The 72089-nt window shown below is 38.2% G+C and overlaps 2 protein-coding genes, 1 long non-coding RNA gene and 1 pseudogene across 3 annotated transcripts; 1 reads left to right on the plus strand and 3 right to left on the minus strand.

Moving 5' to 3' along the window:
• Positions 1-30474: 30474 nt before the first annotated feature.
• LOC140929471 (uncharacterized) lies at positions 30475-31685 on the plus strand. Its single transcript, XM_073379259.1, has one exon. The coding sequence runs from the start codon at positions 30475-30477 to the stop codon at positions 31660-31662; it is 1188 nt and encodes a 395-aa protein (XP_073235360.1). The 3' UTR covers positions 31663-31685.
• An 11740-nt stretch (positions 31686-43425) lies between these two features.
• Positions 43426-54896, minus strand: LOC140930933 (uncharacterized). The gene is made up of 3 exons (XR_012164908.1): positions 54650-54896; positions 43628-43660; positions 43426-43470 (listed from the first exon to the last, which is right to left on the minus strand). It is a non-coding gene; the product is annotated as an uncharacterized lncRNA (long non-coding RNA).
• On the minus strand, positions 46184-46953 carry LOC140929472 (uncharacterized). Its single transcript, XM_073379260.1, has 2 exons — positions 46858-46953; positions 46184-46764 (listed from the first exon to the last, which is right to left on the minus strand). The coding sequence occupies exons 1-2, from the start codon at positions 46936-46938 to the stop codon at positions 46381-46383; spliced, it is 465 nt and encodes a 154-aa protein (XP_073235361.1). The 5' UTR covers positions 46939-46953; the 3' UTR covers positions 46184-46380.
• A 4878-nt stretch (positions 54897-59774) lies between the features above and the next one.
• LOC140931822 (uncharacterized) lies at positions 59775-65248 on the minus strand (annotated as a pseudogene).
• Positions 65249-72089: the final 6841 nt, after the last annotated feature.

The following is a 72089-nucleotide window of genomic DNA, read 5'->3' on the forward strand; positions in this document are numbered from 1 at the left end:
GATGTGCAATCAGCTTTCTCCTGGGCTCCCAAGGTAGCTGGAAAGTGTGAGAGTAAACATTGGTATGCCTGTGGTGCGGACGGACGGTCGGTCGCTCGGTCGCTCGGTCACGTGATTACCAAATTTTCTGGGGTGGGTAGATTTATTTACCCATGGTGCTCCGCAGGCGCGCTTCGTGCGCGGAGCTCTGCTATGATAGAGAAAGAGAGGTATTAGCAGTTGAGACCTATAGAGTCTGGAGGTGGACCATATGCAATCAGTCATTGTGGTAAATGACCCTTTGCTTATATTAAGTTCACTATTTTCTTGTGTTAGAAGGTATCAATAACTTTAGTTTGCTCACATTGTGGGGAAACAAGGAAGCCTCGTCCTGGAAGACTTATCATCACCCAATAAAAACCATGACTAACATAGTAAAATACTATTGTGGTCTATCTGTTACTAAGTGCCAAGGAAGACAAATATAAAACAAGGGCATTACAAAATTAGCAATTATGGTAAGCCCCCTAAAGGAGCCAAGCCACCTTCATGTACTAATTTGAGTTATTTAGGGGATCGGAAAGGGGGTTTGGAAGCACCACCTGCCCCAAACACACTAAATGATACTACAATCCTCAATGTAAAGCATTGAATGAGGTAACTATTATAATAGCATTCCGATTCTTTTTACAGTAGAACCTCCACTATGTGCATTTCTTGACTGTCAGAAAGTTTCTCACCTCTTTACTCGCATTTCCACTGTAGAGCAACACTGTGGGAAGTCTCTGTACACGGCTTAACTCATGGAATCGTTTGAACATTATAACTGCATAGATAAGGGCCAGTGGTACAGTATTCCTATCTTGGTTGAGATCAAACTGAATCATTGTTGACAGAATCGTAAACACTGTAGGGCACAGGCTTCCCATTTCTGCCAGTATCTCTTCAAAAGTAAAACTGGACAAACCAGGATATCCCCTTTCTATTAGCACTGATTTGGTCTCCCTTCTTGCCACCTGAACAAGTTCTCTGTCAATCTTGGAGAGGAACATGCTCATCATTCCATCCTCTGTAATACAGCTGCCTTCAAGCTAAAAATAGCAGTTTGGAAATATTATTTTACAACTTTAAAAAAAAAAAAATTTTACATGACTTCTCAGCACACATGATTTAAAAGCTTTATGATTAAGTTATTTAAATGATCAAATAATATTTACGTATCAAAATATTGCAGATGTTCCCTGTCAGGCAATGAATGAGATTCATGGTTCATAATAAAAAAAAATGCCTACATGTAAATTTATTCGTCAGTCAACTAGAGTAATTATTTCAACAAGGTTTCATAAAGGTTTTCTAACAAATTGCAAAAAGATCTCGCACTAGGGCTGACTAAGTAGCTGCAGATGTAAACAACTGACGTGTTTTCTTGAAGCCTCAAGAGGCGGGCAAAACAGAAGTATGATCATACCTGACTTTCAGATGTGCTTTCTTGTCGATCTGAGGTTGCTAATGAATTACATCGGTCATTCTGTGAAGAACAAAAAAAAATAAACAAATGGGGATATGAATTCTCCACCAAAATGAAAAAAGAATCATGCAGTGTGATAATCAAATCTCCGCTTTTTATTACACAATCGCAAAAGGGACTCCGCATGAGAAATGTACGTGAAAAAGTTCAGATGCAATGGACAGAAGAATTGCCTGTTAAAAAAGAAATATTAAAGAAATAAAATTAAAGAAATAGCTCCACTCACCTTATCACCTTGCGGCCCGACGTTAAGTCCACGGCGACTGCTTCAGACAGGCTCATTTACTTTTGAGCTTTTCAGTGTTCGCGGTACAGATGGAGAGACTTTGATGCATCTCTTGACTCTTTCAAACGACTGTTGAGTCTCCGTTATGATATTCTTGAAAGCTTTAAAATTGTTAACTCGTCTTTCACACGGTCTATATACTAAATGTGGCAACAGTTCGTTTTGTGACAAAGAACTGCCATAAAGTTCTTCCACAGATGCGAGCAGCGCTCGATTATTCTTCGCAAACAAATTCTTTGAGTGTGAGACATCACCTACAGATTTACAAAGCCTACAGCAACTCAAATTTACGTGACTAGAAGGTGCATAAACCTTTTTAGGTGTTTGAGTACTCAACATTTTGACCTCGTGCGGCCAAATTCAGTCGAATGAGTTTTGTTACTGTGACACAAACCAGATATGTTTTTTTAATTATGTAGTCTTCGTTGCGGGATAGGCTAAGTATCGACAAACTTCTGACTTTATGGCCCCTCCCTCCATGTCGTCTTTTGTAATCTCCCAGATTCTGGGAGAAACGTGACTAGCGTTTTCCAGGGTCTCTCTCTCTCTCGCTCCAGGGGGCGGGTAGGAGAGAACCCTGGGAACGAGGTTGTTCTTGAAGTAATGTTTAATCAACAGACTTTGTCCTGTCAAATTATTTCCACCCCCTAGAATTACAGTTATAGTAAGTTGTTTTTGTTTTTATTTAGTTCCTGTCAATACGTGTTCTTTTTGTAAGGTAAGAAAAGGGTGAAATAATACCGATGTGGTGGGATCTTCAAAGAGGCGTAAATAAAGGGAGCCTTGTTAAGCAACTTTGTGGAGTTCCCTTGCTGTAAACCCATGTGCCGGGGGATTAGCAGGCACCAGATTATTTCGAGCAGATTTGTCAGTGACCAAAACTTGAAATGGTGGATTGCTATGACCATGAGATTGTCTAGGTAATATTATAAAGAAAATCTGATGAATACAGGTAATGACTGCAAAGTTTCCATGTATATTACTATATACACATTGTAGTTCTTAACTATCCAAAGAAATTGACCTTTTATCTACAACAGCATTAGCATTAGCATAAACTACTTGATGTAATTAAGTGCTTTGAATAGGAGACTATTATTTCAAAGGAAAATAAAAACTTTGAAAGTAGACATGTATTGCATTTTCCCAACAGGTTTTGAATATTCAGCGATTGTCTTAATAAAATGTCTTTGACATAATGTTATTAAAAGGTGTAGAAGAAGCTAAAAGTTAACTGCGGAAAATTTAGTTGGATAAAGACAGCTTACTACAAAACTTAAAAGTACACTGGAAACAATATGACATATTTTAACAAGTGATTTTTATACTCAGATTTTGTTCAGTAACAACCTGGCCTGGCTGCAAAATAGCCATTTCACATTTTAACCCCAAAATACCCCACTGCGACAAACATTAAAATAGTGGAGGTGTAAGAATTTGGAAACAAACAAGCAAGAAGGCAGAAATATTATACCATTATATTATTACCCCATACATATATATAAATATACCACCAACCTGGCTTTGGCTCTGAAGTGGGGAAAGGCACTGGTCAGTTTTTTCTGTGCTTCTGGTCCCTGTGCTTCACGTGGTAATGAAATCTCAACAATACGACCATCCTGTGGAAGTGCATCTCAGAATTTCCGCCGAGGAATGATGTCAACAGCAGGGTCCAGCAGGACAACATTGAAGCTGTACATGTTTTGAGGTTGGGTTGACCTGCTATGGCCAGGGCTGCTTTCATCTTCCGACAGAACTGAGTGGACATCACCTGCCCTTTGCAACCCTGAAGAAATACCTGAAAAACTTTTCCTAACCCGATGTGCTAAGTTTCTTGTGAAAGACCGGACCTTTTTGAATAAATGACAAGACATTTAATTTCAAACTATTATATATGTGGTGGTATACTTTTGTCCTTGGTTTAAGTTTTATTATCTTTTGTTTTTGGGTATGGTAATGTACGATAATGATTTTGAAACAAAAGAAAAGAAATTTAAACCACAAGATATATACGCGTTTTTAGGCCATTCACCCTAAAGAAGGCAAGTATATGTGGTCTGAATATAGGTGAAAAAAAATCACTCTCCTCAATTGTGTTGAATATGTCTTTACCACAGTATGTTCTCAATTTATGCCTGCAATACGTTACACACATGTTATGAAGGAGGATATATTCTCCCGGTTACGAAGCTGATCGAATTCTCCTGCTAACTTTCAGTAGTCTATGACTGTTGTTTATTCATCATGATCAGACTTTCTTTCAAAACATTCTCCTATGTTCTTCATACATGTATAATATTACTAATATTGTTTCTAGAATTCATTAAAATTATGAGAACCCTGCTAAGCTTTACTGAACCTGTGAAAGAAAATTATGCATGATTGCACTGGTGGACATTGGTCTAATTACTTAATTAGAATTGTGGCTGAAGCTGAAAAGGGGCGATTATATTGGAAGGGGAGACTGATGAAAATCAACATGAAAACTAGAAAAGGCCTCATAAAGCCAGTGAAACCACATGTCACCCAAAGATTAGTGTGTTAGAAGGCCTGAGGGCTTGAACAGTAGACACTTCTTTAGAATTACGACAACTTTAACTTCTTCTGATTAAATTTATTACCACAAAAAGGTAAGACGTGAACCTCACTGCACTTACCTCACTGGTAGATGTTTCCTCCACAGGCTGCTCCAACCTGACATCATATTCTGACTGCAAAGGATAAATTTTACAGCTCAAAATTAAACTTTGGTTAATGTATTCAGCCTTGGTTGATTTTTAATTTCCTGTCTCCTCATCTTGATTATTCATGAATTAGGGCTGGGAGACAAAGGAAATTGACGATCGGCAACCACTCTTCTGCATACACAAATCATACACAATAGAGTTTCCACTTACAGTTTCATCGGGGCTAGTTGGTCCATGGAGGTAACTCCTCAGATTATCCAGTAAGTCGAAATCAGGAGAAACCTATGCAACAATATATTTATGGTTAAGAATCTTAATGCGTAGTTCCAGAAATTATCCATGTGAGATAATTTGTGAGATAGCCAGGGAGTCATGATTTCCGAAATGCGCCGTGAAACTTGCATTATAAGACGTCTTTATGAATGTTCAAGCAACGCTTACTAACTAAATTTTTACAAGTGAAGAAAAAATTCTAAACAAGTCAAGGTCGTGGTCCATTTCAACTTCTCCCTCTTCTCACTCTGATGGTGATCGTTCCCAGCTATTCAGAGAGATATCATCATCTGCCCTCTGTCAAGAAAAAAATGAGTTGTAAGCGCCTGATTTATTAATTTCTGTGGTTAGAATATTGGATGATAAAAAAGAACGATTGATTCAAACTAGACCTAAAGCCAATACTAACTATTTAACATAAAGGGTCCCGTAGACATATATGCTACAGTCTCAGTCAATTTTGTGTCTCCTTGTCCCCTCAATGTTGGTGGACAAAGTTTGGTGACTGAACCGCGATAAACAACTTTGAGAGGGACAAGGGGAGCACGAGAAGAAAAAACAGCGTTTGGTCTAAGTGTCCAAACTATTTTCGTCTGAGACTTAAGCTATCTACAGAGGAAAAACTCGCAGGAAATTCGAAGCCTGCGAGCAAGCTGACTGTTCACACTGTTTACTGAAGACTTACGCTTCGTTCGCTTTCGATGATATATTCAGTAGCACCAACAGAAGGGATTGGAGGAGAACTCATCTTCGTTGAATTAATCAGGACTTCCAACCAGAAAGAAAAAAAGAAAACTTCGAAAGTTTTACAGTGTAAACTTGTAGACCTTGCAATGAGAAGGAATAGTTAACCGCCGAGTCAGCGGTACTCAGTACATCACAGGGCGTATATATACGCCATGTTCATGTGAAACCGTGCTCAACTTGTCAATCAAAAGTAACACAAAACTCCCCCCGGCCCCCTGCCCCGCCAAAAAAGTAATAATAATACAGTGAATGAAACTGTTTTTACACTTTTTGATACAGTCAAAAGTGCTTTGAGAGATTGTTATTGTGTAATTAGCTGTTTCATCAACACAATTTGAGTAGGATTGCCCGTGTGATGTTCGCCTGTTTCGTTTCCCATCTGGGAAAAATTCAATTGTATGAAATGTGGAATTCTAAAGCTTGACACTGCTACTGCGTACTGCCACGAATGAATAGTGCACAATAGTGTATGCAACAACGCAATAATTCGCCCATACTTTTCCAAGGTATTTTTCATAAACAAAGTATCCTTGTATGTAGATAGAGGCGGGGAAACAAGAAACCATTGTACCCGACTGATACACCTTTGTCAAAGCTAAAAAAGTTATGGCCTAATTGCAGTACTTTTAAAACCCACTTAAAAAGAACAGATTATAATAAAAAAAAGCCGCAATTAACAATCACGAAAATTTAGGGCCAAATGTTTGTCACTGGCACTACTGACATTAGGCAAGCAAATAAGTTACAAACCTAAGCAAATAAATAAATAAAAGTTTTCAGAGTCCGTCGACCTCGGTCGACGTATGCCTTGGGTACACATGATCCTTTATTAAAAAATATGCCTTCTAGCATTACTCCGCTAAACACACTTAAAAGGAACAGATTGGTATTGTTAAAAATTATCTTATCAAAGTGTTCACCTCCTCTGGTGGTGTTTGCTTGTTTCTTCTTACACTAAGGAAAAATTTGTACTCGAACAACTCCCTTTTATAGCTATGTTTTTTCAATACTTTTGGTAATTCGTTAAAATATAAACTCTTCACATAAAGTGATTATACTTGACCCATAAAATAGGTAGTAGAATACTACCTATTCAGGGTATGAAATTTTAAATTCCAAGTGCAACTGTACGCGAACATGATCGAGAGATAATGAAACATTTTCGATGAACCTACAATAGATTGGAGTTAAGATTGGAAATGTGACCTTTAAGCCAGGCATGGTAAAGTTTAAAGATTTGACATTGTATGTCAATCCTTTGTAGTTTGAACCAGTCATGTTTTTAACATTCCCCTTCTTTTAAATGTGGTTTTAAAAAACCCGAGAAGTTACTCTTGTCAATTCTTTGACTCCCCAGCAGTCGTTTTCGCGGAAAAAATGCAATATTATTCAAAGAAAAAGCATACATAAAAAAATAGCTGAAAGGAAGACCAAGATCACACAACTATCCAAGTAATCTACAGTCGAAATTCCAATGTGGGTCACTCGATCTTAACCTCTTCATGTACTTGATTAGGTTCGGTACACGAATTGAAGGGCAGCTGGTGTAGTTGGTCAAAGGAGGGGTTTGAAGTACACTGACAGCCTCAAATAGAATTGACATAGAACTGACTCATTTTTATTCATGTTTAATATTAAAACCAAAAACTGAAACGAGAATTGAAACAAATTTGTAATTTGGTAATAATACATGAAAAAATTTAGAAAACATTAAAAATTTCAATGGAATGAGACGTTTGCTACCTTTTGGTGGAAATGATATTCGTTCCTAACCATCTGTGTATCGTCCACACTTGGCCTGTTGTTGGCCTTTCGTCGGCCCCTCTAACGAATTCTTGCAGAGGGCAGTGTCGGGCTTTGTGCCCATGGCCTCTGCAGTTAAAGCAGCGCACTATAGTAAACAGATAAACAGAAAAAAGAAATAAATAAACGTACATGCCAACATGAAGATATAAATCACAGGAGTAGTGGTTAAAACAAGTTTTTTCTTTGTGTACAGATATTTACGATGTAAACATCATACGTATACTGGGTAAGAGTTTGAGATCTAAATCCTAACATTGGTGCGATTTCTATTAATTTTATTCCAATTTTTAGACCTTTAGTTCATTCTACTGAGGCAGGTCTGGAACACTGAGTGTCGTGCTGTGAAGCTTGCAAAACGCTAATTTCATTTAGAAAACAAAAAATATCATTTTTCAAACAAAATAGTCGAGCTTATTCAAAGGAAAACTATAGGTTAGGATTGGAGTTGTTCCACACTTACGATGTTTAGCGTTGAGGCGATCTCTTAGATCGCCGCCCCTCCCAGGCACTTCTCCACCTCGAGGCTCTTGTCCCATCTCGTCGTCTCTGATTCCATCTGGACAGAAAGGAAAAAAAAAAAAAAACCTGCCAAATGCTCTCTTCACAAAAGTTGTGTGACAATGTGGAGTGCTTTCTTTACCAAATAATTCAAAATCAAGTTTACCATCGATTAGAATAGCGATTAGAATCAACGTGATTATGGTAAAACGCTGAATACCTCTGTCATCTTCCAATCTTCTTTCCACGTGTACCCTTTTGGGCACACTTTCGCTCCTCTGCCTCGATCCTGTGGATTACAAGCATACAAAAATGTCATCATTATTTAGGCAAGTGAGGCACGCGGAGATTGGATGTGGAGTGTTTTTTTCACCACATACCTTAAAAACAAGTTTACAATCTGCAATCAAAATAGAAGTGATTATGGCAAAACGCACCATACCTCTATCATCTCCCCCTCTCCTTGCCCTTTCTCGCCACCCAGGACTGGCACATTCACTCCTCCACGTTCTCCTTGCTGTGGATTACGAGCATTCGAATTAATATACCATTAGTCATGTAAACCGCGTGGAGATTGGATTGCCCAGTTTCGAGCTGATTTGTTGTTGCAGGTAACACAAAAAGTAATAGTCTGTCATTCATTTCTCGTCAATTTATATATATATATATATTTATATATATTATAAATCTATATATATTTATTTATATTACCTTGATCCTGCTCGCCACTATCGCGTAAAATATAATACCTTAGTTAAAAACTTAACCGATTTTGGATGATACTCGCTACAGTGCCAATCCCAATATGCAGGAATCGAACCTCAATCTGCCACTTTTAGTCAGTGTATAATCAGCCCCCATTGGTCAGAATTTTGACCACGTCTGTCAGGCCAGCGTTCCCTTGTCACTAGATGGTCACATAAGAGCTCACTATTTCCTAACACAATCAGGTCATTTAGTTCAACTCAAAAATTAGATCGATCTTATCGTAGATATCTTATCTACACGTTGTTTCCGTGGTCAAGACTTATGAATTGTCTTTGTTGGGAGAGACTGTCTAAAAGCTCTACAGAGCTTGCTTGATCTCCTGCGTTGTAGCAATGTAATATGTTATGTGTACAAATGAAAGTATGGTAAAGAGAGGCACTTATTCTTCACAGTGTATACCAAAATATCAAATAGTATAGTTGACTGTAGCGGGAAAATAGATAATGATCCCGCAGAACAATTGCAGAAAAATATATTAAAATGACTACTGGGTATAAATGAATACTGCAATAACAATGTGTGCAGGGCAGCGACGGGAAGGTTACCCATGAAAATTGAGGCCCAGTGAAGGAATTTTAAGTTCTGGCTATCTGTGCGCAAAAAAAGAAAACAAATTATCGCAAATAACATACGATGATGTCAAATAGGTGGAAATAAAGCTTTCTGGAGCAAAAATACTCAAAAGGACATTAGAGTGAGATTGGAAGGAGACCTGTGGATAAAAGCGCATTATATGGAGGCACAACAAGACAAAGATTTAAGGATATAGAAGTTCAACAATAGTCTTGGACAAGTGAATTGAATAACGACATTATAGAAGAGATGCTTACCAGAATAACAAAATGAGAACATACCGAAATTTTAAAACAATAGAAAATCACTATTACCTGCCTATCTACATCTGCCTATCACCAATACCTGCCACAGAATAACTTTAACAATTTTTGAAATAGAGATTATACTAAGCAACCATACACTTGCCATAGAAGCGGGCCTGTAAAAACTTGAAAATGAACATCTTGACAATGAACATGTTATAAGAGTGAACAAAATGCCAACAAATGAAGAATTAATGTTAATAAAGCCCCCTAACGAGAAGCCTGAAACCAAAAAAATGGGAAGTATGCATTTGAATGGCTTTAAACTAACAAACGAGTATCAGGAAATTTGAAGGAATCCGAAGAGAAAAAGTAGTCGTAAGATCAAAATATGTGTCCGTGTGTATGTAATGAGTGCTATTTTGCAATGCCCTCTAATGTATAGTGTAATAAAGAGCTTCCTGAGACAAAGTGGTTGGTACACTAGGTGCGTTAAGCAAACCATTGGATTACATGGCTTGACATGCTGGGGATTACCATCAATACGGGTTCGCTACAGAAAACATAAACAGCTTTGTTATTAACAGCAAGTACCTTAAGGGAGGTATTGGAAAGTTGAGGGAGGAGAATTAATACTACTAACTACTACTACTACTACCACCACCACCACCACCACCACCACTACTACTACTACTACTACTACTACTACTACTACTACTACTACTACTACTACCACAACAACAACAACTACTACTGTTATTACTGCTACTACTACTACTACTGTCAGAAAATTATGAAATATTTTGTTTACCTCAACAACAAAGATAATGACTCTAGTCAAACAGTCTTGTTATGTCAAATAATCTACATTATTTCTATGAATAATTCCCGATATTTTTCCAATTTCATAAAAATGTTTAAACAATATAATCTAACCAGTTTAGATGCTGAATCTCTAGGTAATGATAAAATTCGACGATATGCTACAGAAATGAGAGAGATATATCTATTTTTTTGGGCGGCACAGCCTTGAAATTAAAAAAAAACTAGAATTTATAAAACTTTAAAGATGAATACTATACATCTGATTATCTGATTATGACAAACGACAGAATTTTGTTAAATTTAACATAAGTAATCACAAACTTATGATTAAACATGGTCGATGCCAAATAGATCATTTGCCAAGACAAAATAGCGGATTATTAGGACCAATACACCCAGGGAAATGATATACAGCCCATAGGCCCTCTACAACTCTATTATGGAGGAATAAGCACTTTGAAAAATAATCAGTTGTCTCGTGCTGGTACATCCAAATGCCTTTGGACATTATCAGTAAAAAATTAATTGCATGTCATGATTTTTATATACATGTATGGTTTGTATCCTCATAAATATTAAAGCATCCCTTTACAATGATAGTGGCTTAGTGGCTTACCTATTAACTTTTACTTTAATACAGCGAATGTTATTCCATCAAAACCAGAATTTTCTTTACTTCAGCAGGTCAATCACTTTTGGGGGTGGGCCCTACCAAAGAAATTAAAAAAGTAATAAAAATTAATAAATTCACATAAACACAGCCACAAGTACAATTTAGAAGTGTATAGTTTTTCACCTGGGTTGTCAGAAGGTTTTTTACCTCGCTACGGACTTTGTCGACATTCTCTTTCGCGTCCCTCAATTTTACCTTTTTGGGCAGATGTAATGGCTTTTTCGGGTAATTCGAAAGAGTCTCAAGATATCCAAGGGTTTAAACACGAGCTTAATAGTTTCAATAGTTAGAACATTACAATAATGATTTATCGTAAGTACAAATTCAACTCCATTTACTTGAAAGAAAGATTCTGATTTATCTCGGTAGTAATGTTTAACTAGACGATTGTTTAATTCAGTGAAAACAGAATTTTCTTTTTCCAAACACTAAAAATCTTGTTAAGAAGACTAATTATTCCTTTTGCTTTGGGCTGTCTACAAACAGCTCTACGCCACTGACGGTTAATTTCTGCGCCTGGTTCTTTCCTGGAGTCTTTTCCACTTAGTAATACCAGTCCGTGTTCCACTAATCGTATTCAGTGCCATTAACAGTTAACTTTTTATGTATCATTTAACTACACGTACTAATTGTTTGTCCAAATATCAGTTATGGGGGTACCCACTTCTAAGTCACTTTCCAACGGCGAATTTTACCATAACTTAACAGCTTCAGCTCACGGATATACCCTGATTATTATGCTTTTGCACCATTTGCCCCCCTCTTGCAGCAGCGCTTCACTTTTCCCTCTTTTATTTTCTTTCAATCAGAGTAATAAGAGAGAGAGACTTTTTTGGCAATAATTCAACAGGAAAGAATAACCCTTTTCACGGATACTCCACCGTCAATATGCCTAAACGCCATTATTTCCCTGCCTGAAGCCGGTACCTGCTATATTAGCGCTATTGAGAACAACCACAATATGTTAAGTAAACTCAAATGGAACAACCAAACAAAAACAAATAAATAAAGTACCCGCCTAAGAGCAAGAGCTATTTTGGCTCTTGCTAAAAGTTAACCTGAATTCACCTTGTAATGAAAGATTCTATTAAGGCCGATCCTTGACTGCTAACCCACAACTGTGATCACCTTTTAATTTTGGGTCTACTTTCCAGAATTAAATTTCAGATAGGCAACTATGAGAGTTAAGGAGCTGAAGTTTCTATATGGGCATAAATTTTTGCGAGATTTCCCATTTGTTGCTTTTTTTTTCATGTCCTGAAATTAAACTGAAATCTGCGCAAATAACTATAAATAAGGTATGAAAAGAATTACAAATCTTTTGCATGGATGTGCACCTTGCATATGAAAGAAGACACAGCAAGTCAACATTAGAAGTTTGTTTCCACTGAATGGTTGCTTTTAGCTTTTTAAAATATTGTACGACAGTAGTGTATCCATCTACAACACTGGGTCGAAGTTGAGAAAAAATGAAAAAAAAAATTAAGAGAGAACGATTTAGAAAGATTTTGCGCGATGGAAATTGTACTAAACACCTTAATTTCCAAAATTTTTCCTGTTTGCTTATCTGATATCATTTAACTTTTAATGACATCATAGATGTCCCTGAGCTTGCCACTCAATTAAAGAAAAGTATTCAGTGCTGTTTCCAAAAATATTTCTGCCAGCCAGTGAAGAAGGGAGAATTAGCCAGACTGATTTTATATACAGAAACGCGACATCTTGCAAAGAACAATTCAAATGATCATATGGAATTGAGATTAAGTTGGAGGATACGCGCAAGCTGTTTAGAGTTCCGGATAGAGGATAACTAGCTTCTGTTCATAAGTAATGAAACATTGGGGTAATTTGTTTACCTGGGCAACTCGGGTTAAGATGGTGGAAAACGACCAGACTTTTACTCCAGGTTCTGAAAGCCGTAAAAATTAAGAAATTTTAACCGTTAGCACTGTAACTGTCGGTGTGGAAAGAGTTAACCGTTGTTGTTATCATTCCTTTCATTCCTCAAAATTGGAAAAAAACTGTCAGTTGACTGGCAAACAGCCTCATTTTAAAAGATGGCCGGGACTAACTCTTGTATTAAACGATCTTCAAAGTCGAACTTATAACCTTGGCTCCAACACTTGTAAATGTGAGACTCACTATCTATTGAAGCTCTTTCCTTTTTCAGGTCATGCTGTACAGTCTGTTCTCCAGTGGGGTAAAACACTATCATGGTACTATAAAGAGAAGGGTGCGGTGTGCAAGGCAGAAAAGTAACACAAACAATCGTTGAATCAGTGCTAACAAAGAAAAGGAAAATCGCATCAAGATGCAAAAGGGTACATACAGCCAGTTCTTCCTTTTTGTAGATGACATTTCTATGCCTTAAATAATATTAAACAAGACGCTGTGGGAGCGTATATTTGGGCGTGGTTGTACTACTGGTATGATACGTTGAATTTTGGTTATTCCAGCTAAAGAACTGTAATATGTTATCAGAGAGGATAAATCTGTTAGTCTACTTCTTTGCTCATCCATAGAGCTGATACAGTATGTCCCAATCCAAAACAAAAATCAAGTAATTTCGTTATAATGTTTGAAAATATGCACATGTTCAATGGAGAGATGCTTGGACCAAAATTGCAACATAGGACATCAGTGGTTATAGCCTGGAGAGTAAGGTTTATCACAGCTCCACTGATGCTAACACTTTGAGGAAGATCGATTGACATATGTGTTTTCACACTAATCACACTGTACAATTTATTCTGGTTACTAAAGTCGAGTATGCACAAGGATTAATAAGAGAGTAATACATTGTATAAGCTGCTATAGGGGAGCACTGGTTACAGGAAGATTTGTAACTTTTGACATTTGGTATATTACAATATTCAACACTGCTTGAGAAAAGATTAACTTTAAAGATGGCAAGATATACACCTTCAACTAGATCTATATCCTTATTGCTATATGGAGTGTGAAAATATTGTACTAATTTATCCATAGACAGTGTTTTTGACAATAGATATGTCCAATCACTATGACTGGTACCATACATATCTCTAGTATGGGAATCAAAATAGTTTATGTCCGCCACTGTCAATGGTGTAGATAGCAACACCAATAATTTCCACAGTTAAAATGAGTGAGTTGTAGGTGAGTGCCAAGAGCATTTTAAATGCTGTACCAAGAGGCATATACAGTAGTAATACCGCTCATTTCTGGTATCACCATGCATTTTACAAGTACCGTTATAACTGTCACTGTGGATTATCCACGCGACCTAACAAAGTAGACGAATTAGAAAATAAGGACAAGAAATGGCAAACTTGGGGGATTATGCAGGAGATTTCAGTTTCTAATCTGGAGACCGGGAGATATGGTTGAAGATCTGGAGTCTGGAGTGTCCTCAGTGGCCTGGATTATCCTGGAGAGTTGACAGGATTGCGATTATAAAGATTAAATTGAAGATCTTTCCTTAGATTAAGGGCCGATAATCAGTTCTCTTGGTTGTTAAGCGGTACAGGTGAACCCAAAGTTGGTATATTTGTACGTAGAAGCACGTTGTTGGCGGGTATTTTCAACGAAAGATTAGATATTGGAAATGGGAAGTAAAGCAGTTGATATTTTGACATGTAGTGTCCGAAGGACCGAAGTGTCTCAAAGCAAGGTATTTTATAGAATGTGTGTTTTGTATTTGTTTTTCAATTTTTCTAGAGGCCGTGATGGGAGGAGTGGGTGAAGAAATTTTCAGAAAAGTTTTGGGAAAGACGTGAACATTCGTGAAGAGGCATGTTTATTGTTCGAGGTCAGTTCCAGTTCTCTTTGGCCGTTTCTTTGTTTTGTTTTAGGTATGCGTCATATAGTGAACTCACGGTAAAAAATGGCAACCAGTGGTATGGCAGTGGATTTGAAAATTGAGTTGGACGTGACGGTTGGTAAAATTTGTTAGCGGTCCGAAATGTAACGTCAAATTTGTAATTTGCCACAGGTTAGTTTTAATTTAGAGATTGAGTATTCCGTGGATAATAGAAAGAGTTTGTATTATCCATGAGTATTCAGACTTGATGTGTTAGAAATCAGCTGAAAATGGAAATAGTTTGTAGAGTTTCAGGAGTTTCCTCTTTGGGTTGTGTTCGTGTTTTATTTATGTTCTTTGTCAATGCATTATAGACGCCTTTGGAGGTTTTGTAAGTGGTAAGATGGAGGAATTTGTACTACTATGTTAGTGGCTTAAATTTCATGGAATTTTGTAAGTGAAAGTCGAGTTCTGGCCTGAAATTCGAGAAAAAAAGGAAAGATAGCGAAGCACAAAAATTGTACTTGGTGGCCGTATGATAGGTTCTGTAACTCTGAAAGCTGTATTACTGCAGTGAAATTGGATGCTTATAATGTACTTATAGTACTGCAGGAAATGGAAGACGATGCGATCTGGAGTGGCAGAATTCATCCTTATTTTATCCTGGTAACTACCCTGCGAACAGTGGTTTCTCCAGGCCGGACGCTACGGAAGAGAAACTGTCTCCCGTAGCGTCCGGCGTGGAGAAACCACTGGTAGCCCAAGCTCGAAATATGAGCATTGGTGAGCATCGGCATTGTTGCATAACATTCAAAATATAAGGATTCTTATGGAAGAGAAAAGCGTTTACATAAAACCCCATGAAACGGCCATAAATCGGCCTGTGGACCACACAGGAGAGACGTAACACACATTTTAAGTAAAGTAAGCTGTTTTCTATTAAAATCCTTTCATTTTTGTAGGTTACAGAAACGATAGGTTTTTTTCCCATACGAATCCTTGTGTTTTGAATGTTATGCAACAGTGCCGATGCTTGCCGATGCCCATAGTTCGAGCTTGGGCTACCTGTGGAGAAACCACTGTTCACAGGGTACCCGGGATGGAGTGCCATATTGCAAAATGTCCATGTTACGGAGGTCTAGGGAACTGAGCCTGCCCACTTGCTAATTTGAAGACATCGAAAATATTACAAAGAATTTAGAGCTAAGGTGAGATCTCTTAAGCTGAGAACTTGGACCTTCCTGGTTTTGGAGACGCTGTTTTGGAGTGTATTTCTATGAATCGTGTGTAAAGTGTTCGATGTGTCAGTCATATGTGAGGGCAGGCTGACTCTTTTCCTGAAATGTTGGTTTTTGCAAATGAGCTCTTAATAAGCAGGTTGAAGATTTTGCCATGAACTCTTTATACTGCTTTCTGAGATCAAGGGGAGATTAATTTTGGCAGTCTCGATCAAATTGTGTTGTATTAGGTTGCATTACCTGCTGTGTTTTTCACATCACAAATATCCAATTGAAGTGCAGTGATACAGGTTCAAGAGTGACTGAAAGTTAATTTTGTTATGTTTTGCCATGTTTGCTTTGTTTTGTGTGCATGGTCTTTTACTTTTTCTTATCTTGGAAACAGAGCTGAAATTTCTGATGTCAACCACAGGGTTGCCAAGGTCACTACAGGAATGTAGAGGTGACTCTTGCTTGCAAGCAGTGTTGTGTTACAAACGGTTATTTACAAAGGGTTGTATGGGATGTAAACGGTTTTTTAAAAGAGAGAAAAAATGTTATGTTTTTAAATAAAATCAGTGTACCTTATTGCATTGTTGTATTTTTTGTTGTTTAATTGCTCATGTCTCAGGGAGTTTTGAGGCATTTTCAGCGAGCTAGTGATATTTTGGTGTTCTACTGCTAAGAGAAAGTCTGTCTTGGCAGTGGAACACCAAAATGGTGGTAACCTGGTGAAAATGGTTAAAAAAGGCCTGAGATGCGGGCAAAGAACAAAGAATACAGCAAGGGAATAAGATAAGTCGATTTTATTTAAAAACAAGATTTTTTCTCTCTTTTTAGAAAAACCGTTTACATCTCATACAAGTATTTGTAAATAACTGTTTGTAACACAACAGCGCTCATGAGCAAGAGTCACGTCAGCGTTTGTGTAGTGAGGTTGGGCCTTCTGTGTATCAAGACAAAGCAAAATTGATTTCTGGTAAGTGGGCTGATGTGAAGGGGGCTAAGTTTCGTAATTTTGAGTTGCTGTGGTACCAATGTTGAGAAAGGGTCCTTTGTTCAGTTTCAGCGCAACTTGATTAGAGTATTTCATTTGTTCAAAGAATAATTTCACTCCTTAAAGGAAACTGAATAACTTTTATTCAATTTGAGAAGTTGAAAGTAACAAACAAATCAGTAATGGTAAAAATTAGTTTCTTGGTTTGTTGTTGTTGACAGATTGTAACAAAGTTGATGAGAAGTGAACTCAAAAGTGTCTCTCAGGAATCAAAATAAAGTTGAACTATACTAAAGAGATGTTCCAAAAACGAGGTATTTTCAGTTAGTTTTACTGAATAATGATTTAGTTATTGTATAACAGATGATAAACAAGTATGATTAGAAAGCACAATGACTAAGATTCTAGAAGAAAATTTAATTACAGCCAGAAAATAAAAATGACTAAGAAAAGAAGGGTTTGTTTAAAGTTAAGTGGAAATTGAAATTGGACATTTGCCAAGTTATATTTTCCAGAAATGTAGAAGGGTTTTTACATCTTTCATTGATGTCTAATCAGCATTGGTTTCCTTAGTCATTTTTTATTGTCACAACAATAATATAGCGGAGCTCTCGCGCGCGAAGCGCGCAGCGGAGCACCATGGGTAACAAAATGTGGTAAACTACCCATCCGAGAAAATTTGGTAATCACGTGACCGTACACCGACCGCCCGCCCGACCGTCCGTCCGCACCACAGGCATACCAATGTTTACTCTCACACTTTCTAGCTACTTTGGGAGCCCAGGAGAAAGCTGATTGCACATCAATGGGCATCAACGTCGTCATCAATTGACAGCTGTCAAAACAGGGTATCCGCTGACCAGTATCACCTGACCGTATCGCGGGCTCAGGTGTCGACCCATCAAGGTCGAGTATTTTTTTGAAGTTATCCGCTGAAAATTTACTCGTTTTGAAATGATCGCAGGCTCACGCTTACTTTTTTTAATTTTTAATTCACATCAAATATGTTGTGTTTATGTCAGTATCGCCCAGCACTATAACGATTTTGATTTCAAACTGACCGCAGACGCAAAAATTCAGCCAGTTTTTTTAAAATACAGGCGGGGAAGACCTTTTCTAACCATGGTCATGTGTTGGTCACGCTCCACGTCCAATTTTTATGCTCTGATTGGTTAAAATTTGACAGGTTAGTTCATGCGTAAAATTTATGCAGCATCTTGAAAGTTGTTTACTTTGACAGCTGAAGCTGACAGAGTTTTGAGTCAACTTGTGATGTTTTTAACTGTCTTTTTCCACTGGATGTAAAAAATGAAATACAGCTGCTATCAAGAGTGTTCTCTTATTCATGGCTGGTTTGCTTATTGGGTTTTTGGTTGAGAATGCGTCGCTTGTCAAAGCCGATAATCCGATTTCGGTTGGCATCGTTTTTGTTTTTCACCTTGCTGGATGCGTACGAGAATTATAAAGGCTCAAGCGATCCTTGCCTTTCTTGCTAGCTTTCAGGAGCTGCATCTCAAAATATGGTAAGCCTGAGTAATTATTGTATTTATATCTAATTTCATGAAGTCCAGTGGCACAGTTTATGAAGCTAGTTTATGCACGTTTGTATTAAGATTTGACTGAGACACTGATCTGACCTAGTATGAGGTTTGATATAAGCTTAAGCTTACAGAACTTTAAAAAGCCTTTAGTCGATATTAATTCACCGTAAATAGAACGAAAAAATTTCCGAAGAATATTTAGTTATAATTTTGGCTGTACTTGGCTGTAGAAAGAAAGCTTTGAGCGATTTTCTTGTCGTGAGTTCATCTTTGAAAAAAGGAAACACCGGGAAACCGGCGGCTTAAAACATAACCTTAATCTTTAAGCTTACTAGTGAAGACTTGAGGATTCTTAGAGACACCTAAATACTCATTTGTTTTCGTGAATGAAAATTATTGTCTCTGTAAATGTTCTACCGAATTATATTTCTTTATTGATTGTCGGTAGTCTCAAAAGTGTAATTTTCATCGCTTTGCCGTTTGTTTTCAGGTGTTCATAAACATCGCTTGTAGGATTACTCAAAATGCCAAGCGTATCAAACGCTTTTTAAGATTACACATGGTTATAAAACCGTTAATAAAAAATAGACTCAATAAATTCTTTATCACGTTGAAGCGTGACTCTTTTAAAATTTCTTGGCAAATTTGGCGCTTGTCAAAAGTTAGAACCGGCTGGCCGTATAGGTGATTTTGGACATTTTTTGAACGTTTTCGCTAATTAAAAGTCCACGCGTGCTTCGATGGTCCTGAGCATTGAATGAATGCAATTTTTCTTGAAAAATTGTGAAATACTGCATTTTGTACGAGGTCTGCATGATAAAAACAGCGCCTCATAGTACTCTTTCTCCTCAGATGTGGTGTTTAAAAAAAAATAAAAGAATGGTTTGCACGCACCCAGATTTATTGGCAAGAATTTGTACGCTTGTCGAACGCAAACAATTCGGCCTGATTTGTTTTCCAAGAATTTGTTTTCCACGCCTTATCTACTGTGATCAAGAGCCATTATTGCTCTTAAATGTGACCGAAGACTATTTTTTTGGTGTACAAATAAGGCTATATTAACTCGATACAAGATTTTTTTCACTCCAAAATAACTTGGCTTTTCCCTCAAAGGTCACATGTATGTCTTTCAAACGTTTGAGGCTAGAACGCGAGCAAATCAGGCAGATATTACTGGACTTGGAGCGATTGACCTCTGACACGAGTTTCAAATTAGAAAATATGTTTTTAAAGCGAGCGGAACGAGATTTTCGGGTCGCGAGGCGGCCCAGCTAGCGATAAAATCGCGATAAGTCTTCGAACCGCGAGCCAAATTTTTATATAAGACGAAAGACTTCTTCGAAAGTGTAAAATATTACTTGAGAATATAAACAACAAATCTCTGTCGGCGGTGCGGTCCGGTAGGAAATCTTGTCGAGTCAATTTGACAGTTCTATTGTACTTTGAAGAAAAAACAGATGACGCTCGCGCGTGCGCATAATCGGGACACTGTCCCTTTAAGTTAACTGATTTGAGGAATACAAAATTATTGTTTGATTTAAGTTATAAATTTATTAATGGGAGCTTCGCTTTTAGCTGTGGCTAAATCTATATATTAATATTGTAAACAGGTTGTTGATTATGAAATGTAACATGAGGAGTAATGAGTATTGATAGGAAACGCAACTCCTTTTGTTTACAGCAGAATCTTGTCAATTACTTAATTATTTAGTAGGGGTGTGTTGATCTTGAGTGCGATGTAGTGTTCCATCTGTTTATTCCCCGATAAAAATAAACAACAACAAGAACTAAAAACAACTAAAAGCCACAATTGGGGCTTAAATAGGAGTTGTGGATGCCATTGGTGAAGAATGCAAAATTGTTCACTCATCCGCCTTCTGATGGTATTTCCTCCATCAAGGGGTTCCACTACCCTCCCCAGAGTGCTCGTCTGCCTGAAGCCGTTGGCACAAATGGGTTAGCTAGGTTAATTAACAGCCGCCTGGCACTTGGCTTATGACCATTACAGGTTGTCTAGCTTATGATCATAGCTGTAGCAGGGCAAATGTACTAATTGACCTGACCTGACTAGAGAAAAAGAGAATCAAAGGATCTAGGAAATAAAAATGACTCAGTTTGGTAACTTGGAGTAGATTGTAGATTTTGAAAGCCACATGGTTTGAAGTATGGAAGTTATTTATGTTGTGAATTTCTTGTTGTTTAAGGAACTTTGTTGTCCTGAGTCATTTTTTTTTTGGATAAAGAGAACAACTATGATAATTGTAAAGGGCTTGTCTATTACTCTGTGAAGTACTCTAGATTTTAATGTCTGTCGGTTTGAAGAAATATGCTTAAAAGGTAGTGACATTTTTGACCAGACAGGTTTATTTATGCAAACGATGAAGCAATTCTCATAAAAAAAAGAAGAGAAAAAAGGTATTATCGAAAAAAGGAAGCAAACTAAAAGTTCTTCAAAGTAATTTAAGACAAGTGCCCCGGTTCAAGCTGAATACGTAGTCGTAATAGTATTGTAAAACGAAGTTAAGCTAAGTTCTCCAAGGAAATAGTTGTAAGAGAGAATAGCTTGAAAAGTTTGACAAGTACTTACATTTATTTGAAACGAACGTCATCCACAATTAATGATTGTTCTTTGAAATCAACAAAAACGTTTTACGCGAGAAAAGTTGAGCGAAGACTTGTTCTTCCGGTGATTGCAATGTCACATCAGAAGAAACGTGTTCCAGCATTGTCTGAAGAGTTGGTGTGAACACTTTTAGTCAGATAGGTTCAGCATTGTCGTCCGGTTGGACTTGTATGCGAACGGATCCTTTCAGGTGACATGAGGAGAGAGGTTGCACAGTGCTGCAAATGGCACATTTGATATGACTCGCAGTGTTTGTTGTAACTTCAGTGATTTGTTTTCCACATTTCATGCACGCCAGCCAAGTCTTGTAACTATCAGCCAGTAGGATTTTTGGAACGTAATTTGATACGGCATCGAAAAGTGTGGAGAAATCTTCTTCAGTTGGGGGTTCATAGGATTCTTCAGCAATGGTAAAGGTTGTTGCAGGAGTAGATGTGAGATACTTGATGGAGTTGAAGATCTTTACACACACATCTGTAATGGAATAAGAGTTGTGATTTGCGACTTCTTGGATGACTGTTCCCCACAAGGTCAGGCGACAGGTGACGGTATCGTCAGAAACAGTGCAACATTCTAACGTAGAGACTAAATAACCATCCTTCATAAGGATCTGTTAGACACTGTCTAGGTGTAGAGTCAAAATTCCTTTGACACATGTGAGTTGGTTTTCCTCTAGGCGGATGATATCTTGTACAGTCATAAACTGGTGGGAGCGATCTGCTTTAGGTTCAGCATATTTGAATTAAATATTGTTGTTGTTTGCTGGGTTGACGCAGGATCTTGTGGTGAGCGTGTGATAATCAAGTGATATTTGTTCATATAAATGTTGTTTATTTAGAGGAGGATATGGGGTGGATATTTTTTTATTTGAAAGAGGATGAGTCTAGAACTGCTCTTTTGATGTAAAGAGAGATGTTCGTGTACAAAAGTGAGTGACAAGATGTTATGAGAATCTGGTTAGAAAGTTGATCTGGTAAACTAGTTATGAAAAGTAGTTTATTAAGTTGAACTGGTAAGAATGTCCAGAAAAGCTTGTTATCAAGTTGTACTTGTACAAACTTGTGATGGGAACGTGATTATCAAGTGATATTTGTTAATCTAAGCCGCCGACACAAAAGTAGCAAATTGTAAAGGTTTCACATGCAAACTGCGTGACAATAGAAGTGACCTAGTGAGGGTCTCATCACTTGAGCCAGGAAAGCAGTGCACATGAAGAGCGTGTTACCCGCAATGGTGTTTCTCGCTTTGCTGAAGATTCGCCTGGCAGCCCTGTAAGCATGATTAAGTGGAAAATTTCCAGCCAAGATCCCGGGCATAACAGTAGTCGGATCAGAGCTAACGGGGTTGACTGGGTGGTTGTATAATGACAAAGTTGATTTGTGTTTTTTTTTAACTAGGGTGCGTGGATGTGTGCAAAGCTAGTCAGCCCGGCTCAGGAAATCAGGCCGTTGGTTTTATAGCGAAATTTTACACTCTAGTTTTGACCTCACAGAGTTTTCAAAGCCCCCGATCAGACACACAAAATTTCAGACCCCTCCTCCGTTAACAATTTTATACCCCTTTTTCTATATTAGATAAAATTGTGGCTTTATTGATGTGCTCTGTGTACAAATATTATCAAAAATAAGCGAAAAGGAATCCTAAACGGATAGACTAACGACGTTAAATTAAGTGTTAAGATGTTTCCGGGTACTGATAACACTTTTGACAACAATGAGTTCATTTCAAAAGATTGTAACCATGCTATTCCTTCATAACCAAATTAGGACTTCCACAACAACGTCACTGGAAGACCTAAAATCACTTTTACCTTTCAAAATTATTGTCGTTTGTTACCTCATATTAAATTCTAGGAGAAACAAGTTTCAATAATTAACAAAGTACAGCCATTATGTTACAAATTAACGTCTAATATAACTGCAAGTATTCCACTTGATGGATCTCAACGAACCCCTAAAATATACAACGCTGCTGCACTTCTGGCAGATCCCTAATACAAGTGTAGGACATCAACGGCCAAATTTAGGGTTATACAACGTCTTGTTTAGAGGAGGTGATCGGGTGGATAATTTTGTACCCCAAAGAGGATGAGTGTATAAATCGTCTTTTAGGAAATTAAATTGAAGTGAAAAGGAAATTTTCACGTAATCTGTAGTTAGCTTAACGTAATCGAGGCGGGAGGTGTTGAGGAGAATGAAGAAAATAGAAGAAAGCCTAGCTGTAATAACAATTTTACAAAGAGGTCTAAAATAATATACTGCAGAATGTGTTGTGATTTGCTAAAAATGATTCAGTCTATTTTCTAAAAATATGTTACATCTATTTTAGAGCTTGGCTGCTGGATGTGAACTAAAGTATCGACTTCAACGTAGTTGTCCGTATGGAAAAGAGTATCGAGGACATGTGAGGAACATAGTAAAGAGAACAAGTGAGGAACATATATGGGTACAATGAGTTCTTGGAGAAGAAATGAGGAAATTGAAAGCATTGGCACTGGAAAAATGTGGAGAGGCACAATCTTATCGAAAAGAAAGTATTAAAGAAAGGTGACGTAAAATGGAGTGTTGTTCTTAAACAGGATTGTTGAGCAAGGGAGCGAAACAATGTCTATTATTGCACAGTGAAGAACAAAGTGAATGTATTAATAAATCAGAGAAGGAGGATGATGACGGTGGCGAATTGAAGTCTGATTATAAGAAGAGTTGATCTTCACTGATGTGGATTAATTTGCGGGATCTGGAGACAATAAAGAAGTGAATAAAGAGCAATAAGAAGTATTTGATCAAGTTATTGATAAATGTGGAGGACTACTGCACTTAAGAATGGAGTATAAAGCCGATTTTTAGTGCGAAGTCATATTCCTTGGATTGAATAAAGCGTTCGTTGATTTGTAGCAAGAGGTACATTTTTCCATGAGAAAATTGTATAAGGGCTGCTCGAAGACCTCCCAAAAAACCTTAATTCGTCTCTATTATTATCCACCCCCTTTCATGGTATATTGTAAGGAATAACCTCTGGCTAAAGTGCTTAAATTCGAGATCCTTACCAGGTGAGTTGTAAAGAAAAGTGTTTTAGATTAGCGATAGTAAGCTCATTGTACTATTTCAATCACATGAAGAACTAAGTAAAAAAGTAGAGAGGAATTTAGAGTTTCTTGTGCGTTTTTGGTTTTGTTAGTACAAAGTTGCATAAATAGCGATTTACGAAGTGCATTACTTTACGCGATATGTATATTCCAGTTGTTTATCAATGAGAAAAAGCTGAACAGCAGGGTAAGTGCGATGTAAGGTGTATTTGTGATTACGGCCATTAACTCATGAAAATTGAACCTGGCCCGTTAATAAGGGGTCGGGGGGATAGGTGAGCAGTTTCCCAGAAATCTGAATTGATCGTGTTTGTTCATTAAAATAAATAAAATAAATAAATAACTTTAATAGTAACATCCTCGTGAGGTTTTTCAGGAACTATTTACAAACTATTTCCAATTTATAAAAGCAAAAATGACAATAAAAACTCGAAATCACAATTTATGATGGTATTCTACTAAAATCTAAAGCTTACGAAGGAAATGTCTGCCTCAATAGTGTGTCTTTCAGGATGCGCTTGAAAGATGCCAATGAGGCACTTTGCCTAAGTTCATTATGCAAGTTATTCCATATGTAGGCCCCTCTGTAGGAAAATGTGCGCTGGCCTATAGCCGTTCTGTATGGCGGAATCTGCAAAGAGTTCCGTGTACGAGTGTTACGAGTATGTATATTTGAGCGCTTGGTAAACTTGCTCGTTAAGTATTGAGGGGCAAGATTGTTCTGACATTTAAAGGTCAAATCGGGGTCTCTGTAGAATAATTGTTCTTTAACAGGAAGCCAGATTAGCTCTCGAAGCAAAGGTGTTACGTGGTCAAACTTCCTAGAGTTTGTTACGATCTTGCTGGCAAAATTCTGAATAGATTGTAATCTGTTTATATTCTGGAGTGTAGTATTAGACCATACAGATGAGCAGTAAAGCATCTTGCTAAAGACTAATGATGTTATTAACAACTCTAGTGTTTCCTTGTCGAAGCTCCTTTTGACTCTATTTATTTGGCAAAGCTTTGCGAAACAAGATGACACTACACATGAAATATGGTGATCGTAGGTCAGATGGGGGTCAAGAAAGACTCCCAAGTCCTTGGCAGAGTCTGTTGGCTTCAGTGTTTTACCTAAGAATACCACTCTAGGGTCTTCTGGTAACCTGCTTAACATCTGTCTGGTACCGAGGAAAAGGAGTTTAGTTTTATCGGGATTGATAAGTAGATGGTTCTCACAGCACCATTGCTTGTCAACACTGGAGAAGTTACACTGGGAAATCCGGAGCTATAGATGTACTGCAGGAGTATAGACGTTAAAAAAAACAGTAGGGGGGAGGGGTGGGCGCAGTTGGATTTCGGTAATCAGCACTCGTTTAGTTTAAACTAATATGAAGCTTAAAGATTGGTTTCCGTATGATTACTACTTTTGCTGCAATGGTTATGATTGTTGTGGTAAGTGGAAAAAAATGTTAGTGATTGATGGCTTTTATAGTATGTCTGCCATATGTAAGATCTCTGTCTGAGTGAATGAATATGGTGGGGTTTGGGTCTGATAAGGAATTGCAGGTTTTCTTTGGGTTATGATAAGAATGAGAAGTTTACCAACGACGTTGTTGATTCACAAACGGAATGGCTGGCCCAGCTTAACTTGATCGGGGACTCGGTTTACCCACCAAATGGAAATGATTAAGCAAAGCAACGTGAAACCATCACAAGCACGTAGAGAATAATTGAGTTGAAAATGTTTTGGAAAGATTTACAGGCAGTTTTGTTGCTTTCTTACCAAGAAAGCATGATTTTAGAGGAAGAATTTGTAGTTTTGTATGACGAATACTCTTCGAAGAACCCACCATTCTGTGAAGTCTGTGCTCGCAGCTCAAGAACGTCTCGACATACGGTGTCAGTGTCATTCTGCAAAAATAGTTCGGGTTGAATTAAGTCCAGGGTACCAAGAAAGTTTTGTGCGTAAAATGAGTGTCCGCACGCAGTGTACCCTAGTCGCACCTAGTATTTTTGCTATTGCTACAATCGATTGAAAATATTGAATTGCATATAATTGCTGTGATTACAACGATTTATACTAGAAAGGAACCCTATTTTAATGTTTGTTGTATACAGACGCTATGGAGCCCACAAACCCGGAGCCCTCACCGCTACCCCCTTGTGCTGCCAGTCGATAAATGTCCCGCGGTTGATATTTTATCACCAGCGGTCGACGGATTTAGAAGAGGAAACAGAGTATCTGAACAGACTAGGGCGATTTAATGGAGCATTTTTTGCTTTACGAGTTTGGGGCTTATATTTGGAAGGGCTTATACATGGAGGGGCTTGTTTTCGAAATTTTCAGTAGATGTTGGTTATAAACGGGGAACCCTGTTGCAATAGGCAGCTTTACTGTGTTTTTATGTGAAGCTTTTTGGAAAGAAAAGGCAGTTGAGTTCCTTGAATGGATGAAGTTTGCGAGAAGCCAGTAATTAGGCGATGGAGCCCATGCACTTGTTTGACGCGAATCGTTTTACACTGACCTCTCACAGTTTATTGGTCCTTGATCTGCGCTTGAGTGTGCTAATTGCCCTCTCTGTTTACTTTTTCCTTATTATCCCCACATCGAAGGTAAATAAAACAGGAAATCCCTTTCAAGGTGGTTATCTCAATTTCTGCTTTTCCCCTTGTTTATTTAGGTTGCATCAGGAGTATTAGCACCCAAAATAGCCAAATCCCATATCGCAAAATAGTTGTTATGGGCAGACGAAGTTGAGTTCTGAAGAATTTAGTTTGATGAATAGAAATGAGTATATTTGATGGAAGACGTTGTTGTGAATATTCAATTCGTCGATGAAAGTGCGACTATTGAAATTTGCAACATTAGTGTAATAAGTTTTAAGAAAAGAGAAATTTAAGTCAAGAGGACTTGATAGTTGCAACATTAGTGTTTATTTATTTCTTTTTAATTTAATTGATCTCATTTATTAATTTCTATGTTATGATTAATTAATTAATCTAAATAATATGAGATATTGTGAGTGTCAATAAAGTGTTTTGTGTCCATGGTTTTGGCTACTTGAAGGCTGTTATTTCCTTAATTGTCAGGAAAGTGGTTTGCTTCGTTTATGTCAGCAAAATTTTATTATTTTAGACAATTGGATGCCTGTTTTTCTTTTTGAAGAAAGGGTGCATTGAAGAATGAGAAACAAAAGACTTTATTGACGAGGAAAAGGAGACAATTTAGTTACTGACTGGGTTTTTGTAAAAACATTGTAGGTAAATAAATTGTCTCGTCTATTTTAACGTATATTTTTCTAGATATAATAATCTGTTTATAAACACAACGATGTATTCCCTTTTCCTTTCGAAGAGTTAGGTGTGGAACTGAATCAGGGCTAAGGAGAAAAATGGATGGTGAGTTTATGTTAGTACAGCTGGGTAGTACCTTACAAATGCAGAAATTAACACATATCAGAAACTCATGAGGGGTTGAAGCGTGTAACTCGCGTTCAATGCTCATGAATATTGACTTTTACAATATTTGGAAACCTTAGTGACAGATATCCATTTTCAACACAATGGCTGCCGCGCGATCACCATGCAGATGTTTTAAGACAAGAGTTCTGCATTTCAGGCTTAAAAATACACCGTTAAAAGACAAAAAAATGGGAAAGAGAAAGTTCAAAAGAATGCTAAGCTTTCTTTTTGTGGAGGAAGGGAAGCTTTTCATCAAGAAATCGTCCTTCGAGGAATTCAACCTTGTTTTTTCCGCGACGTATCTCTGGTCTGTTTTGAAATGCAACTAAGGCAGTGAAGTTTTTGCTGAATTTTCAGGTACATTCTGTACCCTATGGCCAAGACAATGACGTTTTTGAAACGGAATTTATGTATTTTTAAATGTTCCATAGTCGTTTTATAAATTTTTCTCTTCGCCGCTAGAGAAAAATTACAAAATGCGCGCGTGAACATGACCCCACGCGAGAAAGGTGAGATGTGGTGGGCAGAGAGGAAAATGAGACTATTTTTTTCTCTGCCCGCTGCGTGTCCCCTTTTCTCGCGTGGGGTGATTTTCATGCGCGCTTGCGTTTCGCTTGCTCTACTATCCCTGAGGGCCTCCCTGAGGACAATAGTCTGCCTGACAGGCGTTAAAAGAGGAAGGGGAAGGGAAAATTAATCCCTTCCCCTTCCCTTTCAAACGCATGCCACGAAGGCTCGAACTATGATCTTGCTAAAAAGCAAATGATTAACGTCACGTAAGAACTAGATGACGCATGCGTATGAAGTGTGCATGAGGTTTGGCGTGAAGCGGAATTGTGATCTTACGATAAAAATGTTGCTTCGTGTGGATAGAGTACCAATTTTGCTTTGGAGAAATGAGTTTTTGCCTGTTTAAATTTCGTAATATTGGTAAGTTGTGACCTCTCACGCGATAACGTTCCGAATGCTAGCCGTTCGAATGCTGAACGGAACGGCAAGCGAACGGGCGACGAACGGTTAGGCAAGCCGTTCGAAATGGATACCGTAAATGGATGAACGGCTAATTAAGATTTTCGAATGGATGAGGTCGAACGGATAAACGGCCTCTTGAAATTTTCGAACGGATGAGGTCGAACGGATAAACAGCTTCTTTAATTTTTCGAACGGATGAGGTCGATCGGATAAACGGCTAATTGAAATTTTCGAACGGATGAGGTCGAACGGTTAAACGGCTTCTTGAATTTTTCGAACGGATGAGGTCGAACGGATAAACGGCTAATTGAAATTTTCGAACGGATGAGGTTGAACGGATAAACGGCAAATCTAAAATTTCCGAACGGATAAGGTCGAAAGGATGACATAATAACAAGTCATGTAGTAACGGTTAACGCAAAGCCCACCAAATCACTCAAATTCCCTATTTAGAGCCGCAGAAACGACAATACACAACAAACGAGGTAGATTTACGTTGATTTTGAACTTTAAAATAGACTTTACTCGATATATAAGTTTACGATATTAAGTTTCTTCAATATTCCTATACGATTCTTTATATTTCGAACATACAAAAGGACACACCGCTTCTGTGGGCGCCTTGTGTTTACATTATTATCAATCGAACGACTTTCGTACCAAATAATTTAATGGTTCACTTGTGATGAGAAATAAACCTCGAAACCTCAAATAAACTAGTACCGCATTGAAAATCAGTCTTTTTAGAGTGAAGGGAATTTCTTTCCTGACAGTAACATCCCTGATCAAGCGTCTGCCGCGCTCATTTCCTTAATTAAACATAATGTCACGCAAACATTTCAACAATGATTTAAAGCAATGATTTTAATACATTTCGCTGCCAGAATGCTTCCGCTGAGTAGGCGACGCTTCTCCTTGTCTTATCTTTCCTCTTCGATATCTCAGTGCGAGTGAAATAATGAATAAACAAACGAGCGCGTGCCAATTTGTCGGCTGCGTTGATTTGCATAATTTTGACACGGCAAGAACAAGTCATAACTTCAATTCTACAACCCGTATTGACACAATCTGTGAAAAGATCACTTGAAACGAGTCGAAACTTGACCGTTTATAATAAAATATTTTTATTAATGAATTCAACCTATTAAGATAAGGTACAACCGAGCAACTTGCACGCAAAAAGCATGCAATTCAATAGTGTCAAGTTCTATTCAAGTGAAACAGCGGATGAAAGAAAACGTGTTGCTTCGGAAACAGCTCGATAATTTTAACTGTCGTATCCAATAAAAATGCGTTGCCTTGGTTACTGCTAACAACTGCTGTCACTTCGTAGCCATTTCACACAATCACAAAATGGAGAATTCAACGAGGGAAGATATGGATTGTGATCACACCGAAAATATTTCAAGTATCGTCCACAAAGTGCAAAGGTTTTTACAAGTTGGGTGCGGATGTCATCAAGGGTTGAAAGGTGGCCAGTGTTCGGATTACTTCACAGTGGAAACTGTTATTGGCAACCTATACGACTGCCTGGAACTGTCTCATGCGGAACTGGACTTAGTAATCGTGGCAAACCTTCAAGCTTTCACGGCGGCTGAAGTAACCGGGGGGAAAAGAAAAAGAATTCCAGCTTACAGCTTTCTCTATCAGTCTCATCCCATTTGCAAAGAAATGTTTCTGCACATGTACTGCATCAGTAAGTCTCGGTTTCAAAGGCTCTTGGAACATTATCAAAACCATGGAATTTCTGTGCGGGTACACGGGAACAGCAAGAGACTTCCACATAACACTCTGCCACAGGCCATTGCAGAAGATGTAAAAAACTTCCTAAGCAATTACGCTGAAGAGAATGCTGTACTACTTCCTGGGAGAATCCCTGGTTTTAAAAACGAGGACATTGTGCTACTTTCGTCGAGTGAGACCAAAATGCATGTCTGGAACTGCGTTAAAAGTGCTTGTGAGGTGGCCAGTAAGAGGGTCGTGAGTTACACGAAATTTATCGAGTTATGGAAACAATTCCATCCAAACCTCGTCGTGGCGAAGCCGATGACTGACTTGTGTTTCACCTGCCAACAGAACACTTCTAAGCTTCTTCGAGCAGCCAATCTTCCAGAGTCAGAAAAGTCAGAATGTGTTCGCACCCAACAGTACCACTTAAATTCAGTGCAGACTGAGAGAGAACTTTACAACAAGGCGTGCGATGATGCTAAACGCAGTTTTAAAGCATTAGGGGACAGCGTAGACATTGATGAGCGCCATGACCCATGCTCACTTGACACCACAATGCACTACTCATTCGACTTTGCCCAACAAGTTCATTATCCGAGTAATCCAATGCAACCGGGGCCAATATACTTTAAAACACCGCGTAAATGTGCCATCTTTGGCATTATGTGCGAGGCGATCCCACAGCAGGTTAACTACCTGATTGACGAGGCCAGCGATGTAGGCAAGGGAGCAAACACTACGATAAGTTACGTGCATCATTTCTTCGAGCATCACGGACTTGGAGAAACTTCCGTTCATCTTCACGCCGATAACTGTTCAGGGCAAAATAAAAACAATTATTTTGTCTGGTACTTAGCTTGGAGGACAATTCTCCAACTCCATCTTTCAGTTAGATATTCTTTTTTTATTGCTGGCCACACGAAGTTTGCCCCTGATCGATGTTGTGGCATCATGAAGAAATTGTACAAGCAAAACTTCATCTCGTCAATTTATGAATTTGCTAACATGGTGGAATCCTCGAGTACTGGGGTCAACAAGGCACAGCTTGTTGGAACACATGACGGAACAGTTATTGTTCCAGTGTATGACTGGTGTTCAGATCTTGAACAGTACTTTAAAAGGCTGCCAAACATCAAAAGCTACCACCACTTTCGATTCACCAAAGATGAGCCTGGTAGAGTTTACTTCAAAGACAGTGACCTGTCTCCCGAACAGTCGCTGATGCTTTTGAAGAATCCCGCAATCCTTCCTCCGGCCGCATGTCTTCCAGCCAAAGTGAATCCAACGGGGTTGAGCCAAGATCGCAAACGGTATCTTTTCCGTGAGATCAGGCAGTTCTGCAAGCCAGGAACAGAAGAACTGGTTGCACCAGCTCCTCAGGAATAAATTCAACAATGGCGACTTCAGTACCCAGCAACGCCTTAAAACAGCTCTTACGAGCCACCATAAAACGGCTCCTTTAGGAGCCACCACATCTATGAAAGTCTTGATCAACAGAACGAAATCACACTTAACAAAAATTAATAGTATTTGATACTCAGTAAAATTTTTGGTGAAAGTTTTTATTCTGAAAGGAGTTGGTCAGATTTGTTTTCGATCTTTTGCGCACGCGTCACGAAATTAAGGAAATTCAGAAACACCGCCATTGTTACAAACTGCAAAGCGGTCAAAAATCAATTCACATTTGGTCCGATCTTTTCTCGATCTTTTACGCGTGCACCGTGAAATTGTAGAGAAAGGAAAGACTGCAATTGTTACAAACTGCAAAGCATCCCAAGTCCTTTCAAAGTAAAATCACTTGGTCAGATATTTTTCCTCGATCTTTTGTGCGCGCGGCAAAATTATTAAGAAGGAAAGACCGCTATTGTTACAAACTGCAAAGTATTCAACAGTCATTTCAAAGTAAAATCACTCGGTCAGAAATTTTTCTCGATCTTTTGCGAGCGCGCGTCACGAAATTATAAAGAAAAGACCACCATTGTTACCAACTGCAAAGCATTTCACAGTCATTTCAAAGTAAAATCACTCAGGCCGATTTTTTTTTCTCGACCTTTCGCGTGTGCGCGTCATGAAAAAGAAGGAAAGACCTCCATTGTTACAAACTAGAAAGCATTCCAAAGTCATAAGCAATACTTTGAAACGGCTTTGGCTGCCATCGTTACAACAAAATGAATTTCGTGTGTAATTATTGCAATTTATTTCACTCACTAAGTACACCGCTTATATTATCAAACAAAGTAAATGCTAAATATTATGATAGAAATACCTAAATCATCAGCTGGACTCACAAAACTATTTTTTGATCAGAAAGCACACATTAAACTTATTATAATGAAAGTGGAGTAGAATCTGGCAACTTTAAAGATTTGCGGGCAACTCGACACTTGGAATTAATTTTTCCTTTGATAACCCTCCAGGCCTTGGCCTTTTCTTCGCTGTTACTGGCTGGAAACTTACTAAAGACTAATATTTTGAGCGAATTTAATTTGCCACTGTCCAAGCCTCTTTTGTCGTGACTGCCATCGGTATTGCTATCTGCTAGTTCCTCTTTAGTAAAGAAGTGTGTCAGCAGTCTCAAGGCACACAGGTGTCGTTTAGCGTCTTGTTGTGCTAGGACGCGGTGTGACACATGTGCTGATCAACTCCTCGCTGACTTCCTGGGGAGCGGCTTCTTGTTTCTTGGTAGTTTGGCTTTCCTCGCGAAGAACATTTAGGGTGTTGTAATCGATAGTGGACAGGTCTTCGTTCCCTCCTTCTGCTTCCGCAGAGCCCTCGGCTGAAGTTTCGCATTCTGGAATAATGGCATTCAGCTGGTAAAATAAAAAAAAGGTTATTCAACAGATTGTCAACAAAACGTATTTCACGGCACATTGCAAGAAATTGAAAACTGGAAAAATGAATTAGTAAAGACTGGCAGTTGTCCCTTGTTAATGAATATAATGCAATTTTGGAGCGTCCAAATCAGGAACATTGTCATTTTTTTCCTACGATTTTCTTCCCAAGTCAAATTGATTTTCTGCGGCCTGTCCCTCCAGTACTTCGAGGCGTCTTTCAAGGTTTGAGACATCGGAACTTGTGATCAGGCGCTCTTCAATTCTTGACACAGAGGCCTGTATGTTCTCAAGGAGCTGTAAAGAGTAAACAATGTTGATTAGAAAAGAATTACAGTACAACCCAAAATTAATGCACGCGCAAGAAGTGGCGCAAGAAGTTCTTACGCCGAAAGATTCCGAAGACTGCGCGTATAAACAAATGAGACCCTACGATGTTGTAAATTTCTTTAAGAACTTTTCGCAGAGTTAGTATTATAGGCGAAAAGCTCTTGCAGACAATATTTTTTGTGTTTCTGAACGGTAATCAAGGAAACTTGAAAGTCGCCTATGGAAGCGAGATTTGTAAATTCGATCCTGTATGGTATGGTCCCGGTATGTTGTGATAAGCACATAAATGATTTTCTGAACCAAGAAATCCCATATATAAGTTTGAATCGTGTATTCCTCTTTATATTTTGAAGAGAATATTTTTGAATGAAATAGCATAGTCCTGTGCTTGTTTTCGCCGACTCAGAATCTTGCTTGTTTTAAAATTTGGTTTACACTTGGAAGCTGCGACGTTCAAACCATGCTTAAATCTACAGACTTCTTTCTAGTACCTGATAGTGTCTTCAGTGAATACATCTAGACAAACATTACCTTAAAAAAGTTATCCTGCATTTCCACTTGGTTCCTAAGGATCTGAGCTTTTGCTGCTTCAGCGTTTTCCAATTTGCTCTTCAGTTCGTAGCATTCCTCTGTTTTGGCGGCAAGCTGCTGGCGCAGAACAGAAACGGTGTCCTCGCGATGGTCTTGTTCATTGCTGCTTGTCGCAGATGTGGACTGTGCCTTGGCCTTCTTGGCGTTCTTGGCCTCACGGTTTGACTTCCACTCCAGCGCTCGCTTCTTTTGCTGGACTAGGAATTCCTCGTAAGCAGAAGATTCAGGTTTATTCGCTGAACTGGGCTGAAACAAAGAAAAATAATCACGTCAATAATGTGTATAATACAGTCAAACCAAGTTAAGCGTACCCCTCAAGATTACATTAATGAATTGATTATTTGAGCCCGTTAGTCGTTTCTAGAATGCAATAATGAAATCACTATATAGAACTCGCCAGTCATTTCAAAAATCATCAGTGTTTGGTGTCTATATCTGTATCGCGTTACATTGTGCACGTGCTCAATCGCTGTTCGTTGCTGTCGAATAGGCCAAGATGGCACGTCAGACGATACCTGGCCGTTTTGGCTTTAAGAAAGCATTTCTCATAGAAATGCTGTGATGGAAACGAAAGTACCCGATTTTTGTTTCAACAAAGTTTTGGTATCGATGTGATCAAACAGCTGAGTCGTTAGCAAATCTAGCTGCATTGATTTTGTTTTAATGAAAGAAGTTATAATGAACTTACCTTTTGGTGGCGTTCCACTCTCTTTTGCGGGCTCTGACTAGCGGGCACAGTGTTCTCTCTCTCGTCAGCGTTCTCTGACTCAGGGCTCACAGCACCAGGGAGGTTCTTTTTAGACCACTCTAAATCCTTCGTGTTCAGGACTGTAATGTCGTCTAAAAGAAAATTGGAATATTGTTAGCACTACATGTATGTGCCAATTAATCCAAGCTAATTGAGTGAATGTCTATTGAAGCGTGTGTTTGGCTCAACGAAACCCCGGACAATAATGAACACGGAACCATGAGATAAAAGATTGGCATTAAATTTTTCCTGCAAATGTCTTACGAGAAAGTCTACTTCTTATTTGCTCTAACAAAACAATACAATTTAAAACTTACCATTCAAAGCTAGAATCTCGCCTTCCATTTTTTTTCCGTTCCAGTTGACGGTTACCACCATTCCCACAACAAGATCAAGCTGTTTGTCAACGATAACTCGAATTGGCGCGATTCCAGTTTTTTCCTTGCCACGGAAGTAAAACAGCGCATTCAATGGGCGCTTGGTGGTCTGTCTGCATAGCTGTCTGATGGACATGATTAATGATAAAAGTACTAACCAGCTGATCGCAACTATCAACTAAGAAGATCACTGTGAAAATTGTTTGCTTCTTCGAGTCCTTTATAGTGTCTAAAGATCGAAAATCTCAAGGTTTAATTGGACAATTGGAAAACAATTGTTTTCAACTTAGCATATGAATGATTCACGCGAGTTTGTGCTTGCATTGAAATGAGCGGTAAATCTCAAACAGGGAGACATTCAGCTAAAGGTATGAAGGCTATGTTTTACAATATTTCGATTTTTAAACACCATTTGGGCTTTTGATATAACACTGACTGATAACGGCTCCCACGCGGCCATGATCGGAATCGAACTAGCTGAGAAACGCAGCAAAATAGACCAGATACTGACCAGGACAAAGAAATAGACAATGATATCAAGGCAAAACAATATATATTTTGAACTACTACATAAATATTTTGACTCACTTGCAGTAAATTTAGTTTTTCACTTCACATACACATTCGGCACTGTTGTTTAAAAATTAATTCCACAAACAATACGTCTGCGCCGCCTGTGAAAACACAAGCTAAACGAAGCGCATGGTGAAACGAAGAGCCAGCCCAAAGGGAATAAAGTGTCACATTTATCTTGTGAGCAATGTTTATCTTGAAATTAATCTCTCTCGCAAGGCAGAAGTGCGTGGCTTCTTAAGCCGCCACGAACATGTAAGGACCGTAAGGTTTTCAATTTAATAGGAGCTTGTGAATAAAACGTTTTTCCGTAAAAAATGAAGTGAGTATCATTTAAGCGGAGGTAAACAAAGAACAGAAGCGTGACGACTGTTTGTGTAATGTAAACATGACGGCATGCGTCATTTAACAAAGAATGGCGAATTTATTGTTTTGAAATCGTCTCGTCTTGTCTTCTTGGAACGGCTGCCAAAATAACTTACTGTTTCTGTCTTGAACGGATAGCTCGAGCCGTTCGAACGAATATTTTCTCAAACGGATAGCTCTAGCCGTTCAAACGGCTGATGAATTTTCTCGAACGGATAGCTCGAGCTGTTCGAACGGATAGCTCTAGCCGTTCAAACGGCCGATGAATTTTCTCGAACGGATAGCTCGAGCCGTTCGAACGGCTGATAAATTTTCTCGAACAGATAGCTCTAGCCGTTCAAACGGCTGATGAATTTTTTCGAACGGCTGATGAGTTTTGTCGAACGCATAGCTCGAACCGTTCGAATTTTTTAGAACGGTTAGCTCGAGGCGTTCGAACGGCATGCCAGTCCGTTCGAACGGCTGGTGAACGGCTATCCGTGTAAAAACGGCTAAGCGTTCGGAACGTTTTTGCCTGAGAGGTCACAGTTTGGAGATTATTTAGTAGATAATGTACTGAAAATAGAGAAAGTAAGGTTAGTGAGGACTCGCTTTGCTCCAAAAGGGTACGTTTTTCAGGCTTCAGGTATATTAAAGGGTAGGAATTTTACTTTTGAAGTTTGTGAACGCTTAGGGAAATCTGTCATACGTTGAACAGATGAATTTTAAAGTTTTATAAAGTTGGGAAAACGTTCTATTTTTTTGGGATTGGTTCGTATTTAAATGACAGTGCATTTACAGCAGTCAAAAGGGATGCAAAGTTCTAAACAAGGTATGTGAAAGGGGTACCATTTGTCAATGGAAGGTATACATTAAAGGGGTACTTTTTTGGTGTAAAAATGGTATCTGTAAGGGTTTGGAGCTAGGGACAGAGTCTCCGCTATGTAAATTTGTTGTGTGACCCCCCCATCCCTGTGGTGGGCATTTGAATGAGGGTACGCCAAAGTAAACGTTCCAAGATACAGGAAAAAAACTAAAGCTTGTGCAAAATAGTAAAATTAAGAAAACAACAGTACAGTTGATAGCCAAAGTTAGTTGTAGGAGGGGGTTGAATAGGGGTATGGAAATTGGCCAATCCGTTATGAGTTATTAACCAAATTGACCGCTAAAATTTCATCCTGAATCTGAAATTTGGGCAAAAATATTTTAAACCTAAAGTCTAAAATCTGGGCCCTAAAAATGGATGCAGCCACAATTTGCTGGAATTGCAGGATCTGGAAATCCATTAAAATCTTGCTTTAAATGTGAAATTTTCAAAATCCGCCAGTCTGTTCACTAATTCACCCCCTTCTTGTCAACAAATTAAGGGGTCAAGTACTGCTTTTAACACTTGGACACCTATGGTGCAATGACTGATATTTTGGCAGTGCAAAACAATCAATACAACTGATCAGCCCTTGAGTGAAACTTTAATTCATGCAACTTAACATTAGATAGACATTTGTTTTTAATTTCCGATCAGTATTATGCTTGTTTCAGCTGATAATGGCTGTTCTAACACAAAAGAAGGGGTAGTAGCCTGGCAGCATACAGATGCACCCATTCAATTGAAACTATAGCCCGTCAACCCCCTGGGCGCAGTTGTTCGAATGCCGGTTAGCGCTAACCTGGGGTTAGATTTCAACCCGGGTTTCTTTTTCTTTTTATCAAAAGCACTGTCTGAGATAATTTTCTCTAGTTCTTTAGCATATCCAGTCATGAAATTGTAGGCAAAGAGAATTGAACTGAATTGGCTTTTTTAAGCTGTTATATCTGAGTTTGAAATTTGCACTAACTCTGGGTTATCTTAACCCAGCTTTGAACAACCCGGTCCAGGACTTTGCAGGGAATGTAAAATGTCTACACTGTTGCATTCGATTTTTCCCCCACCCCTTGGGGAAAACTTCACTGTTACGATCCCCATCGCTATTGCCCTATTGTGTATCTTGAAGATGTTCATAAGGTGGTTTTCATAGTAATTAATATTATTTCCTATTGGTGAAAAAATGGTAAAATCAGTAATGGAATTGCTTGGTTAATTTGCAGCACACAGAATAAGCAAAAGCAGGCAGAAAATTGTTGATGACACACATGTAATGGGAAAATTACTGAAATTATGAGGAACGCAGACCCCAAATGTTTATAGGTGACTCAATTTGCTACCGAACGATAACAAATTTTGAAACTACAATAAATAATAGTTGCTCTGAAGAAATTTTATCTCCACCCTCTTTTATTGCTCAGTAAATGAATAATGACGTCCAAAATTATTTTGCTTGTATCGATTTGTTTCAAACTATCAATCTACCAAAAATACGCCAAATCTATTTGCAGCTGTATTACAGAGAATGTTAGATTTGCTGAAGTGATAGTGGCATTAAGCAATTGCAACAGTTACGCTTGTTTGCGTGTTTTAACTCTCTTCACTAAGTAACACTGATGTTGGTAGGAATAATAAAAAGAAACTTGTGGTCATGCGATAATAGTTAACTTCTTGTGTAATGCACTTCTTAACAGAATGATATTTAAAAAGATCCATGGCCAAATGAAAAACAATTCTGTTCAAGGATACATGGTGCAGTAAACAGAAATGATTGGAACAATGTTGCAATGTCAAAAAGTACATTTTTGATGTTTCAGTGGATTCCTACTTTGTCATGGGTGGTATTACAGGTGTGGCAAAAATCTCCAGAAATTGCCCCAATCGTTAGTGCTCCTGTTGTCCATGCGAAATTCACGTTTACAAAATTTCTAGACTATGTCACTGTTTCTCTCTGCTACAGGGCTCGAAATATTAGCGGAGCTCTCGCGCGCGAAGCGCGCAGCGGAGCACCATGGGTAACAAAATGTGGTAAACTACCCATCCGAGAAAATTTGGTAATCACGTGACCGTACACCGACCGCCCGCCCGACCGTCCGTCCGCACCACAGGCATACCAATGTTTACTCTCACACTTTCTAGCTACTTTGGGAGCCCAGGAGAAAGCTGATTGCACATCAATGGGCATCAACGTCGTCATCAATTGACAGCTGTCAAAACAGGGTATCCGCTGACCAGTATCACCTGACCGTATCGCGGGCTCAGGTGTCGACCCATCAAGGTCGAGTATTTTTTTGAAGTTATCCGCTGAAAATTTACTCGTTTTGAAATGATCGCAGGCTCACGCTCACTTTTTTTAATTTTTAATTCACATCAAATATGTTGTGTTTATGTCAGTATCGCCCAGCACTATAACGATTTTGATTTCAAACTGACCGCAGACGCAAAAATTCAGCCAGTTTTTTTAAAATACAGGCGGGGAAGACCTTTTCTAACCATGGTCATGTGTTGGTCACGCTCCACGTCCAATTTTTATGCTCTGATTGGTTAAAATTTGACAGGTGAGTTCATGCGTAAAATTTATGCAGCATCTTGAAAGTTGTTTACTTTGACAGCTGAAGCTGACAGAGTTTTGAGTCAACTTGTGATGTTTTGAACTGTCTTTTTCCACTGGATGTAAAAAATGAAATACAGCTGCTATCAAGAGTGTTCTCTTATTCATGGCTGGTTTGCTTATTGGGTTTTTGGTTGAGAATGCGTCGCTTGTCAAAGCCGATAATCCGATTTCGGTTGGCATCGTTTTTGTTTTTCACCTTGCTGGATGCGTACGAGAATTATAAAGGCTCAAGCGATCCTTGCCTTTCTTGCTAGCTTTCAGGAGCTGCATCTCAAAATATGGTAAGCCTGAGTAATTATTGTATTTATATCTAATTTCATGAAGTCCAGTGGCACAGTTTATGAAGCTAGTTTATGCACGTTTGTATTAAGATTTGACTGAGACACTGATCTGACCTAGTATGAGGTTTGATATAAGCTTAAGCTTACAGAACTTTAAAAAGCCTTTAGTCAATATTAATTCACCGTAAATAGAACGAAAAAATTTCCGAAGAATATTCAGTTATAATTTTGGCTGTACTTGGCTGTAGAAAGAAAGCTTTGAGCGATTTTCTTGTCGTGAGTTCATCTTTGAAAAAAGGAAACACCGGGAAACCGGCGGCTTAAAACATAACCTTAATCTTTAAGCTTACTAGTGAAGACTTGAGGATTCTTAGAGACACCTAAATACTCATTTGTTTTCGTGAATGAAAATTGTTGTCTCTGTAAATGTTCTACCGAATTATATTTCTTTATTGATTGTCGGTAGTCTCAAAAGTGTAATTTTCATCGCTTTGCCGTTTGTTTTCAGGTGTTCATAAACATCGCTTGTAGGAGTACTCAAAATGCCAAGCGTATCAAACGCTTTTTAAGATTACACATGGTTATAAAACCGTTAATAAAAAATAGACTCAATAAATTCTTTATCACGTTGAAGCGTGACTCTTTTAAAATTTCTTGGCAAATTTGGCGCTTGTCAAAAGTTAGAACCGGCTGGCCGTATAGGTGATTTTGGACATTTTTTGAACGTTTTCGCTAATTAAAAGTCCACGCGTGCTTCGATGGTCCTGAGCATTGAATGAATGCAATTTTTCTTGAAAAATTGTGAAATACTGCATTTTGTACGAGGTCTGCATGATAAAAACAGCGCCTCATAGTACTCTTTCTCCTCAGATGTGGTGTTTAAAAAAAATAAAAGAATGGTTTGCACGCACCCAGATTTATTGGCAAGAATTTGTACGCTTGTCGAACGCAAACAATTCGGCCTGATTTGTTTTCCAAGAATTTGTTTTCCACGCCTTATCTACTGTGATCAAGAGCCATTATTGCTCTTAAATGTGACCGAAGACTATTTTTTTGGTGTACAAATAAGGCTATATTAACTCGATACAAGATTTTTTTCACTCCAAAATAACTTGGCTTTTCCCTCAAAGGTCACATGTATGTCTTTCAAACGTTTGCGGCTAGAACGCGAGCAAATCAGGCAGATATTACTGGACTTGGAGCGATTGACCTCTGACACGAGTTTCAAATTAGAAAATATGTTTTTAAAGCGAGCGGAACGAGATTTTCGGGTCGCGAGGCGGCCCAGCTAGCGATAAAATCGCGATAAGTCTTCGAACCGCGAGCCAAATTTTTATATAAGACGAAAGACTTCTTCGAAAGTGTAAAATATTACTTGAGAATATAAACAACAAATCTCTGTCGGCGGTGCGGTCCGGTAGGAAATCTTGTCGAGTCAATTTGACAGTTCTATTGTACTTTGAAGAAAAAACAGATGACGCTCGCGCGTGCGCATAATCGGGACACTGTCCCTTTAAGTTAACTGATTTGAGGAATACAAAATTATTGTTTGATTTAAGTTATAAATTTATTAATGGGAGCTTCGCTTTTAGCTGTGGCTAAATCTATATATTAACACTTGTAAAATGTGGGTGATAGAGATAATTTGTGAGTGAGAAAAATAATTATCTAGTAGGAGACATTTGTGAGTTCGAATCATCCATGTGTTTCGAAGAAAGGGACAGAGTTTGCTAGAGGTCTCATCAGTTTTCTAGTGAAAAAAAATATTACTAGCAAAAGCTGCAAGTGTAGGAAAAGGTTAACTTCAAGTCCTGCACTATGTCCTAGGGGTTGGGGGGCTGTCATTTCAATTAACTGGTGGATAAGCAAGATATTTATTTAGTATTGCCTTCTTTGTACATCTTGTGCAGCAACGCTCGTTGTCTGTTTAATAGTAGAAATAGAAATTACGCTATTATTCTGTTAGCAACAGTAAAAAGTGAAATTTTTTGTTATTGGTAATATGTAAACGCATATAAAGGAGAAAATTGAATTGGATATAAATTTTTTTTCCGTAAATTTCATGAAATAATATTAGTTATTAAGAACTTAGTGCTTGGATAATTCAATTCTAGAGTTTTGATTGGCTTAGTGATCATCCTATGAGAAGGAGAAATGCTATCTGTAACGAAGGTGAAAATGAGGACAAGTGAAAAAGATGTGAACACGAACAGGTACAACAGTTTGTTGATAAAGTGTGTAACTTGGAAGTTTCAGGTTGTCATGTAAAACAACAATGAATTATTCAAAAGAATTGGCATAGTTTCCCAGGAACCTCCCCAATTGCGTAGAAATTACTGGTTAACCCCCCCCCCCCCTTTAGAATTTCCAATGATCTTTCATAGCAGCGGTCAAAATATGTTCTGGAACAAGACATTATGTTTGAGTACTTAAAGTTGGAATATATATTGAATACAAAATACCATAAAATGGCCAATTAAGTCCCCTCCCTTTAATTAGCACCCCCCCGTCTTTCAGGAAAAGAAAGTTAATAAGGTCCCCTCTCTATTATATCAGTCCCCCCTTTACCTCTCCTAAATATTGTTGACTAATAAATTATGATAGATTGTATTACTCACTAACTACTGTAAAAAATTGTGTCGACTGATTTGTGATGGTTTATTTACCAACTCGAAGTTTGGATTTAATTGTGATTCTTGCATTGCTTGACCTCCAAGCTTCTTGTACTTTCAAGAGCGTTTCCACTTTGTATCCTAGTTGCTTGTGGACAACTGATGTGATCAGCTTTTGTAAATTAAATAAGCCCCTCTCTCAAATAAGCTCTCTCTCTGAAATGGGCTTGAAATAAATAAGCCCCCCAAAAGGGGCTTAAAGAAGGATTTACAGTATGTGATTTCACAAAGAAATTTAACTGATATGTACCATTTTGAATAGTAAAATAAGAGTCAATGTAGTAAAAAGTATTGAAAATTTTTACTCACAGGGTGCTGCATCATATCCATCACTATTTATCAAGTGTTTCAGAGCAATAAGTGGAAAATGGATTTGATCAATAGCAGGAAAAATTGATTGAAGGTTATTTATGTGTTTTGTTTTTTATTTTGTAAGGCAACGTTGAACATGTAATGTTGGACAAGATTCTTACAGGTAAGTATTAATTATTTTTCGGTATATAATAATTATCTTCGCTACTGATACTCTTGTTTCTTTCATGTAGATCGAGAAATAGAAATTCTGATTGATGACGATAAGTGTAAAAAGAAAGAGTTTTCAAGAGTGTGAAGCATTTGTTCTCACGTTTTTTTTTTCTGATCACTTTCATGGGAGACTACTGAAGAAATAACACCTACATTTTGCAACAAAGTTGTTGAGTCATTGTACTCAAATAGAATAACTTTATAGGAAAAAACAATCTGGATCGCTTCCCCTTCCATCTATTCAAACTTGAGTGTTAGTTGAGAGCAGTTGTTTTATTCTTGTCTTCAGGATAATATTACATTAATGTTTCATATGGTTTAAGTAAAAAGTAGTAAATATTTTTATTATCGCATTGTTCACTATTTCAAGTGTATCAAACTGTACTAAATTCATATTCACCAAGGGGTACTTGCTTTGGTTTCCGAATTCCACACAGACGGGAATCTGTTGGAAAATTACAAAGTAATTATTATGAATGACTTACAGTCATATTTTTAGCTCAGTATTTCAGTTTGACCTAGAATTTGTTAAGAAAGGTGGTTTAACTTGTTTCGAGAACAGTAATAGCAGTAGTTTAAGGAGTACTGATAAATTACTTTACCTCTTGTTGTTAGTGATGTCTGTACCCCTATGTCTGTGAAAAAGAATTATTGAAAAATTTGTTTAAGGCTCATTTTTATACTGTCAAAATTGTCTAAGAGGACTTAAATGTGTTCTATAGATAATATGATAACCAATTGTTATTAACAGATAGACATAAAAGACATCCACTATAAAAATGGGTTCTGTTAACTGCAATTATTTACCATGTGTAGGTAGTGGGATTATTGTTTCTGCAGTACATTTTTTGGCAGGTGAGTTGTATTGTGAAGGAAGTGGCAAAGCCGAAAGGGAAAGTCCTGCCTGCCACATTTTTTATGAGTTTTGAATGCTCCCCACTTTTGTTACCTTTGTTGGAACGATTTGATTTGATTACCCAGTCAGGAAGAGTGGTATAATAGGAAACTGATCTGCAAATGAGGCAGGTGAAGTGTAACAATCAAGTCATGGATAAAAAGAATTAGATGTTGCAAGTTATTTAAGATACATGCAGGATATTCTGTAGTTACTTTAAATATGAGAAAGTTAAACTTTTATTCAACAGCGATTTAGGTGCAAAAAAAATGTTTCTTGTTCAAAAGAGGTCAAAGAATCCCTAAATTGCTTGAGAGGTCAAATTCTGCTTCATGACGAAAACCAGAGATGCTAGAATGGACAGGAAACACATCAGCCTCATTCATAAAGTCTCAATGGGCAAATATAATGCTTGCTCAGTGTAAAGGAATAATTGTCTATAGCATACTCTACCCGTGTAAATTTTCTAACCTATGAGTATTATCAAGCACTCTTTTCATGTTGAGCTGGGATTGATCACGCACTTTGCACTCCATGACAAAAATGTCGTCTGATGTGCTTTTGTTAAATAGCCGATTCTGTGTTTTAAAACAAGATTAGCTAGTTTCAGTTGTTTTTTAAGAAAGGATAACAGATGTCTTGAATATTGAGATGTACTTAGCATCAAAAAATGCCTTTGTAGAATTTTATCAAGCATAAGTCTTATTAAGGAGTGGAGCCTCTTTATACATTGCTTAATTTTAATTAATTTCCGCATTGACATGCTAACTTTTCCTTGGGAGATAGTAGAGACACTTGGTGTTTTATCATTTCTCAGCAAATTAGAGACTCCCATAAGGCTGGTTGTAGAGTATTCAAATTACCCAAGAATTGTGACAGGTGGCATTTCAAATGAACTTGTATCCACTGTTCTTGTGCGTTTGGTGCCAAAACAGCACTCCCACGCTAATCCTGCAAGCTATGAACACTACTGGAGTAAACCATGTGAAAAGCATGTGAAGATCATGTGAAAGACATGTGAAAATTTCACTTGCTTTTTCACATGGGCATGTGTGAAAAACAGTGTGAAATCACCATGTGAAAACCAAGTGAAATGGGATGGTCCTTTTCACATCATGGATGATGTGAAAAAACTATGTGAAATAGGAAATTCACATCATGCATTGTATAGACTAGGCTTAATGATATGATGTGAAAAACTATGTGAAACCTGTGAAAAAACTATGTGAAATAAGAAAATTCACATCATGCATTGTAAGACTAGGCTTAATGATATGATGTGAAAAACTATGTGAAACCTGTTTTGATTGATGTGTAAACATGTGAAATTTCAGTTTCACATTCTTTTTCACTTTATCTTGATCATCTCAGATCCGGTATACGTACCTGGCCGGACATATCATATATATATGCATGCAGATCATGCGCATGCCCATGATCTATATGCAGCCTATAGCTTCATGTACCTGGCCTGATCATGATCGATCATGTGATTAAATTAAATCTGACATGATCATTACTTTATATAGCGATCTACTACATGTATATATATATAGCTCGGTCGTCAATTTTTCATTAACTTTAATTAATTTCAAGATGATTTGTCCCAATTAAAATGCAAGTGGCATATATATACACATATATATACGTCAATGTCAAATCATTGTTGCAAGTCCGGCACCAGGTCCGATCCTAGCCTCTAATGAAACCAAAATGTAGCAATTTCATTAAGCAAATTGAACACAGGCAATTTAACCCTGAAGAAAGAACAATTTATTTTTAGTTAACGGTCACCAGGACAGGCTAATCAAATTACAATGTTTAATTATTAAAATATAAAGTTATATATACAAAATCTAGAATAAAATGTATGTTTTGTATTTTGTATAAACCAAACTATCTATATTATTATAGAAACCCATCCATCACAGTTAATAAAGACATAATTGAAATAAGGTAATGATGATAATGAATCATAAATATAATATAAGTAATTATTTAAAAATAATCAGTCCACTGGCCAGCAGTGATAATAATAAATTCTTATAAGCGACACTAGCACTAGTACTTTTAATTTAGTTCAAGATCAAAATATGATCCTGTAAAGAATAATATTTTAATAATTAAAATGTTCAATTAATAAATCAATTTAATTATCATTATAAATTTCTATAAAACAAATTATATTATTTCTGATAATATAATATCGTTTATTAGTATATCAAGCCAGTGGACAGTGTGTTATGCGCTGCATGATTGGCTACTCAAACTCGGGATAGCATGTGCTATTCACCTCCCAGTGCACAAATGTATTTGCAAAAGACTTTTTTGCAGTATTCTGAGAGATAACAAATCAATTATTTTGGGGATTCTATCTCACTGGTTTGGTATATACTAAAACACCACCACTAGCCACCTCCACTGCGGGGAATAATTGTTAACTGGTATGTATATTATAAATTATATGTAATCAAAATCTAAACTGACTTTTGCCATTCGGCGCCTCTTTTCTGGTAATGGCGCAGGGGCATGGACAGCCTCACCAACAGGTACATACACATACCCCTTATATTTGCAATAGTTTGTTGGCTCTGTTTGTTTGTCAGTTGGTGTCACCTGCAGGTCTTGGCTTTCCTTGCTGATTGCCGTTTTCTCCGGTTCCTTGGGCTTAATTTGTGTTGCCTTTTTCTCCGGTTCCTTGGGCTTACTTTGTCTTGCCGTTTTCTCTGGTTCCTTGGGCTTACGTTGTGTTGCCGTTTTCTCCGGTTCCTTGGGCTTACTTTGCTTTGATTTGGCCACATGTTTCAGCAACTGGTTTTCGGGCCAGTAAAATTTTTGACCAACCTAATTATAAAGAAATTAAATACGCAAAAATGTTAGTGATAAATGGCTATTAATTCCTGGCGTTCATCCTGGCTTGTTTTTACTTGTACTTACCTGGATTTCACAGAGATATTTCTCCGTGTTTGGTCCCGTCAGCTCGACTTTATCGTCACTTTTCAGAAAGTTGGACTGCATGACCAGTTTTTTAAAGTCACCTTGAATTAATTCAAAAAGCAGATTACATTAGTTAACTACTACTTTTCCTTTTTTCCTCTTACACCCCACCCACCCATCTACATGCATGCACATAGTTTTTTAAACAACAATATTGTACCTGTAGCTTCCCGGTAACTACTTACAGAAAGGTCCAATAAATTCTGTAGTGACTTACTAATACAGTTGAAGGAAACAGTCGAACCCCTATTAAGCGGCCACCCTTGGCTTTGATAGCTGGCCTAATAATTAGAGAAGTTCCACTGCAGATACAAAGTATCAGTCTAGATATATACCTTTTTAGTAAACACTTCCAGCGTTTTCATGTTAATCTCTCGCATGAGAGGAGGGTTCTCCCAAATGCCACATTTCCTGGCAGACTCCCTCAACACAAACTGAAAATAATTGAGAAAACAACAATTGTTAAATAGGCCGGCCCCGTCCACACTTATGTGTTTTTGTTTGGCTCCATTTTCAAATGTCTCCACAACTCTTGGCAGCGTGCGTTGTTGTGTGGACAATAGACAAAAACTATTGAAAAGTATGCGCTTTGTTTCAAACTAAGTATATATATTTTAAACGCATCGGTGTGGACGCGCGGGGCCTAATCAGTCGGATGGCCATTAATGATCGTTAGAGTCTCACATATAATTTAAGTCTTACATGCATGTAAGCTTATTTACCGGTATAGTCAGTTTCTCTTATTTTCGCATAAGATTCGTATACGTATGCTGTCTATCGAGAGTTGCCCTCAAAACAAACTTTAAGTCGAAAATTCTAAAAATATGCACTACTTTCTAAAAACAACACATGGAATAAATGGGAGTTTGCAAAATTGCAGATCAGAATCATCAGATCGACGTTCGCCCGCCGCGTACGCATCCTTTTTTGCAAAGAGTTTTATATTGGTACGGCTTCCTTGAAAACACTAGCTAACATTCATAAATAATTCAGAGTTTACGTAAAATTAAAAGGTCATTTGACAAAAGGGTCTACAACATTATAAATTCTTCCATGATTTTACCTTTCAGCAAGTTATGTAATTTCCATTTTCCCGCGCGCGCGTTAGCTAGATTCGATCGATCGGCTTTCTGTAGCTTTGCTACGCACGCGTACGGAAACCAAAATTTTCGATCTGAAATGTAAGCTTATTAAGACGCCATGAGTAGTTAACTTTCTCCAATAGCTGGCTCATCTTGGGCTTAGCGCGCAGGAAGAAATGTACGACCGTTAATAATTTGCAATTTACCGCGCGCACGTTTATAGCTAGATTCGATCGTATAGCTTTCTACTCGATCGATCGGGTTCTGCAGCTGATCTCTCGAATAAGAGAAGGTTTTTTCCCATAGGCCACATTTCTTTGCAGATTCCCTCAACACAAACTGTAAACAATCGTACACAAATTAAAGAATGAACTTGGTATATACCGGGATATTAAATTTATCATTTTAGAAAGTATCCGAAGTGTTAAAGTTTGATTTCTTTTTTACTGTGAATCGAAGCCTAGCTGCTAACACAATCTTACACTGTCAATTAAACATAGTACCCCAGCCGGCCGAATTGTTATTTCTCCAAACCTTGTTCCCTGTACTGCAGGCTCTATTTACTTCTAGATCTGGAAAGCTGATCGCGTTCTACAATATACTAGTAGGCACGTGTTCTTAACTCAATATTCGCCGGCGCTTTTTAAACTTGAATCCAACGAACGTGCAGCGGACATTTTAGCGTATAAATAATGATACAAACATAATTCCAAGTTAGGAAAGCAAAGGAAAGGCCATTAATTACGCCGTCGATTCTCCCCATGTATTTTAGAGCGTGTTTACCCCTACAATTAATATTGCCCGAAGAGTTGAGGAATGATCATTAGTTTGCGCCTGTGGGATATCGTACGTTGGAAATTTATATCTATCGCATAAAGTTAAGGCAACTGCCAGCCGATCGAGATTAAGATATTGTGTTGAGCGAAGAAAAGCGTCATTCGGCTTCATACATGTAGTGATCTGTATCACCCAAATCTTCAATTTGAAATCTCACACTTTTAAGTCAACAATTTTCTCGATTGATCCGCGCTCGAGCTGAGATTATAAAGTTTATTTGTAAAGAATACGTACGTGTAATATGTACGAGTAAAAGAAAACGAGAAAGATAAATCTATTTCAAGATCTTTCAAGATTCGGTTGTCGCAAGTTCTAATAAATGGCTAAATATATAATTAAGATTGGACTTACCCGAAATGTTTGTTGGGCTTTCGATCCTTTGCCCTTTGCCCCTCGTTTTGCCAGAAGATCTTCTGCGCTATAAGCGGTGGTGCCGGTGGAAACGATGTCGACTGCCCCAGTGTTCTGTGCAGACTCTTCGTCAGAAGTGGGTGAACTAGATGTAGATCGATAGCTCGTGCTTGATGAGTTCAACGCATCCGTTTGCTCATTGGAGGTAATCGCTGCCTGTAGCTGTGTCGTTTGCAAAACGCTGGACAAAGCATTTGGGTTTGTTTTCAACAAAGCGAGAAATTCGCAAATTACTTTTTGCTCGTGATTTGCCATTTCAAAATTGAAGAAGCTACGAGAACAATTCTTTTAGATCGAAGTATCGAGATCAGTTATAGGAACCGCGTGCACGAACACTACACTTTTGGCGCCGTTCGTTTTGAAGCTCTGATTGTATTACATATATGGTAAAGGTGGGGTTATTTATTTACTAATGATCACCGACTCAATTCACCCCAGGGAGCCCTAGCGCTTTATAGCTAAATATTGCGCTTTATCGGTATAAAAAAAAAAAAACTTATGTACTTTGTAATAAAAATTAAAAACGAAATACGTTTCTGGGGTGATTGAGTCACAGATTGTACGAGAGCAACTTCCATTCACAGTTTAAATTCCCTTGTCGGTTAGGACTCACGCACGGTGAGCGCTCGGGCTCCCTGTGTACTACGCACCGTATATGGTAAACGAAAGGTCAATATTTAACTAGTGACATTCGAGATCTGTTATGCAACGCACGGACGAGAACGACGAGTGAGGAAGATGCCATACTCGGAGCAGCACATGAGCGATAAAAAACGTACAGCAAGTAAAGACCATGTTTGTCCTTGCAAAAATTGCAAATCCGAATGCACCCAATCAATTAAGATCGTGAAGAGGCATCTAGAAGTGTTTGGCCGATATTCAGGTGATCATGATAATCAGTTATCTGAAAGCGGGAGCGAGGATGAATTGTTGGCCAAGTCGAACGATTACAGACATGATGACAATGATCATGATGATCAGTTATCTGAAAGCGGGAGCGGGGATGAATTGTTGGCTGAGACGAACGATTACAGACATGATGGCAATGATTCATTTGCGGAACTATCATATTCAAGTGAGGAAAACTGCGGCAGAAATTTCAAACGACGTCGGATAGATTCAACGAGTATTAGTGAGCAAAGTGATGGCGAAATAATTCAAAACGAAATCGACATTACGAGTTCATCTAGTGACAATGAAGTCTCGATAGAACATGATTTAGCCGCGTTAAGCGACGATAGTGGGAGTAATGAATCCTTACCTTCTTATAGTAGCTCTGACCACAAAGACTGTGACCTTGAAATGGAACACGACATTTATGACAGCGAAAATGCCAAGATTCCTCTTTTTGAAAATAGTGATATCACTGTTCTTCAAGCATAAGCGAGTTATTTTATGTGGTTTACTGAACACCCATCCACAAGCAAAAGTGCCTTATCTGATCTTTTGCGATTGAAGAAGCGTTTGTTACCACAGCCAAATAACCTTCCTGGGTCGTACGATGCAGCGTACAACTTTGTCAAGCCATTTCTGCTTCCAACAGTATCTTACCATGTTTGTCCGAACGACTGTGTCATCTTTCGCAAGACTAGTAGATACGACTATTCAAAGCTGCAAAAGTGTCCCGTTTGCGGATCTAATCGATATTGGGGCAACAAGATTAATGCTAGAAGAAGATTTCTTTATTTTCCTCTTGGACCTCGTTGGAGAAGAATGTTTGGAAACGCAAGTATTTCTGAAGTCATTCAGAGCCATGCTGATAATCGTGATGCGTGTGAAGACTCTTCCATTATGCGTGACATTCATGATTCCCCTTCATGGAAACAAGCTTTCTCGGAGGAAGGATTCTGCAATGGCGATCTCCGAGGAATGCTGTTACAACTTTCCACTGATGGTGTCAATCCGTTTAGGAGCAATAAGGTCAATTACTCAATGTGGCCAATTATGCTTACTGCCCTTAACCTACCTAGGAACGTACGCAATCTGTTTGAGAATATCATGCTTGCTGGTATAGTTCCAGCTCAAACAGAAGGCCAAGAGCCAAAACACCTTGATCCATACCTTGAAATAGTTGTAGATGAAGTTCTGGAACTGTCTGGTGCCACTTTTTTTGATGCCTTCAGAAATGCGTCATTTACATTCAAAGTTGCCCTGATGAGTTATGTTCTTGACTATCCTGGTCTGGGAAAGGTTTTTACAGCAGCAGGCCAGACTGCCTTACAAGGTTGCATGTGGTGTGAGATTAGAGGTAAGGCAATTCAAACTGAACAATATAATACTAAAAAGTGAACCATGTTGCCATCATTACTCATTATCTTATCAATGCTTAACTTTTCAAATACCTCCACAAAATGATAATTGGATGATACCATTGCAAACTTGTGTACTGGTCAAATCGAGGCTTCGAAATCCCTCCCCCCCACCAGACAACCCCTTGGGCATTTGAATTTTTAGTAAATTAGTGTTCAAATCCCCCTCTCCCTGAGCCAAAAAGCCATTCAAATGCCCCAATTAAGGCGATCAAATGCCCCCAAATAGTTGGATCTGTCAGAGGGTCAAAAATCGGCATTTTCCAGAAGCTACTGTTATGGAAACATACAGAGTGAGTCCAAAAGAACTGCTTTCTCAGTGTATATATGTATAACTTTGAATTATATAACATACATGTGAGAGTGCTTACTGTATGTCGTTCATAAAGGACCCCTCCCTTGACTGAGTGTCCCTTTCCATAACACTACCTTCTAAAAATAAAAACATCTTTTAGGGTTTTTTCATGTTTGTAATTAGCACAGGCAAGTTCAAGCTGCAAATAAATACACACATATAATGTTTTTATTAATTAAAATTCATAAAAGGAAAGGGATGGAAGAAGCAATTAATGGTTCAGTCCAAAAACAGGCAATTAAAATTTAATGATGGTTTCAATTCATTTAACTGGAACAGCTTTTTAAGTCTTTCCACCTCCATGGGGCCTGATCTGTAAATCCAACTGAAATTCCAAAATGTTGGTTGCAGTTGCATACAATATTCTTAACCAGCAATTAGTTTTATATTGTAATAGTTTTTTTTGGTTAATAGGCACCAAATGTGTATAATTTCATGTTATCATGTTATCAGATCATGTTATTTATTTTTATCAGCTATTTGATTGGGTACAGTTCATGAAACTTTCAGGGCGCCTTTTGCCTTTGGATGTGGATACTGAAAATAACAACAAGGAAACCCCTTCCAATCAGTATCAACTAACTAAACAAGAAACAGAGGACCTGGTGGGCTGTGGTGCCTTTTCTTTGGCTACTGACAGGGAGCAAGATGTTAAGCGAACATTTTCCATGGAGAAACAACTGCATGGAAAGACATCAGTGTTAAAATCCTTCACACTGGATTCTGGAGCTGTTGTCTCTTCGGTAGTGAATATCAGTTGTGCAGATCAAGACAAGGCACAAATTGGAAGGATAATTCATTTCCTCACGATGCATGATCAGCTTTCTGGCAAAGAAACTGAATTTGTCACCATAAAACTTTACACATCATGCAAACAAGACCTTGACAGCCTTCTGTACTATGTTGACACAACATTATTTGAAATGAAGACTGTTGCATTTAATTGCCTTTCTTTCCCACTTGTAACAGCTGTGGATGATGAGAATGAATCGCTTTTATGGATTTTGAACATTTAAACAAATAGCCTGGCCATGGAATTATGCCATATGTTTTACACAGGCCTTTGCCTTATAATTATGTTGTATCTTGTTGACAAATCATTATTTTATTCACATTATTCAAACCCATGTCATTTTAACAAGTCACCCTTACCTTGGGGAATGGGTAGGTGACCCCCTAGACAGTGCAGGTTGACCAACAGTTAATTTAAAATAATTCAGGTTTACATGTACATCTCGCACCATACTCTGGCATGGTACATGGAAAGTCAGATAATCCAGAGAACTTCCACACTTCAATAAGAGATTTTCAGTAAAATCAGGTTATACGTAGTTTTCTATAATGTAGTGTTTCAGTTTCATGCATATGCAGTTTCTAACATATGACTGCATTGGCTTGACAGATCTGGAGGTGAGCAGTGAAAAATGGCTAAGTAGTGAACATTCAGTATCAAATAAAGCATTTAAATATATTTATAAGCATAACTATTGAAAAGGTTCTATGATAGCTCAAAAAGTTTAGTTAACTTCTTTTTACACATATCATCAGTAAGTGCAAGTATATATATATATATTTTTAAAATTTTCACCCAACTTTGAATTCACATAGTTTTTCACAGGGTGTTTCTATTTCACATACATGTGAAACTCAATGTGAGATGGATAAAGGTTTTCACATGACTTTTCACATAGTCCATACCTGTGAAACAGCATGTAAAATTGACATAAGGTATTCACATGTTTTTTCACATGGTCTAAAATTTCACATATTTTTTTTCACAGCATTTTTCACAGGGTAAAAAATTTCACATGTATTTCACATGATTTTCACATATTTTTCACATTGTTCACACTAGTAGTGGAAGGCTAGAATATATTTTTCAATTTGTGTTTCTTTGTTTTCCACTTGTTTGTTTCTTGGCCTTTTGTTTTGAACGTGAAACAAATCAAAATTAATGTCTATTCGTAGTTGCGTTCAGTTTTCTGCCTTAAAAAATTTGGGATGTTTGTTTCATTGCTTTTTTGAGAAAGGGAAGAAATAGGCAGGAAGAAACACTATGATTAAATTGAGGTAAATTCAGAGCATGAGAATTTGTTACCATGCGAATTAAGGACAACATCAAAATAAGTGCTTCAAACAGTCGAGGGTGACATAGACATCTTATGATTTATGTTATTCTGAAGATGAAAGTAGATTCTGTGCAGATAACCAGTGTCTATAAAACAGGGGTCACAATGTGTGAAACATTGTGGCTTGGGATACAGAAAAGGGTGTGTTGTGAGAATTAACATGTTTTCTTCTAAAGCATGCAAATTAATTTAGAGAAAATATATGAGCATTTTCCTGTAACAAACGAAGCGAGTATGTTATAGACATTCAGGTGTGTGGTTAAGTGCGAGTCCATACTCATTACTTGGTTCCACTGTACCTGTGCAGCCCTCCAAGTTAAAGTTTTTGCTCAGCCACCATTTCACAACCAGCCCCTTTGGCTTAGGAAGAATTTTTTTACAAATCAAGTCGCCAGCTCCAAACTTTTAGGCACCATGCCTACTAAAATTGCCACAGCTTGCAGGGGTTGCTGTGTAAAGTCAACACCTATTACCAGCTCTTTTGATTTGTGTCTGTCACTTTATTTTCCATGCAGTGTCTTATTCATGAACAGTTACTGTTTGTGTCAATTATTGCTACAGTTATTATGTACTTTTAATTCTATCTTCTGAATTTTATGAGGATATTACCTTTCACTAAAATGAGCATTCCATTGTGAAGTCTGCGAAATTTGAGGGTTCTTAGTCTTTGTACTGTTGTTTGTATTTCTTCTGAAATAATAATAAACACATGGGAGAAAATAAAATATAGTGGTTATGTTCTAGCAGTGCTGATCTTTGTTATTTATAAAAGAGTCTGATTGAGATCAATGATGCTTGTCCCTTTTTGGCATGAAGATGAAGGAACATTAAGGCTTTCTCTTATAGTTTCACTATGAGCACCAAATGGAGTATTTTGAAGAAATTAGTTTGGTTAGTTTAGATAATAAATATTATTGTACTAATCTTATCTTTTATCACTTTTCACATCTTTGTGACAAACAAAAAGTAGTGAAAGTCATGAGATCTTCATATAACCTTGTAACCTTTATGCAAATATCGTTGCAAATTCTGTGGTGATGCATTATAATATGTATACCTTGATTCATTGTGTTTGTGCAACTGTTTCTGCAAGTGTAAAAAATAAATAATTAAGAGAATATAGATAGCAGTGTTTACTTTTGTTTATTGAGATGTGAAACAGTTTTTCTTATCTGTATTAATACAAGTTGCACTGTGTTGATAAAGAAGTTAAACAGGGCTGTGCTCTAGCAGAGCTCGATCACCCCTGGGGCTTAACTTTTGGTCTGAGGTGGTGACAAAATCTGACTGTTTTGATACAGGTTGAGACCACTGGGCTTCCTTCCATTTTCTTTAGAGCACAGCCTTGCTTAAACATGAATTTTTCGCCAATTTCTTACTTTTTTGTAAATGTTCTAGAAAGGTGCTTTATTTAACAGTCTGTAATTAGATGAAAATGTGAAAATGGCTAAATTAAAGTTGAAGGGCTAATTGTTAAAAGGTGTACATACATTGCTTGTTAAACATGTACGAAAAAAGTTACCTTTAAAGGGAAGGGTGCTGGATGTAGACCTTGAGATAAGGTGGGGGGGCAGTCATTCAGACTCTTAGATAAGGCGGGGTGGGTGGTCTCCCAAAAACTTTTGTGCAGCCCTTTTGGCCTCACTTTGGTCTAAAAATAAGGGGGGGCCCTCCTGTGGATCCACAAATGCTTCATATATTTTCATGGAGCATAATACTGGCAGGGCTAAAGTGCAGGTCACAGGTCACAGGTCACACAAAAAAAAAACAATAGGACAATGGACAAAACTGTTCTGGACTGACGTTTTAATATACAAAAAGAAAGTAAGCCAAGGAACCTTGATGATATTTTTGTCCTTTAAACAATATTAAATTCCACGCATGGAATAATATTTTCATGCTGATCATACGGCATATCCAAACTACGTAACAAAATCACAAAGGTGTGCAAAATCATGTGATTTGTACAAGAAACAAATTACATGTTTTTCACTGAAAACGAGGTGTTGTCGTGTTATTAGAATGTCATCTCCAAATAAACCGTGCAGCCAACATAACTTGGAGTGAGTCATTGAAATGCAGTACTGTAATCCTTTGATACATCAGCGGTTTACAGAGTCAAAGATTCAAGTTGTAAAGGCGGAATGCTCCCAACTAAGGCCCACGAGGCAAATCCAACAGAGGTTTTTCAAGCTGTTGTGCAACAGAACATGAGAAAATGGCAAGCTCTTGGGAGAAGGGCCGATAAATATGGTCCAGCAACTATTAGAGAGGCCAAAATAGCCGTGTCTGAAGTTCTCAGCCGACTACACTTTAACACAGCAGTATTTTGTGACTGGTACGAAGCGCGAGCAACAGGCCACCATCTTCAAAAGAGATGGAAGACTGATCTAGTGGCGAGAAGAGTTAAGGACGAGGAAAGTCTGAAGAAAGTTGCCGTATTTCAGTGGTCAAATAAGTTTTAGACTGTCTTTAAGTTTTTCTTCCATTTTCCCGTCGAATGCTTTTCAAAACATCCACAAACATGTCATGATATTCTTAACGCAACAACCCTTCGTTTTGAGATTCGTTTTTTTCTAAAAAATCACGTGATTTTGCGTACCTTTGTGATTTCGTTACCAACTTTGGTTACGCTGTAACGCAAGTCCTCCTTGCGTGATCAACATGAATATATTTTCTCATGTTTGGTATTTGGTAAAGTTCAGAACAGAAAAAATATAATTGAGGCTCCTTGGCTTGTTTTATTTTTACTTCGGCAGAGTGCGAAGTAAAGGATTCTCGACGCTCAGGAATGTATCAAAGTTACCATTTTTTGACAACATTGGGCATGCAGTCTGTAGGTTTTCGGTTTTATTGGGCTATTTGACTAACTGAAAGCCGAATTAGTTCGAGATATCTCGTGATCACTTCGATTTCTTTTATTTATTTTTTAACGTTTTAGAGGAAGAAAGAATTATTATTTTGGCTTCCCCGGGATTTGAACCGACTCACCTGTGTGATCTGTCAGGTCAGAGGAGACTCTAAGTTGAGGGACTAGCCGGTTGCGCTACTGCGACCCAAGGTAGTTCAGGATATGAAGTATAGTTACGAAATTATGCACTAGTTTCGGGACAAGATTGGGCATGCAAGTTTGCGACTTCTCGGCTTGTTTCGGCTATTTCACGAAATGAAACCAGACTACCTTGTGATATCCTGAGATCACTTCGAGTTTAGTCTTTAATTTACTCGAGGAATAATTGAGGATATTATGTGGCCGCGCAGAGACATGAAATTTCTCTTCGAGTGTTGAAAAACGTTTTACGAGTGAGCCCTCCTTTTGAACTGCTTTATGATGAATTTAAAGTTACAAAATGCTGCACAAAGACATTTTGTCTTTGTTGAGTGTTATGTAGTAAAATTGCTTTCATGTGTTGCATGACTTTCGCGAACGTTCTCTACTTTTTTGGATTATTTATGAATAATTAATTAGGGCATGTTTACATTTCAGCATGAGTCAGAAGATTTGCATCAGTTACTGAAATCATAAAATATGTTGAAAGCTACTACTATTCGCCCGTTTAGTATTTTTTAGAACCTTATGTCAAACGGTATACAAGTTCAAAGCGAGGCCTTTTGACGAACTAAGTTTTTTCCCTCGAGCTGGAATGCTGTGTTTAGTCAAGTGTGACGAAGGTCGATTTTCAAGTTCTGTGTTTACAAGTTTGTGGAAGCCGTAAGATATCTGAAGTTCAAGTGAGAGTTTGTTATTATTGGTAGAGGCTGTTTTGTCCAGTGTCATTGTTTTTGTGTGTGGCCTGTGATCTGACCTGTGGCCTGTGGTCTGACCCGTGGCATGTGACCTGTAACCTGACCTGTGACCTGTAACCTGCACTTTAGCCCCACCGGCATAATACACATCTCATCAGCTTACTCCAGGGGAAGGCCCCTGGATAAACCAGGAAAATATGTTGGGAATACAAAGGGATCAATTGCATTGTGTCCCTATGGGGTGGGGAAGATCCAGAACAATATTTCAACTTCAAAGGAAAGGGGTGGGATTGTGGATTCCAGATACTTTATAATTAATTCATTATTTGTCAGTAAAACGTGGATTCTTTGTTGTAATCATTAGTGGGATTCCAGATTCTTTGAGGTGTATTCCAGTTTCCATACTTCGAAACCTGGATTCGCTTACATGGGGCAAAATACTTTATCTACTTCTACGGGCCTGCCAGTAAAGGTTCTTGTTGTTGTTCACCCACATCTAAGTTACCCTAGGATGACATTCCCTAACGCTACAAACAGTGCAATTACCACATTTTAATGTGACTTATTCTGTCAAGACCACAGGTACCATAAATTACTATTTTGGGTTTGAAATTTTCGATTCTGCGATTTTTTGGGTGATTTAAGTAGGGACTTTTTTTTGCTATTGAGAACAATCTGAAGATTTGTGATAGTGCACACAATTCCTTGCTGTCTGCTTCTACAAGTTAAGTTTAACCCAACTTGTTTTCTTTCGGGACATTCTGTGTCAAATTTTCCACCCCCTATCGGTTAGGGGCTGGGTCAATTTTCTTTGGGGGGGGGGAGGGGTTTCATTCAAATTCTGTGGGGGTAGTGAAAAAAAGACAGTCTTCTGATATTAGGTCTCCAGAGGTTGGCATCTCTGCATTATTATCTTAACTTTTTCCTTAAAGGAGATATTGTTAATATCAAAAACATCACACATTTGCTTTAAACTTAGCTAATGCAGCTTACTTCCCTTCTAAATAGTCTTCTATGAAGGAAAAAACAACTTGATTTGAATTTTGCCATCCCTCCCATGCATCATGGGTAATTAGAAAAATGGCTTTGCATACTGAAAAACTATATTTTTTTGTAAGATTTCAGTTGAAATAACCATAGTAAGGAAAATTAGGGGGAAAGAAACAATAAAAAGAGCATTCTAGAATTTTTTTTATGTATTGTAATGCAAAATGGGGTTATGACTGTGCTGGTCATCGATTTGTTGTGCATATTATTAGTCTTGCTTGTGTAGGCAGCAAGACTCATAAGCTGGAACAGAGTTTTGGTTGTTTTTAGGACAGTAAAAGGGGGTCATTGTGCAAGACGTTCCTTACAGAGATTGTGAAATCTGGAACTAAGAATTATTGCCTGATTGAAGTCATAGATTTTTACGAAACCTTTAGAAAGGTGAAATTTAGGACTTTTCTGGAAGTTTGGAGCAAGTAAATAATATACTCAGTGGTTGAAAAAAAAAAAAAGAATCTTAGTTAGCAAAACTGTGATATAGTCAGGTGTTCTAAATTTTCATTGTATGCAAATGGATGTGGTGATAAGCATGCAGTTGATTTTTGGTGATGATTGAAATGACATGACATGTAAATCACTTTTTTGATCTCTGGCAATGATGTGATTTCTCTGCTATGCAGGTGCTTGAATTTTTTAGTATTATACACCCATATAACCTGTGATTGCAGACAATTCTGGTCGTAATTGCTAACATACTAAATCAATTGAGAAACAAATAAAAAGTATCAGTATTGATAAAGTAGGAAGTGAAAAACCTTTAACAAGTAAGTGCTGCTTCATGTAGAATTAACGACCTCCTCATTTGTTGATCTAGTCTTGAAGAAACTGATACTGAATGGTGCTGTAAGAGCATTCGAGTAGTTATATATTATTTTACTATAAGAAATAAGAAATCATTTTTAAAAGATGTACCAAATTAATTGACATTGTGTACTGAGTATCATGTGATAAATATAACTTGATTCTTACCCAGTGGCACTTTAGCTGATTGTCTTTGTACTAAAATGGAGTAAAAAAAAAGATGCTTCAATTTTATAAAGAAAAGACTGAGACAAACAGATTCCTGTCTCACTTTACTGTCAGAGATGTAAGCATGAAGATTTTACTGTTTTAAAAATTGTGTTGTTACAAAAAATATCCCAATTCACATACATCTGAACAAGAAGCAAACAAAAATCCTCAAGAGATTGTGGTTACAAGTGAGGATGTTTATATCTAGATCTGCCACTGAAGTTTACAGTGCAGCTGGGAAAACAGTCAACACTAGAAATATCTGAGCAATGTTTATTGTGTTATAGCCAAATTATAAGAGCAAAGAAAACAACAATACGCAATGTAGCCAGAAAAGTACGAACTAATTAATGTTTTTGCTTGTAGTTCGGTTTGTGACACCTCATTCACTTGTTTTTTCTAACACAATTTTCCAGAAATATTCCTGGGATTTAAAGTTTTCTGAGTTTGATTGTAAAATTTACTTTGTATTTGCAAAAAATGAAACGAAATAGGTTGAAAATGTAACAAAGAACGACGCATAGAGTACAACAACCTTCAAATTGAGATTTCTGTGCAAAAAAAGGGTTGGAATTAGTGCTATTGTTTAATGGCACAAAACATTTTATGTGCAACAATAAATGTAATAAAAAGTTGATGTTTGTACTTACATCTGGAACGTTTGTAGTTGTCAAGTTAATGTCTTAGGCTGAATTTTGTTGTTCTATAATAAGATAGGAGATTATAGAGGAATTTTATTTAACATGAAGTTTATTTGAAGTAGCAAGTTCAGTAGTGACTTTAACATGCACAATGCATCTAGGGTAGGATATTCCACTCAGTTACCATCTTCAAAAGTAGACAATAGTAAGTGTCAACTCTTGACAATCAACAATCATTGTAATAAAATGTCAACTACACATTAAAATGAGTTTCTTGCCCAGTTTACGACAATAAAAAACAGTGTTGATTAGTATAATTCTACACTCTATGCTGGGAATGGAGTCTGGATTGTTTGCCAGTACAACCTTAGATTGGTGCATTCCATTCTTTGTATTACACATTCTGGCCATGCCCAGAGATGCCAACTTCTGGAGATCTAAAATGTGGAGACTCTCCGTTTTTTACTGCCCCCCCCCGCCCCCCTGCCCTTACTGCTCTGGAAATTTAGGACATTATATCAAGTCTTACATCAACTATATACTATCAAAATGCAGAATCATCGTTTTGATGCAAGAAATAATCTTTGTCAGTGACTAAATAGGTGCAAAAAAATGCAGAAACCGTACTATGATTAAGAAAAATGCAAGTTTTTAGCTAAAAATGGGCTACATTTCAAAGTAAGGCACAGAAAATCTACAATCTTCGACAAAATAAATGGAAAACCGAGACCCCCCTCCCCCTCAAATCAAGGATGGAAAAATGGCGCGTTTTTGCCCTTCGAGTGGCTTCATCCTTGATTTGGGGGGCATGGCGGTTTGCTGTTCCATTTATTTTGTCCAAGATTGCAATGTTGGAGAAAATAAATGGAAAACCTAGACCCCCCTCCCCCCCAAATTAAGGATGGAAAAATGGCACGTTTTTGCCCTTTGCACGGCTTCACCCTTGATTTGGGGGGATGGGGGTTTGCTGTTCCATTTTAGCGGAGCTCCTCGCGCGCGCAGAGCGGAGCACCATGGGTAAGAAAATTTGGTAAACTATCCATCTGAGAAAATTTGGTTATGACGTAGCGTAGCGCTGTCAAAATGGGACATGTGCAGACCACTATTAGAAAACTAATAACGTGGGCTCAGGTTCGCTCAAATACACGATCTGGCATTTTCCACTACATGCCGGACGGATATGTCTTACTCACACTCGTAGTCTGTTAATTCGAATATTCGCCATTATAATGAAGGTTAATTGACAGCTGTCAACTAGAGTATACGCTGACCTTCATCACCTGAGTGTATCGCGGACTCATTAGTCTATCCATTGAGGTCACGTAGTGTTTAAAGTTTTGCGCTGATATTTTATTTGATCACGGGCTCAATTCCAAGCCCCATAGCTTAGAAAATCGAACCATCTTAGAAATTCGGCAATCACGTGACCGTACACCGACCACCCGACCTTCCGTCTGTCCGCACCACAGGTATACCAATGTTTAATCTCACACTTTCTAGCTAGTTTGGGAGCCTGCAGCCTGATATTGTACATCCATGTTTTGATTAATTGACAGCTGTCAAAATAGCGTTTCTACTGACCAGTATTGCCTGACCCTATCGCGGGCTCAGGTACCGACCCACTGAGTTCGAGTGTTTTTTTAACATATCCACTGACAGGTTGCTACTTTTCAATTATCGCAAGCTCAAGTTCAATTTTTTAAAAAAGCATATGAAATAAGTTGAGTTCATGAGCCGCTTTTTTAAAATGTTGATTTCAAACTGACCTCGGATGTGAAAATTCAACCGGCTTTTACATTTACATGCAGGGAAGGCAATCACTTTTGACTTTTCTCACTGTGACGCGTTGATCACGCTCTACGTCCAATTTTTATGTTCTGATTGGTCAAAATTTGACAGGTAAGTTCATGCGGAAAATTTATGCAGCGTCTGGAAACTTGCTTACTGATAGCTGGAGCTTACAGAGTTTTGTGTCATCTTGTGATGTTTTAAACTGGCTTTTTCTACTTGGTGTACAAAATGAAGTACAGCTGCTATCAAGATTGTTCTGTAATTCATGGCTGGTTTGTTTATTGCGCTTTTTGTTGACAAATGCACCGCTTGTCAAAGTCATTGGAAATCCAATTTCGGATGGCATCGTTTTCAAAAATGAGCTTACTCACTTGCCCTTGCTTCAGGCGTAAGAGGGTTGAAAAGTCTCAAGCGATTCTGGAACACTTGATGACCTTCAGAAGCAGCATCTCGACTGGTAAGCCTGAGAAATTGTTGTGTTTGATGTTTGTTTTTTTTTTCAGTGTCCTGAAGTTGAGCGTATGGTTGATGCGGCTTAAGTTTATACACAAGCAATGATCAGTTCCAGGATCGAGTTTCCTTCTGGTTTTTTCCCCTATTTCAAATTTCTTTATAAGGTAATCATTCTTACTGGAATTAAATCTAGTGTTCCGGGAGAAGGAACTTTTAAGAGCCCACCCCATGTCTGATGAGAAACCGGAGCATCTGAACTCTCTCTTGTCACAAAATCCTCTTTGTCCGGTATTACAATGTTTGATACCCAAGGCTTTTCAAGAGCAAAGGTATACGTTAACATTGCTCTGTCGAGAAGCATTTCATGCTCCAATGCTCTTTTATGCTTACCACACTGAATGTGTTGTTCTAAACTGGAATACCTTTGAAAGGACATTGTGCACCCTTCTTCTGGACATAAAAATAACTTACAACCTGAATCGTCATCAGTTCCGCATGAGCCTCCATCATCTTCCTCAACCTCAGCTGCGATTACTTTGGAAGGATCTGCAGTTTTTCGTGGCTTCACAGCAACAAATTGCGCATTCAAGTTTTGTTCTGTTTCATGATTAGCAATCAAAGATGGCTGGTCATCAACACATGCGTTAAATTTGCTCGAAGGAACCACTTTACCAGGTCTTATGTTGTATGCCTTCCATACCTTCATTCTTTCGCTGTTCTACTCGACATTGTTTATGAAGCTAACACTGTCCCAAGTCAAATTCTTTCCTTATTGCTGCTGAGGAGTCTGCTAAGGTGACAACTACACCGGGGATTCCTCCAGAAGATTCAATTGCCGTCTTCATCTGGGAAGCAGTCTCGATGTCATGGCCTTCATTAAGGAAGATTCGCATGTGGGCCTTGATACTGGCTGCCTTCCTGTCACGTGCCCCTTTGCCCTCTTGAGGGTCTGAGAAATCTAACCTTTTCAAGGTGACCCCAGCCTTCTCTACCTGCACTTTGGCACCAATAATCGTTGAAGCACTATGATAACAGCCGGCATTATCTTCACAATAAAATACATTTTTCAGATTTGGCATAGCCTTCTTTAGTTTCTTTAGAATGTCACCCATAACAGCAAGAACCGTGCAACTGTCTTGGCTACAACTTGGAAATATATGAACAAATGTCATTGTCTCAAGTACATGTGAGGCTGGAGCATGTCGTATCACCACGGTTATGTGCCAGGGGATCCTGCGCTTTGCAAACCAATTGGTCTGGCTCTCTCTGTGTTGACGTGGCAGGTACTTCACTGCCCAGTCTTGGACAAGCGAAACTGAATCTTTACCCAGTTTTTCAACAGCGTCAACTCTAGCTTCATCCTGGTTTACTGAGTGCAGAAGGTGAGCCTTCCAAGCCAATATGCTGCTTTTAGCTTGCCCCACTGTAAACTTTAATTCCTCCAGCTCCTCTGTGATTGTAGTGACGTGGCTCATAGCTTCCTCAACGTCACACACGCTCCGCTGTACAAGATCACAACAATCACATACGCCATTATGAACAGGATCACAGATATCTTTGTAGATTCGTCTTCAGCATCACTGAGGGTGAAGCGTCTGCAGTGATCCGTAACAGAGGATGTCTTGGAAACATGAACCTTAGCATAGATACATAAAAATGCTTTATATACATGCAAGCCTTCATTTGCTCAGACATAATGGCTGCGGTGACATCTACAATTTAGCTAAAGTTTAACTAAAGTTAGTGTCAAGTTGTGTGATGTCATACCTAACTGCAGTTAGTGCTTTCATTGAAGCCTTCATTTGCTCAGACATAATGGCTGCGGTCACATCTATGACGTAACTAAAGTTTAGCTTAAGTTAGTGTCAAGTTACGTGATGTCATACCTAACTGTAGTTAGTTCTTTCAGTCAACATTGCAGTCACACCACGCAGTTAACAGTTAGTTCTAATTAGCCTACGTATATTTTTGATTTGTTGTTTTTGGTTTCCCCCCACTTCACGCTTGGTTTTTATTTTGCATATTTATATATACTCATCTCGCACATGCGAAAACAAGTGTCACATTCTGATTGGTTGTTTGTTTGTAAACTTTAGTAACCCACGAACCCTGCCTCCTTATAGCTATAGTTAGTCTGTATTGTTTTGGATCACTGAGGCGTAATTTTTCTAACTATAGTTAGAGCGAACAGAAAAGCGGTCACATTACCGATATAGCTAACTACAGTTATCCCGTCTTAACTATAGTTAGTAGCCGAGATGTGGCCCCAGCCAATATCTGTCATTCAAGTTACCTTAAAGATGCCTTTCAGATACTGCTTCGCTGATTTGAGTTGTTTCTTTTGCTGCTGTGCCCATGACATCCCCATTCTGACATCTCCTAGCTTATCAGCTGCATCTTCCAAATCTTCAAAAGCTTTAGCCCCAGAAGCGATAAAGTAGTCTAAACCTTGCAGGGATTTTCGTACAGAAGCGTACCGTGTTTGGTACCATGTTAGGTACCATGTTTCTGATAACATTAGGCACAATGAGTACTTTGCCACTCGATAATGTAAGTTCTTTCTGCCCAAATGGCAAATGAATTATGTGTTAACTGGTTATGAAGGAAATGAATTGGTCGACCATCTCCGGAGGGACGCGCATCTTCCTTTGTGTTGGCTTTGGTAGTGGACAACCTCTGCCATGCAAGAGTGCGTGCTGTTTGGCAATCTTGTAACGATATGGAGTGATATCTGGAATATAATGTTGCAAAGACTTAAGACTAATTTTGTCAACCATAATGGACGGTATTTGACAATACGTGTCCCACTGGGTAGCATTATGATAGCATTTTGCTAATTACTCCAGTAGAGCACTATCAATGCTCTCTTGCTCGACTGACGCAGAGGCAAAGTGTTTTTGTATTGCCTTTGACTTCACCAACGTACTCCAAAGTATCTTTGCACTTTCACCAGGTGCCATTACTTCCATTGGTGCAGCAACAGCTTTGTTGGCTTTTTTGATATAATAGCGTCTTGTCCTTTCACTAGCATCATTCCAGGGTGTCTTTAAGGAGCAACGAACAGGACTTATGTCCCGCGTAACAAGGAATTTGTTAAGCGCTGATCATGAGTTTTTCATCTGATTCTGTTGAACGAACTGATCAAAGGAATCCTCAAGGCTCCCAGATTCTGGTGGCAAGTATAAACTTCCAGCTTCTGACCATCCCAGAGCTTCTATTTAAACGGTGTACTGGTTGAGAAGGTGGTATGCCTTTCCTAGGAAAGAACGGAGAAGGGCACTAATTTTCTCAGTGAAAGGTAAGGATCTGAATGCATGGCCAATTAATTTCACCTTTCTCATACCCTTTGAGCAGGTAAGAAACAGGAACTTTTGCAACTCTAGAAAGCATTCTTTTTGTCCATACCCTTAAAATATAATTAAGGCGTAGTTTTTCACCACTACAAAAATTCATGAAGGCTGAGGAATGGGTGCTGATCAACCAAGTTTAGTTACAATTTTTTGTCCCCAATAGCAATAATACTATGTCAAAGCTTCCACAAGATAGCCAAATTGATAATGATAAAGATGATGATGGAGATGCTGGTGCTGGCTATGATAACTGTAATGATACTGGAAATAATAATGATAACGATGATGATAATGAATAGATTGATGGTGGACTTTGGACCCTATTTTTGTGGACTCAGCGACTCGAAAATGTGGACTTAAGGACCATGCTGTTGACTTTGAGACTTGGAGTTGACTTAGCAACTTACGGCAAAGTGGACTTGAGGACCTTTTGTGGACTCAGCGTCTTTTTTTGTGGACTCAACAACTTTTTGTGTTGACTTAAGGACTGCGTTATTTTACTATTTTAACAATCCGTATATTCTTCATTCTATCTGTTTTTGACAGACATTTCTATTGCACTTAAACAACACAAGTAAGACAAAATTTCTTATGTGACTGTGAGACACCATCACTTAGCAGCCTGTAAATACAATAAATGACGACAGTGTATAACAAAAATTGTCCTTTATTTTAGTTATTTCTTTGCTTGAAACAATGCAATGAGAACAGCATTTGAGAAAAATAGGAAAATGGGCTAGAGTGGCTTTGAATTGCAAATCTATTTTTTTGGGCACCGTCTGTGATTGTTTGCAAAAACGAAAAACACAAACGCCTACACGTACCGCGTTTGGTATTTCCACTAATTTCTGTTGGGTCCTTAACGATGTTCGTCTCAGTTGTGTTAAACGACAGACACGTAAAACTACTGAAGGTTTCAATTTGAAAGACAATCTGATGTAAAAGGTAATATTAATCAAACGTTCTTGATACATCCGAGGGCATATCTGGTGGTTTGTGCACCAGAGGCTACAAGAATATAGATAAATATCCTAACATAAGCACAAAATCTACTAGGGTAGTTAAATTGTAGAATTTTCGGACAAAAAATGTGAACATGCACAGGAGTGGCTTCCAGTTGCATGTAAAAAGTAATTTATGTATTGGCGTCGTATGATTGTAGTTACAAAAACGTAAAACATATCTACGTTCTGTGTCTGCTGTTTCCACTAGTTTCTGTTCTTGTTACATTGGTTTCCAATGATCTTCTTTGTCGTGTTTGATGAAAAACGAGTTAACGTTTCAATTTATTGAAAACCACTCCAGTGCAAAAAGTAACATGAAACATCTTTGATACTTATAGCGGAGCTCTGCCATGCAAAGCGCCTGCGGAGCACCATGGGTAAGTAAATCTACCCATCCCAGAAAATTTGGTAATCACGTTACCATACACTGCCCGCCCGCCCACTTGTCCGTTCGCACCACAGTGCAACCAATGTTCAATCTCCCACTTTCTGGCTAGTTTGGGAGCACAGGAAGACTGATATTGCACACATATTGCACATCAATGTTGTGATCAATTGACAGCTGTCAAAACAGGGTATCTGCTGACCAGTATCACCTGACCGTATCGCAGGCTCACATGTCGACCCATTGAGGTCGAGTATCTTTTTGAAGTTATCCGCTAACAAGTTACTAGTTTTCAAATGATTGCAGGCTCAAATTTAATTTTTTTTAACTCACATGAATTATGTTGTGTTTTATATGTGCTGCGCAATTAAAATTTTGATTTCAAACTGACCTAGGAAGCTAAAATTCAGCCAGTTTTTACAGGCAGGGAAGACATGCCAGTTGCTTTTGACGTTTTCTCACCAAGGTCACGTGTTGATTGGTCAAAACTTGACAGGCGAGTTCATGCGGAAAACTTATGCAGCATCTTGAGACTTGTTTACTTTGACAGCTGAAGCTGACAGAGTTTTGTCTCAACTTGTGATATTTTTAACTGTCTTTTTCCACTGAATGTACAAAATGAAATTCAGCTGCTATCAAGAGTCTTCTGTTATTCATGGCTACAATCAGGGACAAAAGTAGTTGACGTACTTGTTCAAAACGGATGCTTTTAACAAACGTTTAATTCATTTATTACTTCATTCTTTATAAACGCCGTAAATCCCCTCACCCCTGGAATCAATGTTGTCTGAAGTAAACAAAAGACTTGAGAAGTAAAAAAAAGACTTGAGGGTCCAAAATTCAACATTGATTTTGAGGGGAAGGGGTTGGGATAGACAGGGGAAGGGGATAAGTATATCCACCATGCAAGACAGGGGAAGGGGATAAGTATATCCACCATGCAAAAAAGGGCCATTTTATGGAAATGTGTCAACACTTTTGTCCCTTATTTTCTGAATGCAAAATTGTGCTACTGCACACAAGTTGAGCCGTACATGACACTGATTTTAACTGAAATTAAAGGAATCAATGACACAAATGGTGGTGGGGGTGACATTGACTTTTTCACGACCAAATTATAGGGCCAATTCGAATTACGTGATGACGTAATTAAAGGGCTGCGATATCCAGAATTAACAATAATATGGTTTACAAGCTAAAAACTGACGCTGAAACTCGTGCACATGTACAACTTTTGATGAATTTCAAGGGTATGTGTACTGAAAATATTTTTAATAAAGTGAATAGTTCTCGTTCTTCACTTTATCCGATTGTTAAGGCGCAAACAATCACGGGTAGGGTAAGGATTGACATGTAATGGGGATAGTCTTTGGCTGGCCACGGAAATATGGAGCGTTAGTGAGAAGCGGCCGTCATTGAGTTCAATATTGAAACTACAGAAAAGTGAAGGTTAATTTATGGCCAATTCAAAAAAAACTAAGGACACAGACCAAACATTGCAAGTGTACACGAAAACAATCACTTTCAATCCCACCTCGTGACACCCTGTGTGACATGATAGTGCAATGCAAATGGTGTGATATGAGCGCACATGTCTTTGTATTTGGACTGCATTTGTTAAGTGAAACCCTGTTTTTGCCCATTGTCGGCAGCGAAAATGAAAAGAGAGCATTGAAACGTGAATTGGTATTTGACTCTCAAAGAAAACGACAGCTCAAACTAGACAAAATACTGCTTCCTTCGTGTTACAACGGTTAACCACATTTCCGCAAACGGAAAGTAACATTAGTCTGTTATGACCTCTTAATGTCGATATGTATTCTCGCGGTTAACCGTTGAAACTCCTTATTTGCACCGCATCGCTGCAATTTTTCTCGCCAACAATACGTATTGCGAAGCACTTTCTACATAGCGGAATCTTCTTTTGCCTTTTGTGAGGAATTAGCGCATAAAAAAGGAAGATTTTCCAGTGCACGGCCGTCATCAATCACGTTATCCCGCTTTCCTTGTTATCAAGACTTCTGGGCCACAGGAATTGCTGTTCTGGCGATGATACAAACTGGTGTGTCTATCTTGAAAACAATTTCTTTGGCATTCTGTGATTTACGAGTAGGGAAATGAAATAGTTGTCCATCCAACATCAATACAAAATCATGCCACTGATTAAATGGCAGGCGGTCATCTAAAATCATTACAAAAGTACATTCCTAACCTGTTCGATGCCTACCTACGCTAAAGGTTTGGATCAGTTAGGTTTGAAAAGGTCTCCAAAAAAAACCACATCTATACATAGGGCATAGCACAAACGGCTGGCTCATCATTTATGAGGTTCATAATCTGTATATTGTTCAAGTCCTTTCAGTAATGGCACAAGTCAATGTCAAAAATAATGCATGTCCCCTCTGTTACTCTGCGGTACTTCATTTGCTAAGTTAACCATTTACCAGAACATTTTTCATTGTACCTTAGTGTTTCCATCCTTTTTCCACTATTGATAATACTTAAAAGAACAGTTTTTCTTAATATTAATTTATTTTTTTCGGATCGTCCTCCATAAAATCAGGCAGTGGAGCCAAGTGCTTTCCTTTACTCTCTCCACTGCCTTATGTGAGTTGCACAAAGACCTCTGATCTTGTCAGTAACTTTCTGCTTAGTGTATTTTTGTATGATGTCTTTATGGCCTCTCTCATTTAATCGCTGTACAACATCTTTTGATTCAATCTTTTGACTGCCTTGAATGAGGTCCTTAAAAAGGTTTGAAAAGACCATCACCTCCTCTTCTTTTAAAAACTCTCGATTGTCCTTGAGTTGTAGGCGGACTTATAGAACGGTGGCTATGCACCATAAGTTACCATAAGTCACCATAAGTTTGAGTGGCTCGCATTGTCATTAGAATCGCTGGCCTCCACGTCTTCAAAAAGAGAACCCTGGGATTTCTTGAACCTGTATAATCCTCTCACTTTGTCCAACAGTCTTTTGTTTTCACAGTCTATGAGCAGTGGATGTGTCGCTTAAGGGCAAGGACTTCCCGTAACATAATTGATTGGCAGCTGATATTATCTGCGAAGGTTTCTTTTATTGTTCTTTCCTCTTCCTTTGTCCAGGTCTGGCGAACCGGGGGTACAGGTACTGCATCAAGATCACCATCATCTTTTCCTCCAAGAGCTGAATCAAAATGATATTTTCTTATACTAGGATGCTCGATGTCATCATTTTTCCTACGTGATGGTACAGCAGGAGAGCTCCTGCCATGCCATACGGCCATCAACTGCCTAGCAGAGAAAGCAGAGAAAGCAGAGTTTATGCGCTTTTGCACGAGATGATAATGCTTATCTTCAGTTCGTTCAGTGTGTGCCATATGTGCAGCGACATTACCCTTGACCTCTTTATTTTACCGTTGAATTGCTGTTGTGCCTGACTTCCTCATTAGTGATCCTGAGATACGTGTCTTGTTATCAACCATACCACCCTTCCCCCAGGTGCTTGTTATAGCTGATGACAGATCGCTGCTCTGCATCTTCGCTCCTTTCCAGTTTAAGAACAAGCAAGGGGATCCAATGCCGTTCACAACTTGCTGCCTTGCGTGTTCGATGTAAATGACCAACCAACCTTTGAGGCTTTTATCGAGCAGAGATTTGCTGGGCCATGCTGACTGTATGTTTTACGATCTTTAACAGAAATCACGTTTGTTTCATTGACCCTGCTCATTTCCTTGTATTCATGTAGAGTACTGTTTGTTAAGACACCGCTTCTATGTCCATTCTGGGAAAGCAGCTGTATGAACAAGAAGTTTCTCAAATCATAGTACTCAATTTGGCTTAGAGATGTAGAATTCTGGCCTTTGTCTATCAAATCGCCAATGATCTTTACTTGATTACGAGCAAACTCTTGAACTTTTTCTGGGGTAATAAGACGTGCAAGATCTTCCTCGTTTCTCCCGAAATCTCTCTTTAACCTCTTTGCGAAGACTTTTACACCACTGCCCACATTTTTCAAAGAGGGTGTCTGCCGTTTTTTCACATCCTTGGGGAAGCCCAATGTCATCCTCTGTTGTGGCGAAAGTATAAAACTTGCAAGAGAATGAAGATAACTGATCGTTTTTGCCGCCTTGTGCGATGCTCTCGACTCTGGGTAAAACTTGTCACGAATTAGCTCCTTGTCAAACAAGCTTTCAACGGTTTGTGTTCCTATCATTGACAGTATTGTCTCCACTTGTCTGACCACTAGCGTAGCTGGCCCTGCATCTTTTTTCCCCCATTGGGGCTAAGGATCCATTTCTCGAAAACTTCGAATACTTGTTTACTTTGTTGATCACAAGCTTCGGTTTGATCCTCCAAAGCATTGTCGCTTTCTTCACACCACTCTAAATGTTCAAAGCCGTCTTCACCATCACTTACCGATTCTTTTTTTTTTTTTTTTAATTTTTATTGTTTTAACAAACATAATGCTGACTTACTTACATAGTACTTACTTAGTTACATAAAGCTTTAATATCTACTTAAATATAACTTGCTAAGTTAAATACTACTTACTTACATAATATTAACTTACAAGATAATGCTTACAAAACAGGAGCCAATGAGTTGGAGCCTGTTACAAAATAATGAAAAAAGAATTCTA

The sequence above is a fragment of the Porites lutea genome, chromosome 3, assembly GCF_958299795.1.
Source record: "Porites lutea chromosome 3, jaPorLute2.1, whole genome shotgun sequence".
Classification (NCBI taxonomy): domain Eukaryota; kingdom Metazoa; phylum Cnidaria; class Anthozoa; order Scleractinia; family Poritidae; genus Porites; species Porites lutea.

Excerpts from the sequence above, each read along its gene's own strand:
- LOC140929471 (XM_073379259.1), top strand. The coding sequence starts at position 30,475 with ATGCATGTCTGGAACTGCGTTAAAAGTGCTTGTGAGGTGGCCAGTAAG.
- LOC140929472 (XM_073379260.1), bottom strand. The coding sequence starts at position 46,938 with ATGCAGTCCAACTTTCTGAAAAGTGACGATAAAGTCGAGCTGACGGGA. Across the intron at positions 46,765-46,857 it reads AATATCTCTGTGAAATCCAG|GTTGGTCAAAAATTTTACTG; the intron begins GTAAGTACAAGT and ends CTTTATAATTAG.